At 44.1% G+C, this 72,089-nt stretch overlaps 2 protein-coding genes across 7 annotated transcripts in view; both read right to left on the bottom strand.

Annotated features, from left to right (window-relative positions):
* Positions 1-11,329, bottom strand: part of LOC136601936 (dehydrogenase/reductase SDR family member 6) — an 18,950-nt gene extending 7,621 nt beyond the window's left edge. The window contains exons 1-7 of one of the 2 annotated variants that reach the window (XM_066588854.1): positions 11,248-11,329; positions 9,358-9,434; positions 8,472-8,550; positions 6,950-7,046; positions 4,154-4,262; positions 3,184-3,244; positions 1,222-1,335 (exon numbers count right to left, since the gene is read on the bottom strand). In XM_066588854.1, the coding sequence (XP_066444951.1) occupies positions 1,222-1,335; positions 3,184-3,244; positions 4,154-4,262; positions 6,950-7,046; positions 8,472-8,550; positions 9,358-9,429 (532 nt within the window). In that variant the 5' untranslated portion in view covers positions 9,430-9,434; positions 11,248-11,329. The remainder of the gene's footprint in view (positions 1-1,221; positions 1,336-3,183; positions 3,245-4,153; positions 4,263-6,949; positions 7,047-8,471; positions 8,551-9,357; positions 9,435-11,247) is intronic. The other variant, XM_066588855.1, reaches the window with a different exon arrangement.
* Positions 11,330-24,046: 12,717 nt separating this feature from the next.
* On the bottom strand, positions 24,047-68,092 carry LOC136601937 (centromere-associated protein E-like). 5 transcript variants are annotated; one of them, XM_066588856.1, is made up of 31 exons: positions 67,899-68,092; positions 65,780-65,899; positions 65,500-65,655; positions 65,227-65,386; positions 64,966-65,122; positions 62,709-63,180; positions 61,555-61,629; positions 59,801-59,920; positions 59,587-59,721; positions 57,892-58,069; positions 54,716-54,870; positions 53,564-53,851; positions 50,525-50,707; positions 50,323-50,427; positions 49,974-50,225; positions 49,343-49,447; positions 48,960-49,232; positions 47,499-47,813; positions 45,905-46,069; positions 45,553-45,717; positions 45,227-45,442; positions 42,733-42,957; positions 42,440-42,649; positions 35,082-35,282; positions 33,379-33,582; positions 31,774-31,886; positions 30,564-30,661; positions 30,320-30,476; positions 28,763-29,268; positions 27,950-27,994; positions 24,048-24,493 (listed from the first exon to the last, which is right to left on the bottom strand). In XM_066588856.1, the coding sequence occupies exons 1-31, from the start codon at positions 68,070-68,072 to the stop codon at positions 24,390-24,392; spliced, it is 5,832 nt and encodes a 1,943-aa protein (XP_066444953.1). In that variant the 5' UTR covers positions 68,073-68,092; the 3' UTR covers positions 24,048-24,389. The 5 variants fall into 5 exon arrangements, with proteins under 5 accessions (XP_066444956.1, XP_066444953.1, XP_066444954.1 ...); XM_066588857.1 differs by lacking the exon at positions 27,950-27,994 and having other exon boundaries at positions 24,049-24,493; XM_066588858.1 differs by lacking the exon at positions 61,555-61,629 and having other exon boundaries at positions 24,049-24,493.
* Between the last annotated feature and the right edge of the window lie 3,997 nt (positions 68,093-72,089).

Below are 72,089 nucleotides of genomic sequence, written 5' to 3'. Positions count from 1 at the left end.
CCAGTAGTTCACTGTACTGATTTCCTTGTCCATACTTCCCATGCTGCATTGCACTCTGGTCCAATCAGATAATGATAATGTGTGTAACATATGCACATACACAGACACACACCACATAATACAATAGTAGGAGAGGAAGAGACTGTGGAAATTGTCATCACAGTGTCTGCAGACCTGTCAGTATGCAGTCTGTAAGTTGTAAGTGCAGGGGAGCCGGATGTGAAGATAGCCTCTCCCCCCTATTGCTATGGAAACATCATTGTTTCCTGATTACTAAAGAATCTCTGTAATAAATGACAGAGAATGGATTGTAGAGAAGCTGAAAGGGATTTAGAGTAGTAAAGCAACAATATTTTTAATGCAAGCAGATTGCAGAAATGATGTGACTAATGCAAGCTAGTGGATGAGCACAAGTTGTCTGAAAAGTTAGTGCCCCTTTATACTCCAAAGGGCTAATGCACACTGCCAAATTTATACTGCGTTCCCCACGGCGTAAATCCGCGGCAGAATAACGTAGCTATTAGGTTCTATTGAACCTAATGGCTCAGTCCTCACATGCGGAATTCTGCCACGGATTTGCGCCGCGGGAAAAAAAAAAAAATCGCGACATGTTCTAATTCACCGCGTTTTTCCGCGGCGGGAGATCTCCATTAATATAGTATTAATGGAGAGCAAGGGAAAATGCGGTAAAAACCGCATTTTTCCGCAATCGCCAGCGGGGACTTTTGTTTATTCCCGCAGGATTCCTGTGGTGTAAAACTGCGGGCGTGTCCCGCTCTGTCTGTGGGCAGGAGGCCTACTTGCCCTCACTGCTGTGTTGTCCAGTGTTTTTAATGATGATGAGAACTAATCCGTTTGTTGCTAAATTTCTGCAGGCATAACAATCAGCCCGTGTAAACAGGCAGTGGTTCACCTATGAACAACTGCCTGTTTACTGTGAAAGGATGTGGGCGGCTGGAGCGATCTCTGGCCTGCTCAGCCTCCATTCATTGAGCCATCATCACTGCTGTGTGAAGGAGCAATTATCGCTGAGATGACTGCCGGACACTAAAACGCTTGACAGACCTCCTGTGTAAAAGGACACTATGACGAGGATCTTTTGTCAGCTAATGAAAACTGAACAGGACAATAGAAAGAGCATTTTTTTGTGTGTCGTTGGATTATGTAAAGGAGAGCGTATATAAAGCTTTACATTGTGTTCTACCATTGTAGTTCACTTACCTGGACATATACAGTTACACCGAATCCCTTGCTCAATGAAATCTGCAGCAACAGACTTTGTGAGACCAATGACTGCGGCCTTTGAAGTGCTATATACACATCTATTTACCACTCCTGCAAGGAAAGAATAACACAAGTATAATTGCCAAATGCATAGTGTATGAGGCCTGTGTCACAGGCAGATACAATTACCTGTAACGAGCGGCAGTCAACGATATAGCAAGTTGTATAATGAGGTTTAACACTGATAAATATAAGGTTCTGCAGATGGGCAGAGGAAAGACATGTCACCATTACACACTAAATGGGAAACTACTGGGGAACACTGACATGGAAAAGGACTTGGGGGGTTTTAGGGAACTATAAAAGCTTAACTGAAGCAACCAGTGTCAGGCAGCTGCTGCCAAGGCAAATAGGATCATGGGGTGCATCAAAAAAGGTCTAGGAGCACATGACGAGAACATTGTTCTTCCTCTTTACTGGTTAGACCACACATGGAATATTGTGGACAGTTTTGGGGACCGGTCCTCAAGAAGGACATATCAGAGCTTGAGCGGGTTCAAAGGTGGGCGACAAGTAATAAATGGAATAGGTGAACTACAGTAACAAGAGAGGTTATCAAAATTGGGGTTATTTAGTTAAAAAAAAAAAAAAAAAGACGGTGGAGGGGCAATCTAATAACCATGTACAGATATATCAGGGGCCAATACAGAGATCTCTCCATCATCTATTTATACCCAGGACTATGGCAGTAACAAGGGGCTCTACATATAGAGGAAATAAGCTTTCTACACCAACATAACCCCCTTCTATGTTGGAGTAGAAACCTTCTTTCCTCTATATGTAGAGGAAGTTCCCTTGTTATAGTCACAGTCCTGGGTACAAATACAGCAATGGAGTGATTTCTGTCCAGTTCTTTACAGTAAGAGCAGAGAGACTATGGAACTCTCTGCCAGAGGACGTGGTGATGGTGAACGGTCTAAAAGAGTACAAGAACAGTCTGGATGCCTTTCTTCAGTGTAAAAGTATTACATGTTATAGTCACTAATAACTTCAGAAGGGTCGGTAATCCAGGTAGTTATTCCGATTGCCAGATTGAAGCCGGGAAGGAATTTTTTCCCCTAAAATGAGGAAAATTGGCTTCTATTTCATTGGGTGTTTGTTGCCTTCCTCTGGATCAACATTGGAGGTTAGGGGGGGTAGCAGGCTAAACTAGATGGACATATGTCTTTTTTCAGCCTTACATACAAGATGAGCATTTATAAATTACAATTCTCACGTTTTTTCATGCCAGCAATCGCTTTTCTTCTTCCTATTATTATGCTGTCGCATTATAAGCAGGCAGAAGCCCAATTACACAAATGGATACACTAAAGTCAATGGAAGCCACCGGACCTGCGGCCAGTCTGCAATCGACATTGCAGACAGGCTGCGGATTCCGCAGGAAAAGCAGGCTATTTAGAAAAAAAAAACCTGTACATCGCATGTCCGACGTTTAAACAGGCAGATCCTTGATGACCCAAGGAATATGAAACTATTAACCACTTCGATCTAAATCATGGATGGACTAAATTATGTTTAATGTTAGCCACGAAGACCTACCGGGCTCAAGGAAATGAAAAAAAGATCATGTCCCTGCTGCCTAAAACAGACGGATAATCCCTGAGAACATTGGCATGGCTTTAATATCTTGGCCCTAGTCCACAGATACATACATACCTAGGCCCTCCACCTGATAAATGATTTACACGTGCCACTGTATATAATGGAACATACATATATAATCCACATACATATTCATTTTTACAGAGCGGCTGGGTGGGCGGCTGTCTTGTCCCATTTATGCCAAACCAATCAAAGCAGAAAAAGCAAAGTAAATGAAAACCCACCATACACAAAAAGAAACCATAAATAATGTTTTATAGTAAGTAACAAATAGGTAAAACATTAAATGATGTGTACCTTTAATACTGGAGGCCACAGATGACATGTTGATAATGTTCCCTGATTTTTGGGCAAGCATCTAGAAAACATTAAGAATTACATTGATACTAATTTCCAATATTCTTTCGAACTTTTCTGTGTTATTGATAAAATGCCCAGCTAGGACAGGGTTAAGGGATTCTACAGGATTAGAAAAACATGGCTGTTTTCTTCTAGAAATAGCGCCACATTTTCTATCCGTCCCCCTTGCTCACATATATTTGATAATTTAAGAAGTAGTAAGAGACAGATGGAAGAGGGAGTACGACTGCAGGTCAGATTATACAGGACAAGCACAATGCAGCATAAATCCCGAATTACAATGAGGCCGGCTTCACACGGACGTATCTGTGCGCGCTGTATGCAGTGAATACAACCCAGTTATTCTACTGGGTTCTTTCACATGCACAGAATTTACGTGTGAGTTTTTGCATAATTGAACACCAAAGGTCCCCATAGAAGTCAGTGGGGGGTGCAAAATGTGTAAGTAATAAGCAAGGAGATGCGTTAAACACTGCATAATTCTGGAACTAATTAGCCATTTCAATTGGTGCTTTTGTTTGTGGCGGGCAGAAGACGTACAGTAAAATAAACCCATATGTGCACAAAAAAAGCATCGTTCATAGCACAAGAACATCACGCTAAGGTGCGTGCAATTGCGCTTGAGTGAAGCCAACCTCAGTTACAATAAGTTCGAGCATGTGCAACCACCACTGCATTCAATCTGATGGCACAGCGCATAAATGCAGTGAGCCTGCAAGCGACAGAAGGACATGGGACTCCCGTTTTCAGGTTAGGTAGGGGTCCTAGCGGTTACCCTCACCAATCAAACTTTTATCACCTATACAATGGATAGGTGATAAAAGTCTATTATGGTACAACGCTTTAGTACAAGCGTCTAACAATACATTTTGCACTCTATGGATGAATGAGAACAATGTACACTTACTTTTGGCAGGAATGTTTTGATCATGAGATACATGCTCCGCACGTTGAGATTCATAGTAAAATCCCAATCCGCCTCCTCACAATCCAATATGGTTCCATGGTGAACAAAGCTGTAACATAACACACATTACAATGTAAAATGAACAAGCTTTAGGATAAAGAGTGATCAGTACACCGCTACATAAGGAACAAAATCATGAAGAACAGTTTGACTGAATTCTTACTGTATACAATAAGGCACATTTATTAGAGGAGCACTCCAGGTATATATACTGTGTTATGCCTGCCGGAGGGCCGGTGAACGACACAGGTATTCAAAGAACCATTAAAGAGCTAATCCCAGCGTTATTACAGCCCTCTCTTAGACCCTGCATTAGGCATATAAAACTGAGTTTTTATTTTACTTGGAGTGTTCCTTTAAGACTGAAAAACTAGTGAAGCATTGCACAGTACCAAACTTTTTTCTTTTTACTGTATTCTCTAGCACTGTACATACTGGCTGGCTATATTGTGTCAGCATGTATCCATCTATCTCTCGTCACTCCTATGGCTCTTGCTCATTTTCCAGTACCAATCCCTTCACTGGCTATCCATTCCCCAGCAAATTTAGTTCCAAGTACAAGTAATGCCATACAAGGCTGTCCACAACCCGTCCCTCCATACATTCCAACCTAATGTCCAGATAACTTCCCATCATCACAAAACCACCATCTCTGCTCTTCTCTTGTCTACTCATCACCTCGTAGTTTTCTCCCATGCATCCCCCAGACTCTGAAACTCACTAAACCCATCAGATTCTACCCTACCTTTGAAACCTTCAAAAGGCAACAAGGAAATCCACCTCTTCCAAAAAGCCTATAGACTAACATAACCCTACTGCCCCTAGACTTACCATATCAGTACCTTCTACCCTAACCTACTGTCTCCTTCCCCTTCCAATGTAAGCCCTCTCTATCAGAGTCTACTCTACCTTGATACTGGTCTGTCACTCGTTTAGGGTTGGTTCACATTAGTGTTTGGGGGTTCCGATTTCCTGCTCAAATTGGGGAGCAGAAAAATGGCACCTCCTGGCCGAACAGATCCGTCTTATGATGCCACTGAATGGATCCCATTGACTATAATAGGGTCTGTTCGGTTTCTGGCTGGGCTCCCGGCTAGAATAAAATAGAGCAGCCTGCTGCATCATTTTTTGCCTCTGTTTAAATGGAATTAAGCTATGGCGGTCCCGAATGGAATTTCTGATGCTGATGTGAATGAGACCTTAGTCATGTCTATTGCTTGTGTTTTTTCTGTTATGTAATATGAGCACTTTTTCATGTCTGTCTACTGTCTCTTACAGTATGTCTTCTCTCTACCTAAAACTGAACCTCTCAGAAACTGACCTACTGGTGTTTCCGCCCTCTACTAACCGACCTCCTCCTGACATCTCCATCTCAGTGTGTGGTGCCACCATAACTCCCAGACTGCACGTCGGCTGTCTTGGGGATTATATTAGACTCCAATCTCTCCTTTACTCCCTATATCCAATCTCTGGCCCAAACATGTCACCTGCACCTTTCACCATTTTCTCACCGTGAACACGCTAAAAACGCTCACTGTTGCCCTCATCTACTCTCGGCTCGATTATTGCAACTCGCTGCTGATCGGTCTCCCCCATGCCAGACTCTCCAATTTATCCTAATTGCAGCATCCAGGCTCATCTTCTGCCCGGCAGCTACTCGGATGCCTCTGCCCTGTGCCAGTCCCTGCACTGGCTGCCTGTTAAATACAGAATTAAATTCAAACTCACTGCCTTCATCCATAAAGCTCTCCATAGCACTGCGCTGCCCTACACTGCCTCCCCCATCTCAATCCACCACCCAGCCCGCAACCTCCACTCCGCTAATGAAATCAGATTAAGGGCCCCTTTAATTTGAACCTCTCTCTCCTGCCTCCAAGACTTCTCCAGAGCAGCACCAGTCCTCTGGAATGCGCTACCCAAAAACTATCCAAGCAATCCCTTACATACAATTTCAGGCGTGCTCTAAAAACGCACCTCTTCAGGGAGGCATACCGTATCCCCTAAAGCAAACCCCTCTGTACTCTGCCTGATAACATGCTCCCTGTCCTGCTGACTGCAATCCTTGCTAGCCGTAATCAACCGCCCCCTGCAGTCATACCGATTCTGCCACTATACGGCCTGACCATTGTTTGTGTATAGCATCCCTCACTCTCCACCTCACCATACTGCGCACATCTCCAGCCCCTTTACCTTCTGTATCACCTCATTAGTAGTGTGTAAGCTTGTTGGAGCAGGACCCTCACCCCTATTGTTTCCATCAATTGATTACTACATGTAAGAGTGGTTTTGTTTCTGTTCTCCCCATGTAATAATAATTACTGCACTCTGGAATTAGTAGTGCCTTATTATATAATAATATATCTGACACTGTGTTGTTCATCAATGCTTTTACTACATTTTACAGCAAAATTTTTAAAATACAAATCAATCACAATCCCTGATTGTGTGAGGGGAATGCAAACAATAATGGCTTGTGTGGAAAACACATTGAGAATTTCAGAATTACGGCATCATTGGCACATAGGGGGATCTCCTCTGTTACTGTATTTCACAGTTAAAACTCACTACTAAGTACAACTGTTATATGTGGGATTCTGAAAGGCATTGGAATAAATGGCAACAACATACATGAAGGCATGTGATGTGACTAGCTGATGTGTTGGTCACTGCAGCTCTGTGCTATATAATGTATCAGGATGGAAGGGCTGTTAGATACGGCGGTCCCAATTTACTTACCCAGCTACATTGAAGAGAACATCGATTCTATCAATCTCCTGGCAGAGCTTTTCAATTTGTTCCTTCTTTGTGACATCTACTACTCTTGTCTGAATACCTGCAGCAATTATATACAAATCACATTTACTGGTTATACAGTACAGCTTCTTAGTTCTAATTATTCTGCTAAGAAAACAGTTGGCAAACCAAACAACCAAACAACCTCCCTCCTGCAGCCATCAGCTGGTTCTGCCCGTTCTGTGGAGCTCACACCAGAACGTTAGTGCCACCTCTGTGTTTATGTCAATGAGACTAGAATGATATCTCAGTGTGGAGGCAGGCCACAAAAATCCACGGTGCCGAGCCACCATGCACAAACATCTCTCTAGTCTTAATGAATTACAGCCCAGGCTGAAAAAATGGGGCGAATTCAGCAGCCCAGGCTAAGGTACTTTTACATGGGCCGATAGTCACCCAAATAAATCACTTAAACGAGTGATTATGGGTGACTGCCCCCCCCCCCCATGTAGGCTCGGCAACCGACAGGATACAGAGCAAAAATTACTCAGTAGACGTTAGCCACCCTGTTTCAGCTAACTGAAAGAGAACGACAAGTGAGCGACTTCTCTCTCAGTCCATCTATGAAGACTGCCTTTTCGCAGTAAATGGAGGTGGACGGCTGGTAGAGATCTCTGGTGCTCTTCCCCGCCATTCGCTCAACGACTATCGCTGCTGTGTGTAACTACTTATCCTGTCTTAAACCCCCCTAAAGTTACGTTCATGTGTAGCGTATAATCCGCGCCAAAATTCGCAGCATTTCCACATCAAAAGCCATGTCAAAATTCAGACCACTATTTTTTAGTGCTGTTCTTCGTTCACATTAGTAAAGAGTGCTGATGTTCCCTTTAAGCAAGTATGTTTTATGGTGTCTGCCATTTATTGGGCACAGTGTCTCTTCAACAATTTGGGAAATTTTATGACATTGAATCGCGGTTACAATTCCCAGTTCGGGTGCGTTCACATGTCGCTGATTTGCTGTGAATTTTCCGCAGCAGGAACAAACCCACAAAAAATCTGGACCATCTGATACAAATCTTGTATCCGCAGCACATTTCACCCCTTTAGGTAAAATGGTACAGATTATGCAGCACTAGAGATGAGCGAGCGTACTCGGATAAGCACTACTCGCTCGAGTAATTGGCTTTATCTGAGTATCGCTGTGCTCGGGTCTAAAGAGTCGGGTGCCGGCACGGAGCGGGGAGCTGCAGGGGAGAGCGGGGAGGAACGGAGGTAAGATCTTTCTCTCCTTCTCTCCCGCCCGCTCTCCCCTGCGACTCACCTGTCAGCCGCGGCGGCACCCGAATCTTTAGCCCCGAGCACAGCGATACTCAGATAAAGCAAATTACTCGAGCGAGTAGTGCTTATCCGAGTACGCTCGCTCATCTCTATGCAGCACATTTTATGCAGAAAGTCAACAGCAAATTGGCTCTGTGTGAACACATCTGTCCGGAATAACAAGCACTAGCCAGGTGGAGAGAACTACCTTTGTACGATTCCAGAGCTTTCAGCTTCTCCTCATTGATGTCTGTCGCAATCACTGTTGCTCCTTCTTTAGCAAATGCCTAAAAACAGAAAAACAATAGAACTACTACAACCATTTATCAACCGTTAGCAGAAAAACACTTCCATCTTACACAATTCATTTTCTAACCAACCTGAAATATAAGCCCTACCCCCAAAATAAGCCCTAACCAAACTACATAAAAAAAGCAATACATTACCTAGCAGGCGCCGTCCGAGTCCCTCCCGCTGGTTTCCAGAGTCCCGGCATGCTTGCTTGCAGTCCTCAGCCGCCGACAGGAGATCGCTTTGTAGTAACGGGGTTTGCAAACTCCGCCTCTAGCAAGCGATGGCTCTGATTGGTCCTCAAGTGCTGCGGCTAAACCAATCAATGCAGCGCTCGATGAACCAATGCGATGGCTGTGATTGGTTCTTCAAGCGCTATATTGATTGTTTTTTGAGCGGTGCAGTTGAGCCAATCAATGTGCAGTGCTCGATAAACCAAGGCGATGGCTGTGATGGGTTTTTTGAGCGCCGTCTCTGATTGGCTGAGCCGCGGCGCTCGTGATCCAATCACACTACTTGCTTGCTGGAGGAGGGGTATTCAAAGCCCCGTTACCAGGAAGAGAATGCTGTCAGCGCGGAGGACACAACAGCCTGCCGCTGCTCCGCAGACCAACACAAGGCACCAGAACGCCCTCGTCTAGGCAAGTATAAGACACCCTGAAAATAAGACACTGTACCTCTTTTGGGGCAAAATTAATATAAGACAGTGTCTTATTTTCGGGGAAACGCAATAAGGTGACTGCACAATTTAAATAACTGGAGAGCAGTGATATTGACTAAACAGGGTGAATCAACGGACTTACAATGGCAGCAGAATGTCCAATTCCTTGCGCTGCTGCTGACAGCAAAATTACTTTTCCATCCAAGCGACCCATTCTAGCTGAAATAAATCAACAGAAAACATCTAATTACATATGTAATAAAAGCAACATTTTGTCTCCAGCTACTGATCCACATCATACATGTCCAATAACTACCAGAATTGTTAGTAAACTTCAGCATCCCCTTCCTGTTCACTGATGACAACATCCGGCCCGCTGCACTGAACAGTGAGCAGAGCCACCAGATGATGGACGGAAGCCTGAGCCGTAGACCCCGTCCATCAGAAAACCCCTGTAAGGCCCCGCTTGCGTATATAGCCACCCCACCTTCTCTGTTTACGTGCCATATTTATTAAAGTGACAGCGTATAGCACAACTTTAACCCCTTAACGCCACAGGATGTTAAGGGGTTAAAGTACCTGAATGCATGGTACTTAATGCAACAGGACATAAACTTACAACCTGCGAATGGCGGGGGCGCAGGAGTGAGCCCATGCGATCCTCCAGTGAGAGCTGGCTGTGACTAGTAGTGCCAGCCTGCCACTGCAACAATGGGGATCGATGAGAACAGCAATCCCTGCTGTTAACCCCCTAAATGCCGCAATGTACATTGACTGGGCATTGCATTATAATAGCTTTTATGGTTCAAGTCCCCTACAGGGACATAACTAAAAAAAGTTTGATAAAAATACTGTTAAAAAAAAACAACTTTCCCCAATTTTTATTAAAAAATAACCCCCACATATTTAGTATAATTGTAGCCATAACGACCTGTACAATAAATTGAATATGCCATTCATCCTGCATTGCCAAAACCGTAAAAAAACAACTAAAAAACGGACCCAAAATGCTTATTTTGCCTCCTAAAATATGCAGTATAAGTGATGAAAAAGTTGTATCTACCTCTAAATGGCACCAATGCAATCTACAGCTCGTCCCGCAAAAAAAACAAGCCCTCACAGAGCTCCATCCATGGGAAAATAAAAGAACGCATGGGACTTTGAATGCTCCAATGTCAAAACAGGTACATTTCCCCCCCCCCCAAAAAAAAAAGAAAAGCCTTAAAAAAGAAAAAAAAAAAAAAAAAAAGTTTGTATCGTCATAATCGTACCGACCCGCAGCAAACATCATGTCCTTTATGTTGTATGATTATGCCCCTGCACACAGGTGGAAATTCTGCGGAAATTTCCCGCCCCTGGATGCCTGCATAGGAGTGCATTGCAAAACGCAATCCTATGCAGACGGTTGCGATTTGTCCGCGTGAAAACACACACGGAAAACTAATCGCGGCATGTTCTATTTCCGTGCGGGTCGTGCAGAGGCCGGCACAGAAATGTCACTCCCGGCCGCGCTCTGCGCTGACAGCCAGAACATAAAAGAGCCAGAGCCGCGGGACAGGTGAGCGCCACACTGGTAGGGGCTCAGGTCCGCTGCAAGAATTCTCACAGTGGGGTCTGACACGGCCATCTGCAGGCGGCCATACATTGTTCAAAAAAAAAGACAATGCATTTCCTCTCTCTGCCGTCCAAAAACAGAAAACTTTTACAATACAGCATGTGCACCCAAAAATGGTACCAATGACAACTGCAGTTTGCCACGCAAAAACCAAGCCGTCACCCGGCCGCGCAGACGGAAAAATTAAAAGTTATGGCTTTTTAAAAGTGAAAATTAAAAAACCTTCGGAAAAAAATAGGCCTTAAGGGGTTAAATGGCTTTGATCAATTTGCAACCCACTCCATACAGCAATGATGAAAGACTGAACCCTGCTGAGGGGGCACCGTGCCCGACAGACCCCGCACATGTGCCAGTGCTTGCATCTGCTGTATGCTGGTACCGCACTACGGACTATCGGTTAGATACCGGAGCACCGACCTGTGTTCACGGCCCCGGGCTGCACTGCGCGAGCTTTGGACTGTCAGCAGTCACGTGGCACAAAGGAACCACTTCCCGCTGATTTAGCATAAGAGCATTCGTTACAGGCGGTCACATGGAGCCGGGCGCCATCTAGTGTTGAATATATGGAAGTACAAACAGTTGTAAAGTCTGCAGCTGCCTGCTTGTGCGGTGTGTTCGCAGGTAGAGATGGTCTCAGTGTTTATATGGCACGTATAATAACTGCGTACAACGGGACAGGAGGGTACAATACTGTAATAATGTATTACTACACAAGCCAAAATAATAAAAAAAGCTAACATGGAGGCTGGTACAGAATGGTTTACTTCACAAGAAGATATCCCCATGGTTCACATTTACAGATTGAGTGTCTAAAGGAAATAAATAATATGTGCTTGTTTTCTGTAAAAATTGAGATTTTACTATAAATTTCTAGACAAACTATCAGACATAATTAGGCAGAGAGGTTATTATGAATCATCTACTTGATGTGGGCCCCTCATGGTTGGGGGGTGGGGTGGAGGGACTTGTTATTTGTATAGCACCAACTTATTCTGCAGTGCTTTCAGGTAATTTATTTATTACAGTCGACCAAAACTGCCCTCACAAAAGTATTAAATGACCTGATGACTACTCCCTATTAATCCTCCTTGACCGCTCTGCTGCATTTGACACTGTTGACCATCACCTCCTTCTCACTATGCTTCACTCTATCGGCCTGAAGGACATGGCTTTCCCCTAGTTCTCCTCCTACCTCTCTTTCAGCATCTCCTTTGCTGGCTCTATGTCCTCTCCCCTTCCTCTCGCTGTCAGGGCTCGGTCCTTGGTCCCCTTCTCTTCTCTATCTACACAGCCCCAATTGGACAAACCATCCGCAAATTCGGCCTCCAATACTATCTCTATGCTGACAACATCCAGCTAGACACCTCTTCCCCTGACATCCCAGCACCATTCCTCTAAAACCTCACCGACTGTCTGCCTGCTGTCTGTAACACCAAGTCCTCCCTCTTTCTCAAAATTAACCTATCAAAAACTGACCTCCCCCCAACATTTCCATATCCGTATCTGGCACCACTATAACCCCCAGACAGCATGTCTACTGCCTTGGGGTCACAATGGACTGTGACCTCTCCTTTACCCCCACCCCCACCCCACATCCAATCTCTGGCTTGAACATGCCACCTGCACCTCAGAAATATTGCTAAAATCTGTCTGTTCCTCACCACGGACTCGCTAAAGACACTCATTGTCGCCCGCATGCACTCGACTCGACTACTGCAACTCGCTGTTCATTGTCCTTCCTCGCACCAGGCTCTCCCCTCTCTGATCCATATTAAACGCGGCGGCTAGGCTCATTTTTGTAATTTGTCATAATCTGTGCGCAATGGTATGTTTCACTCATCCATTGCTCCACTCCATCTGAATTTGACTGCTCCGCCTTCCTTCCACTGACTCTGCTGTGATACCTTTAAATTTGTCATAATCTGTGCGCAATGGTATGTCCCATTGCTTCATATAAATTGAATAGACTCTATTTGTACTATATGTATTTCCCTCTTCACCTCCCCCAAATAGTTTTCTCCCTGTCTCATCTTAGTGTTGCTGGACACAGTTTGTTTTTGTAAGAGGGCAATAAAGCCCCCCCCCCCCCCACATCTTGTTCATTAGCCATCTAAAGTTGGGTCAGGTCAGCTGGTTGACTAGTGAAATGTAACAAGCCACTCCCAGCTGAAGTCCTGGAGCCAGAACTTTAAGTCAGTTCTACCCTCCATGCCTCACCAAAGGCTGCCACACCTGATGTGTCCAGCAACAAGTGTTTGATGCTGTTGAATGATGCAGTTATACAGCGCAGTTCGACAGAGCAGGAGACCGGTAACATGCACAACTGTCCAAAGTCTGGAGGAAAATACTCTCCTCTTTGCACTCTTCGCTATCCTCTTTTCAAGCCTTTACACTTTCTTCCAACGCCCGGCCCCAACACACTCCATCCACATCAGCCCCTCCTCCTCTCCTCACCTATGTATGGCTCCCATGCACTGTTCAACTTCTTAAGACGCCTCCAACCCCCCAATACCGCAAAGAAACACCTCAGCCACCAACACAAATCCCCTAGCCATGTGCTCACCCTTGCTACTCTGCTACTCCTAGCTGCAGGGGACATCTCCCCCAACCCAGGCCCACCCCGTTCTGTTCTCTACCAAAATGCCCCCCCTCCCCCCCCTGCCCCATTCAAATGCGCCCTATGGAACTCCCAATCTGCATGTAACAAACTCCCAACTATCCATGACCTTTTCACCAGTAAACGCTTGAACTTGCTCGCCCTCACGGAAACCTGGATACAGCAGTCCGATTCTACCTCCCCCGCTGCATTGTCCTATGATGGCCTGCAGTTCTCCCACACCCCCAGATCGGATGACAGACGCGGTGGAGGAGTAGGCATCATCCTCTCCCCAAACTGTACCTTCCAGGTCATTCCCTCAGCTCCCTCGCTTACCTTCCACTCCTTCGAAGTCCACACCCTGCGACTCTTCCGCCCACTGCCTCTGCGTGTCGCAGTTATTTACCGCCCCCCAGGTCCTGCCCGCCTGTTCCTAGACCACTTTGCTGCCTGGCTCCCCCACTTCCTATCCTGTGAAATCCCAACCCTCATCCTTGGTGATTTCAACATTCCTACTAACAACTCTAGCTCCTCATCTGCCTCCCGGCTTTTAACACTTACCTCCTCCCTTGGCCTATCACTAATCTCTGACTCCCCCACTCATAGAGATGGTAACACTCGACTTAGTTTTCCTCCGTCTCTGCTCTGCTTCTCACTTTACTATCTCCCCCCTTCCACTCTCAGATCACAACCTTCTCTCTTTCTCCATCAGGCACCCTAGCATCTCTCCTGACCCTCCTATCTATCGCACCTCTAGGAACCTCCAGGCTATCCGCACTAAACAGTTTGCCGAAACTGTTCAGTCCTCCCTATCGCCTATCTCTCGCCTCCCCTGCCCTAACCTGGCAGCCGAATATTACCACACCACCCTCAGCCGTGCCTTGGATGAAGTGGCACCGCCTGTGACGCGAGCCGTCAAACGCAGACCACGGCAACCCTGGCTCACGTCCCAAACGCGCTTCATCCGGCGGTGCTCTAGGTGCGCCGAGCGGCTGTGGAGAAAGTCAAAGCTGCCGGCAGACTTCCTCCACTTCAAATTCATGCTTAAAACGTATAACCTAGCCCTTCACCATGCCAAACAAGTTTATTTCACCTCCCTTGTCTCCTCACTATCCCACAACCCTAAACAACTCTGAGACCTTTCACTCCCTCCTCAGCCCCAAGGAACAGGCCCCTGCGACAGACCTGACTGCCGGAGAACTAGCTGCCTATTTCAAAGAAAAGATCGACCACATTCGAAAAGAAATCTCTGAAAGCGGCATGGTTAGCCCTGATCCCAGTTTCATCAGCACTGCATCCAGCACCTACTCACTATCTACGCTAGAACCAACGACAGAGGAAGAAGTCTCCAGGCTCCTTTCCGCTGCCCGCCCCACCACCTGCGCTAGCGACCCTCTCACCTCTCACCTCCTCTGCTCCCTTTCCCCAGCTCTCATTACTCACCTTACCACAATCTGCAACCTCTCCCTAACCTCTGGCACTTTTCCCTCCTCATTCAAACACTCCATTATATCCCCTCTGCTTAAAAAAGCAACCCTTGACCCGACTAATGCTGCCAACTACCGACCCGTCTCAAACCTCCCCTTTATCTCCAAATTACTGGAACGCCTGGTCTACTCCCGCCTTACTCGCTTTCTCTCTGACAACTCGCTCCTCGACCCCCTCCAGTCTGGTTTCCGCTCTCTACACTCGACCGAAACTGCCCTTACAAAAGTAACAAATGACCTGATGACTGCAAAGTCGAGAGGTGATTACTCCCTACTAATCCTCCTTGACCTGTCTGCTGCATTTGACACTATCGACCATAATCTCCTTCTCACTATGCTCCACTCTATTGGTCTAAAGGATACTGCTCTCTCCTGGTTCTCCTCCCACCTCTCTGACCGCTCTTTCAGTGTTTCCTTTGCTGGTTCTATCTCTGCTCCACTTCCTCTCGCTGTCGGGGTACCCCAGGGCTCGGTCCTTGGTCCCCTTCTTTTCTCTAGCTATACTGCCCCAATTGGACAAACCATCCACAGATTTGGCCTCCAATACCATCTCTACGCTGACGACACCCAACTATACACCTCCTCTCGTGAGATCTCTGGACCATTCCTCCAAAATATCACCGACTGTCTGTCCGCTGTCTCTAACACTATGTCCTCCCTTTTTCTCAAACTAAACCTCTCTAAAACTGACCTCCTTGTCTTTCCACCTTCTAACCGACCTCCCCTCAACATCTCCATTCCAGTGTCTGGCACCATTATAACCCCCAGACAGCATGCCCGATGCCTTGGGGTCACACTGGACTCTGACCTCTCCTTTGCCCCCCATATCCAATCTCTGGCCCAAACATGCCACATGCACCTCAGAAATATTGCTAAAATACGTCCGTTCCTAACCACGGACACGCTAAAGACGCTAGTGGTTGCGCTCATCCACTCCCGGCTTGACTACTGCAACTCGCTACTCATTGGCCTCCCCCCACACTAGACTCGCTCCACTCCAATCCATACTAAATGCAGGAGCCAGACTCATTTTTCTATCCAGTCGTTATTCAGACGCCTCTGCATTATGCCAGTCGCTGCATTGGCTGCCCATCCACTGCAGAACTAAATTTAAACTCCTCTACCTCACTCACAAAGCTCTGCATGGCGCTGCGCCACCATACATCGCCTCCCTATTGTCAGTATACCACCCAGCGCGCTTACTCCGATCAGATAACACCCTCAGACTAAACACCCCTGTAATACGAACCTCTCATGCTCGCCTACAGGACTTCACTAGAGCAGCACCCATCCTCTGGAATGCACTACCCCAAGGCATCCGGACAATTCCCGATGCACGAAATTTCAGACGTGCCTTAAAAACGCACCTCTTCAGGGAAGCATACCAAATCCCCTGACCTAGTCCCTCGCCCCTCCCTATGGTGCTCCACCCTGTTTGCCTCCTGATAAATGATCTGTACATAAAATTTCCTACTGCCTGTTTCCCCACCCCCTGCACCTCCTGTACCACCCTCAACCCATTTGTGTCTAACCCAATGTATCTCACATTGTAATTGTTGCAATTATTGTATTGTTTTGCATTTATCCATGCCTGAAAGCGCTGCGGAATAAGTTGGCGCTATACAAATAAAGATTATTATTATTATTATTCTATCTAGCCGTTTCTCAGATGCCCCCGCACTATGCCATCCCTGTATTGGCTGCCCATCCACTGCAGAACTAAATTTAAATTTACCCTCACCCACAAAGCTCTCCATGGCGCCACACCACCGTACATCACTTCCCTCCTGTTTGTACACCACCCAGCCCGCACACTCCGATCCACTAACACACTCAGACTAAACACCGCTCTAATAAGAACCTCACATGCTCGCCTACAGGACTTCACCAGAGCAGAACCAATCCTCTGAAATGCTCTACCCCAAGGCATCCAGACATTCCCTGAGGCACCAAATTTCAGATGCACCTTAAAAACGCACCTCTTCAGGGAGGCATACTAAATCTCCTGAGCTAGTCCCCCTGCCCCCCCATGGCTCCCCACACCTTCTACCCTACCTAAGATCCATAAAAGTCTACAGAACCCCTCTGGGAGGCCCATCGTCTCAGGGTGTGGCTCTTTATTTAGTAGCGGTGCCCGTTTTTTGAACAGGACATTGAGAGTATTTGCAGAAGGGTCGCAATCTTTTATACGGGAGACCAGTGACTTCTTGTGTAAAATTAGAACTTTGGAAGCAAGGGAGAGATCATTTTCATAGGATGGTAGCTATCATATAATAGGAGGCTATTTCTATCAGTTGGCTTAGTATATAAATCTGACTTAAATTTAGCCCCATCTTTGGGCACCATAACACCCAAGAATTGCACTTCATCCTTAGAAAATGTCAGGGTGGAGCTTAGGGTAAATATTAGAGATGAGCAAGCACCCAAATGCTCGAGTCTGCGTTATTTGAGTCAAGTTTTTCCTAAAATTTTCAGAGCTCTACTCGAGTAACGAACCCCATTGACTACAATGGGAGACTCGAGGATTTTTGTATGTGGGACGCCGGGTGCCGAGCTTCCCCCCCCCCCCCCTCTCTCTCCCCTGCTTGCCAGACAAAAAAATTTGCCAATGAAGCGCCCTGCATCGAGGCAGGGAGGGGCCAAAACAGGCACGTCACAGTGGGGTGGAGCCAAAAACTGGGGCGGGGTCGAACACGGCTTGATGCTTGTTCGAGTAACGAGCACCATTGAGTACGCTGATACTCGAACGAGCATCAAGCTCGGCAGAGTAAGTTCGCTCAACTCTAGATATAACATCAGGGAAAGATACACTTGTGCTTCTTCTATGTTGTGTATTTGATTATGTGCCCATGCAGCCTTGGTTATGTAGGTGAAACCACAATGGACGTTAGAACACACATGGTAAAGCACAAGACTACGATACAAACAAAAATCTAAGAATTACCATTGTCTAAGCACTTTCTTGAATATAACCACTCTATCAGTCAACTTAAATTTAGAGTATTACCGAGAGGCGAAGAGCGTATCTTACAATTAAGAAGGAAGGAACTCAAGTGGATCTTTGAGCTTGATATGCTGACCCCCAGTGGTTTAAATCTTGAGTATCACTATATGCCCCATTTCTAATATGTTATGCATCTTTAAGGCTTGGCATTTCGTTTAGGAGGTTTGTGATGTGTTCTATATTGTATTCATGTTTTCTTCTCTTATTTTTTTGTCTCCTCTCTTATTTTAGGTTGTTGTCATGTTAATTAGATTGGATCCTGCCCATGCTGCCCTTTTTACAAGCACACAGTATACATCATCTCTACTTTAGTGCTCTTTCTCATGAGCGTATATCAGCCTGCCGTTTTTCCAGTCGGCTGATATACGCTGCGATCTGATGCATTGGATTTCAATGCATCAGATCACATGGCCGTATTCCTGCGACATAAAAACGCCCGGCATTTTTACGTCAAGCCCAAAAGATAGTCCTGGAATTATCTTTAGGGCCGGAATACATCAGCCACTGCATGGGCTCCTATTAGAGCCAATGACAACGGCCGGAAAAGGGAGGTGGGAGGGAGTTTAACAGTGTGACTGCTAAACTCCCTCTTCTCTCCTCCCTTCCGGCTGATTGCAAAGGGAGGGGGTCAAGATGGGGGTGGATCTAAGTACCGCCCCGTCCCACCCCCTCCCATTGCTGGCTGCGGACAAGGCCCAGGATGGGGGCGGAGCTAAGCTCCCACCCCCTCCCCGCCCATTGCAATCAGCTGACGGGGAGGAGAGAGGAGGTGAGTCGCGAGGGGAAGGTGAAGTCTCAACGGCATGGCAGCCTCGGCGTATATGTGTCGGGGCCCATGCTGTTTGAACGGGTGCACAAACGTTAGATTTGTGCGCCCGTTCACAAGTTTTTGGTCGTCACTTCCCCCCCCACAACAGTAATTTACGGACCATGAAACTTTCACTCCGCTATCAGTGCCTAGACAAAAAAAAGTTTGTTTCGTGTTGCAGAATTCCTTTTAAGTGTGAACCAATCACATCCATATCTGTGCCTTGTCATAAGTATGTATGTTATAAGTACGGTATGTATAAATATCCATGCCTCTTCAGATCCAATCCATAAGCCTGAAGAAGAACTCTGCGTTGGTTCGAAAGCTCGCTATTATTACATCATGTATTTTTGTTAGCCACTAAAAGGTATCAGATCTACAAGATTACGTGGTTTCTCTTGCTGGGAACAATCACATTTTGCTCTACTGGCTAACAAGGTACCAGATCTTTGTTTTTTTTAGAGGATACCACATTGATACATATGGAGGTCTTTCTATGGTTGCTATACCTAGTAACATCTCATATGGTAGGCCTGGAAAAATGTGAATGGGATGTTTCATTTATTAGCATCCCCTCTGTAGGAAAGCTGTGTATACTATTTTACAATTCAATGGTCACCACAATTGGTATCGCTCTATATGGTGAGTTGTAGACATCATTTTTCGGTTGGATGGCCAATTACGGCTGCCAGCACAATTGCTATATACTTTACACAGAGATACAAGACCTCTTTTGATATCACTGGAGCCTGCAACGCTCTTTGGTCTCTAGGGTAACACCCCAGACACTGCAAATGAATTGCGAGGCTGCATTGATCTAGCGTGTAGAGATGAGCGAATGTGCTCGTTTAGAGCCATTACTCGATCAAGCATCGCTTTTTTTCGAGTAACTGCCTAATCGGGCGAAAAGATTTGGGGGGCGCCGGGGGTAGGAAAGAGAGAGAGAGCTCCCCCGTTACCTCGCACATGCCGGCGTGTGCACCATGGAGATGGCGTATGGAGGGATCCTTTCCAATATATATGTATGTATATTTCTAGTACTGTATTAAGTGGTAATTGGTAAACTGATCACATCTATTTAAAAAGAGGGTACGTTATTTTAACATGATTGGTCTATTGCTGTCTGCTTTTTACCATTTATGGTTCACATAATTCACTAATTTCTGAGCTTGACAAAGACCCTGAGGATCGAAACATGGCTGTATACCCTTGGCAGGGAGGAATAAAGTTATTTCATTTATGCTGCCACGGACCTCTTTTTATGTAATTGTTATATTGTGTGTTCTCCCATCCTTAAAAGCGCTGCAAAATAAATTGGCGCTATACAAAGATTATTATTAATACGGCACTTATGCAGCTCCAATATGATTACTTTAGGATATTTGTGGTAGTATTAGCATTGCAATTAGTTAGTTAGAGTTAATATTTCATTGGATAGAGTGCATCTTCTTACATCATAGGGACTGATGTTTTTATTGGTTATGATGTAGTCGCCTTTATTAGGATATTTTTACTGTTTGGATGTAGCATTACTATCACATTTGGCTGGCTTTGGTATTTGTGCCGTTAGTCATCTTGACATCTGTGAGTACATTTTAAATGCATTCGTTATTAATAAAGATGGTTTTATATGTGGAGTAGTGAATGACTATTTCCTCTTTGAGCTGCAGTGGTTATGGCAGTTACTAGCAGTGGTGGTTTAAATGGAAGGGGGCACCATTCATTTGATCAATTTGGTACCTAGCCACATCAGATTATGAGCTTCATGATAATGAAGGGTTCAAAAGGAGAAAACACATGGTTCAGAACTACAAAACCAGAGAGGTAAAAAGAAGTCTTCTGCTCAGGGAACGGTTGGTGAATATGCCTTCTGACAGAGCATTCATTGCTGAGAAATGCACTCAGTCTTAAAGTTCAAAGCCAAATGAAACCCATTCTGGAGAAACCGATGGTCTGTTAAAACTTCTACATGGGCAATATCATTTTGGCTACACCAAATTTTAATCTTTTTCCACACTTGGTTATAAGCCCTCATTGTGGAGGCTCTTCGATAATAGGGTGTTGACCATGCCTTCAAACCAGACCCTTGCTTGACCCCGATTAACCGGTCACCAGCCAGGCTGTCAGATGTAGCTTCTCCAGGTTTAGGAAGCATATTTCCCCTTGGATCAAAAAGTCGTTTCACTGGAAGCCTTCAATAATGGCTCGGACACAAATCCAGGACTAACAGGAACCATCTCCTTCGCGGCCAGCACAGGACGACTGCACTTTCGCTTAATCTTTCCTCATCTTCTGGAGGACTCTGTGAATAATAATTCCCCTTTTATGTGAGCCGAATCTCATTTGAATGAGCAAGTGCTGTCACCGCTAGTTCGTGCAGAATGTTTAGACAGGCAGATCGTTGAGAATTGTTCAGTGCTTCACATTCCTACATGAAACAGTGAGCGGGGAGCGTTTAACTGCAACGAGAAGTCAACGAGCCGACAATTTTTATGTAGGCTGAAACTCAGCAACGAAACAAAAAGCAAACAAAAAGGGGAGAATGACTCATGTTTGGACTTAACGATTATCACGCATTGTGTGCGTTTGCATGACCATCGTTAAGTCTAAATGAGCTTTAAGAGGAATTGCTGGTGAGAACCACAGCAAAAGCTTCTCTCAGCTAATGAAAAGTCTATCTAGACAACCTTGCCTGGAGAGCGAGCAGAACGTTTCCAGTTGAGTGTCTTGGGCAGTGCCCATGACATCCCGGTCTGAATGTCTGAACTTGAACTGACTTATGTGGAAGCACGGTGTAAAACTGTCATGTCATTTTCTGTATGTGTGTTGCACAGTTGAAGCGACTGAAGAGTTAACCGTGATAAAATCATTGCCGGTCAGCTCTGTCTGCATGTGAATGTATCTGTTCTACTGTGTCATGTGGTACAAGTGAGGACATAAATGTGAGTGTCAGAGAGCAGGAAAGGGCTGTCTTGTTTAATCTGTGTTAGAGGAGGCCTTTCATCTGGCCTGCTGCAGAGTGCTAACACAGAGCCGCATGGAAGAACCAGCAGCTTCCATGTAGGTGAAGATGGAGGAAGAACATCCTGTAGCACATGGAGAGTGGATGTGAGGAGAGAGTCGCTTCCAGAAAGCGAGCACACCAAACCTCAGTTTTACTAAAAACAAGTACCAATGCACAACACAGGTGTTTTCCTGTGTGTCAGTCTGCCATTAGGATCACCGCACAGAGATACTTAAAGGGGTTGTCTCACGAAAGCAAGTGGGGTTAAGTACTTCTGTATGGCCATATTAATGCACTTTGTAATATACATCGTGCATTAATTATGAGCCATACAGAAGTTATTCACTTACCTGCTCCGTTGCTGGCGTCCCCGTCGCCATGGATCCGTCTAATTTCGCTTTCTTCTGGCGTTTTTAGACGCGCTTGCGCTGTGCGGTCTTCTTCCTGGTGAATGGGGCCGCTCGTGCCGGAGAGCTTGTCATCGTAGCTCCGCCCCGTCACGTGTGCCGATTCCAGCCAATCAGGAGGCTGGAATCAGCAATTGACCGCACAGAGCCCACGATGCACCATGGGAAAGGACCCGCGGTGCATCGTGGGTGAAGATCCTGGCGGCCATCTTGGTGAAGGAAGAAGTAGGAAGAAGGAAGACGTCGCAGAGCAGGGATTCGGGTAAGTAATATGCATTTTTTTTTTTTTTTTAACACATTCATTGGGGTTGTCTCGCGCCGAACGGGGGGCCTATGAAAAAAAAACCAAAACCCGTTTCGGCGCGAGACAACCCCTTTAATTGTGACACCCATGCGGATGCTGTGCGGGGTGCATTTAGGCTAAGCTTTCTTCCTGAGCAATTTGTCTGCGAGTGATTGTGGAGTGACCTTCCCCCCATTCCTCCTCTGAAGTGCTCCCAATTCCAGGACCAGTGACATATAGATAACGTGGACTACAGGGCTGTATTGTTTCTGTGTATCCTCCCTAGCTCTGAGCTCCTGCCTGTCATTGCTGCAAGTGAACTATACCTGTAATAACCTGTTTTACAAAGTTTTATTCAAGTAAAAGTTTTACCGGGCCTTAAACGTTTTGGCGCGGGACAAGCCCTTTAACAGTGTGTGGGAATGGTGGCGTCACGAGTGATATCTACTACAAGCCCCTCATCCGCCTTTTTGGAACTCCTAGCCGAAGGAGTGTCAAAGCGAGGCTCGCAATCTACACTGGCCTTGGTTACGAGTCATCCCTCCGGGACCAGAGCATGGTGAGTGCCAGCGTGACACGTCAGCATTTATCCCTCCCAGCTCTTCACGTTAACCAGGTGCCCATGATCACCCCTCTGGGTTGTTGCATCTGCATTATCGAATCATCTTTGGAAGATTACCATGGTCCATGTACTCTATGCGGTTGTCCTTCCCAACCCTGCTTCTTGTGCTGCCTGAGGACGACAGGGAATGCAAGGTTTTGAGACACAGTATTTGAACAGCTTTGTGCCAGAGTTCACAAGCAAACAGTAGCCCATTCAGTAATGTACATTTGGAAAGTTCTTCCTATCTGAAACTCTTGTTGTGCCTGCTATTTAAAGTCACCCCCTTAATAAGTATTTTCTGTAAGATGCCAAGTACTATCTCTTGTAAAACTTCAAAAGTGAAAAGCTGTGCAATTACGTCACGCATTTAGCAACCTTTTAGTCCACGTGTGGGATTTTTTTTTTTTTTGCCAAAACTATATGAACCTGCTTACTGTTGGATTGGTTCGTTTTTCATCGATCGAGTGTATTTTGGTACATGTCACACACATGTGAATGTTGTGGATCCACGCGTGGATTTAGCCCTATCAATGGGCAAAATCTGCAAGCAGAATTCAGACTAGCAAGAAAGTTTTCTTCTTTCCCGAGAAGCGCCATTTTGCATACTATGCCTAGGAAGCTTTGAAGGCCCCCCCACTAAGTGCTGCATGTCCAGAAAGAGCAATAGGCCAAAACCACGCGAAGGCCCTGTTCTCACTGGTGTAATTTTTTAAAGGATCTATGACATATTTGACATTAGTTTTTTGAGCCCATCAGACAGGTTTCTTTTTCCACTCAACGTTTCTGCCCACTAAAGCCAATGGAGAAGAAAATACACAGATGCCAGGGGGAAGCACATACAGCAGCTTGAAAATAAGCACAGCAAGTGGATTACGTAGATTTTTAAAAATCCCATCCCCAGCAGCCTGAATAACATGAATAGAGGGTTTAAGCACTCAACTCATGGCTCCTGTACATACTTCCCTTTGGAATAATATGCTGATGGCAATACCTTTTAAATAAACTACCTTCTTTTATTGTATCAGCAATAAATATTGGACTTTAGTTAATCAAGACATCAAACTCAAATTCGAAAACAAACACACAAGACGATTTAGAATAAGTGGTAAATGATGTAAATAGGCGTACTATCTAGCGCCACATTTAACATGGTTACTGGTTTAGTAGATTGACTGAAGGAACGTGAAACTTAAAACTTTACCCTTTATTAAATATATTCTAAAATGTAAACTAAAAATCATTATCTTTTGGAGCTGGAAGGAACAATATCCGGCTTTGCAGAATTCAAATTTTTTCTTTTCACATTGCATTTTTTTTACTGTACAGACTAAGATGAGGGAGCCTCGTATATTGTGTATGGAGAAGCTCAGGAGGCTTTGCATTCATTGGGTTTATCCGTTGGTGCTTTATCCCACCAGTTATTGACATCACTAGTTGTTTCGGTTGTTGCTCCAGCGTGCAAAGCTTTATCTGCAAGAGAGAAAAACTTGTCAGCCCACAAATATTTACAAGGACGGAAAAAAAAAAAAAAAAAAAAAAAAAGTTATGCAGGTGTTGTTTCACCAGAGACGGCACCAATCATGTTCGTGGCATGTGTAGGGTATTTTGCCTTTCCACACACTGCTGGGAATAGGCGGTTGTACGCGCCCAGGTACCTCCATATGGCCTTTTCCTATAAAGTTTGAATAGATTCAATCTATTTTTCTGTTATTTGTGGGAAGCGTTTGGTATTGCAACTTTAACCCCTTAGTGACGGAGCTTTTTTGCTTTTTTCCATTTTTGTTTTTTCCTACTCCCTTTTAAAAAAATCGTAGCTCCTTTATTTATCCACCGACGTCGCTGTATGTGGGCTTGTTTTTTGCGGGATGAGTTGTATTTTTCAATGGCACTATTTATTGTACCATATTATTTACTGAAAAACTTTTAAAAAATTCTTAGCGGAGAGAAATGGAAAAAAAACGACATTCCACCATCTTTCGGTGCGTCCCGTTTCTACACCACACAAATTGCAACAAAAACGACCTGATATTTTTATTCTATGGGTCAGTACGATTGCTACGATACCAAACTTGTATAGTATTTTTTTTGCTGTAGTACTTTTATTTATTTATTTTTTTAAGATATTTAATTTTTTTCAATTATTTTCTGCGGTCAGTTTGTGCGCGCAATACCTTTTTTATTTTTTCGTCGACGTAGTTGAGAAAGGGCTCATTTTTTGCAGGATGTCCTGTAGTTTCCGATAGTATCAATTTGGAATACATACGACTTTTTGATCGCTTTTTATTGGGTTTTTTTCTGGGAGACAGGGTAACTAAAAAAGTGTATTTCTGGCGTTCTTTATTTTTTTTTTTCAGACGACGTTCACCGTGCAGGAAAAATAATGCACTACTTTGATAGATCGGACTTTTACGGACGCGGCGATATCAAGTACATATTTTTATTTTATGATTTTGATTTTTTAATAAGGATATGGCAAAAGGGGGGTGATTTAAACTTTTATATCTTTTTTTTTTTTTTTTAACAATTAAAAAAAACTTTGAATATTTTTTTTACATTACTTTGAAGTCCCCCTGGGGGACTTTAACATGCGATGCTTTCATCGCTCCTGCAGTATGACGTAATGCTATAGCATTACGTCATACTGCTTTTTTACAGGCAGTCTTTCAAGCCACCCTGTGTGGATGGCTTGGGAGGCAGTCTGCTAAGGCAGCCCTGGGGCAATTCATTAGGCCCCCGGCTGCCATGACACCTGCACGGCTTCCCCAATCTCACCGCGGGGGAAGGGGGCCGGGCGGGACCCCCGAACAGCGTTCGGGGGATTTAAATGCCGCTGTCAGAATTGACAGCGGCATTTAAAGGGTTAATAGCCGCGCTGGCCGAACGGCCGAGCGCAGCTATTGCCCGCGGGTGTCAGCTGTAATAAACAGCTGATGCCCGCGCTGTATGGAGGGAGATAGCGCCGCTACCTCCCTCCATACACGTGCTGCAACAGCAGGACGTAGTTTTACGATAGAGCTGTCACTAAGGGGTTAAACGAATAGTAAGTAATTACTGTAATGCGCCAGAGTATCAGGGCCGGGTTTCATGGAGTTTTTATGGTTTTCTCTTGTTTAAAGGTAACCTGCCACGTCTCCACATGTGATGCTGTGGGGAAGTGACCACTTCCCTTTTAGCTAAATCCCACATACAAGAATAGCCAATAGTTTGTAGTTACATGTGAAGTGACAATTTATCAGTTTCCATTTCTAAACTCTTGTGATTTCAACAGAATATATATCTTAGTTGAAAATTAAGTCCCCTGAACCATCTAGGAGATTCGAACACTTAAATCCACATGTAATTTTGTACTAACTGATGCTTTCAGTGCGACTAACTGCTCCATACATCTCTATGCGAGCCCAACTAGATGGGGTTTCCAGGGTTTACATTGTAAAGAGAACTATAAACGCAGGGTAATGCAAAAACAATGGTGCAAAAGCAAAGCCAGTTTATATAATCCAAAACATGGCGCACTTGTCTTACCCTCTCGGAGTTATACAGCAATATGCAGGGTGATTCACTAAGAATGGTGCAAAAGTCAGGCAGATTTAGTCATACACGAACAGACACAACAGCCAGAAAGACATGAAAAGACAACAACTCAGTCATTTGTAATACTAGACGACCTAAAACAAGGCATCTCGACTGCAGTGGATTCAATACGGGTGCTTTCACAGCGACAGAAATGTGCTGCATTACATATGGCAGATTCTGCGCCAAGAGCTGCATGCCGCCATGTGGATATTGCAGCGGAACTGAACCATTTTGTATTCCACATCAGAATCTACAGGTATACCTGTGGGTTTTGGTACGTTTTTCTGCAGCACCAGAATCATCTCTGTGTTGCGGCACATAATGGAGAGAAATGTTGCCCACGTGAAAGCAACAGTAGATACGCCAGGATACATCTGGGCAGACCAGGACCATCAACTTGACATCTGCTATGTCACCAATGGCACCTACATCAAACATCTGTAAGGTACGTCAATGTGAAGAGCCTTTCTATCTTTTCATGCCATTCTAGCAGTTATGCAAATTCAAGTATGGAATAAAATAAATTGGTTTACTTTTGCACCATTGTTTTTGCATCACCCCGTATATTGCACCAAAATAATAGTATAAAATGTAAGATGGTAAAACTGCATTTTTTTGGATTGCTCTACTTGGCTAAAGGACTTTCTATGCTTGGGCCAAATTAATCACTTCTACACGTACTCATGTTCTAGGGTAATTGATGGTGCCACCATAACTGCAACCCCTCCCACCGCCCGCATTAGGTACATGTAGACTGAACTGTGCTACTGGCAGTTATTGGAGTATGACAGACTGCGAAAACTGGAAGTGGGTTTAGCAAGCCCAATATTGACCCGTGGACCCTATGGGTGATGATCTGCTGCCCTGGCCTCTTGAACTGTGTGACTGTGGCCTTGTGTAGAGCTCTACTGAAGGAGTTCCCTTCAGCAAGCATTTATGGTAAAAAGTGTAGTCCGGCATGTACTGCAATCAGGTGAACTGCAGGGAGTGTGAAGAGGCATAGTGTGCATCAAGAGTGTAATATAACCCACTCCAACTGTATTTCACACCCCAAACGTGCAAAGTGATCACATTCTTTATGTCAAGACCAAACCTTCCAAAGCAAATACACATAACAGACTCATTCAAATAAGGTATCGCAATATGCTAGTTACATATTTACAGGGAATTCGCTTTTGGTCAAAAAAGCACATCATTGCACCAATCAGTATTGGGAAGCAAGTTGTGCTCCTGCATCTCCGTGCCCTTCACGCCGGCATTGCAGACGGGGGGGGGAGGGGGGGGGGGCAAAAGTGGTTTAATGTATAGGAGGTCTTGTCATAAAGCGTGTAAAACAAAACATCTGACGGTTACCCAATTCTCCTCTAGGATTCCCATCGGCAGGTTCTGTACTTAGATCTGTCAATGATATAGTAAATGCATGTTGAATAAAATATCCCATACCCCTTGATCAAATAGCTTTTAAGCACCTCTGTGTATTGTATAATCCTGGCCTCCCACTGAAACCCTAGTAAAATACACCACAGCAGACTCTTCCAGTTCAGTCGTGGACACACTATTGTACCTACCTGTCAACAAGCTCCAAAAGTTTTTGTGACACTCGCTTTTAGCCTAAATAGCCGTCAGGCAGTGTGTCTATAGCAACTAGACTGTCAAACAACTAGTCTTTTCCATGCGTTTCTCTAGTTTACCTAACACTAAAGGCCCATTTAGACAACGCTTTTCGCTCAAAAGCCATCTTTTGAGCGATAATAGTTGCATGTAAATGTGCCCATCTTTCACTTTTCTGCCAAAAGAGGATTTTCAGTTTGGCATAAAATCCATCATTCAGCAGAACAGCTGATAAAGACTGCACGCTGTGTTCTGCCCGGGGAGCGCGGATTACATAGTCTGTTCTGCTGCGGGGCTGACAGCTAAAAGAGAACTTAGTCAGAGAACAGCGGGTGGTCTGTTCCCTGAATACAGTTCCCAGCGGCTCACATGCAAAATGATCGCTCAAAAGCCAAAAGCTTAAAAGCCGTGTAGACCGCTCCTCGAGCTGCTCTGCCTCCATGCTGGCAACGATTTAGGATCTAACTCAACGTCTCTGGAGAGAATACATAGGACATTCCACAACGGTCTACTGCCCATACAACCCTGTGATACAGAAATACACCTTTTAATTACCTGATAAAGTGCCAAGGTTGGAGTTATCAAAAAACTTGTCCGGCCAGTAAGGTAAAGATTTCGATCTCACGTCAAAGAATTTCTCTTTAGGCGAATCGGTTTTCACTGACAACTTTTGCTTTTTGCAAGGTGATGCAGTTAAAGTGCTGAACAAAGGCCCATCTGTCTTGTGTGGAGAAGCTGGATGCTTTCTGTAATGATCAGTATTTCCCGGAGAGCTAGCAGGAACGCTGTGTCGCTCCCTATTTGGGGACATTGGTGGAGGTTTGTGAGTTACGGTCTTACTTTGAGACAAGTCCCGCTTTCTCTGTAGCCCAGTTTTGCCCAGTGAAGTTATATAGCAAGACGACATCTCGGACTTCCTTGGAGAAACCTCTGTAGCGCTGCAAAGGTCTGTATTGCTATGAGACATCATGTCATCATGCAATGAACTAAGGAGTGTAGTAGGGGTCTTAGGAGACTGTTTCTTCAGCTGTTTAAGCTCTTCTTCATAAGAGGATATGTTACTAGGAAAAGCAGAGAGGAGAGAAAAAAAGTCAAAACAGTAACAGGTTGTATTTCCTAGGAAAACCACAATGCCGCTGATCAACATTTAACCCTTTCCAATCCAGTCTGGAGCTGTACAGCCTTCAATCAGAATGTCTTCAGACGTCAATGTCAAAAAGATATCTGGCAGGGTATTCTTACTGTAGATTACTGGCTGCTCTGTTGTCAGGGGCCTCTCCAGCATGTCCCATACCGCAGTACTGGCTTTAGCCAGCAGATGGCGCCATTGGATAATGGCAGAAAGAGAAAGCCCCCTAGGAAACCCTGAATCCAAAATTGGATTGCAAAGGCTTAAAATAAATATATGGTCAGAAAATCATCCCATCATTAGAAGATGGACAAGTTAGAAGGGGGTTTCCAACCAAAAGCCATTCAGGACATCCTCAGGATAAACTCCCAGTGATCACGAGAATGGTGCATTTGAAGCCCCCCTACTGAACGGAGTGGTAGTGTGCATGTGTGACTGCTGCGCCATTCACTTCTATAGGACCAACTGAGGTAACAATGTATCACTCAGCTATCTGTACACAATGAATAGAGCGCTGGTCACATGTACTTACCATTGCCCCGTTCAGCAGGGGTCCTGCTGCAGTTGGACATTACTTGTAGTTTAACAAAGACATTTTGGTCAATGGTGTTTCTTTTCTTCAAATGTAGCATAAGGTTTGGCATTCCCCCACCACCATAGAAAAACTAAACAAAAAACATAATACACTATTGCATCCATAGACCGCTCACCGCCGTCTCCCACGGTGGTAAAATGCTGTGATCCACCCCTGTGGGAAGGAGCCTGAAGTGTGGCTCTGCTGCAGTATGCAGCATATACCATAAGAGGCCATTTGTGAGCTGTATAGAAGGAGAAGCTTTTTTGCATTTAAGACCCCCCTTTTCTCTGACGTATGGTAAGAGGTGGAGTTTGTCATCCCCAAGTGCTTTATAACACTTCCTAGAAATGCCCTACTCTTACCGCATAGTTTAGAGAAGCTAAGGCAGGAGAGATGGCAGCCATACCTTGACAACTGATGGCATTTTCTCTTGTACTGCGCAATTTCCCTTTTCAGCTCAGCATTCTTTGACTGTAGCACAAGCATAGCCGTGCTCTGCACGATGCCACTACCATCGCCGCAAGTCAGAGGGTACGCTGGGGCGCTGGAGCTTCCAGGACCAACTAAGGAAAAACATAAGAAATATTTTTAATTTTTCTGATATGATCAAGGAACACCCTCCTCTAAGGATTGAAGCCTCATTTACATGCCTGTATCATCTAGGTCTTTTTGTGATCTTCTGAGCTGCTCTCTTAATTTTCGTAAGCGTTCTTCTTTGTCCTCTACACAAGCTTTCAAGGATGAAATTCTAGGGAGCATGAAGAAATACATTTTAGTGTGGCTTATTGAGAGTATCAAGAAAAATCCCCTCCAGTGACTAGTCACAACGTTCTGTGGTCCTACAACAAAAAAAAAGCATCTCCCAAGGGCTCTAGAGCTGCTGAATTGCCTGGAGGGCTGCAAAATCTCTGCAGACATGTGAATTTTTATTTCCTTCCAGATCAAGCTTACTATATTTCCCCTTACAGTCTACATAGCAGCACAATGAGGAGGGTTAATTCTCCCTGTATACTATTAAGATGGGGTTTTAACTGGTTTCATTAAAATTCCATCCAACTACAGCCCCCTGACCCTTTAGAAAGGATGCCTCTCCCCCCCCCCCCCCCCCCTCACTTTGTTTTTTTCCCTGTTTTGTGTGGACGAGGACAGATTGTTAAACTGGTTCCCTACTGCTTTACCATGCTGGACTTCCTAGATGGTGCATTCCCCAGCACAAGCCATATACTGCGTTCTGCCATTGAGCTTGTTGGCACTAATGCACCTTTACTTTTCTTCCCTATAGGCAGTCCATTATAGCATTCTTCATCACATCATATGTGTGGGGAAGAGGTTCCCTAAGGCCCAATGTCCATGGGTGGATTTGAATTGCAGAGGATCCGAAATTCAAGCCGCCCATAAGGAAGCATGGGTGTCCGCAATGGAAGTAAAGCTTGCGGATTTGCTTTGCAGATCTTTTGGTCCGGAAAACAAATCACAGCATGCTCCATTTCAGTATGGTTCCCGCAAGGACGGCTTCCATTGAAGTCAATGGAAGCTGTCCGATTTGCGACCCACCCACAGCTGACACTGCGGACGGGCTGCGAATGCCGTGGGAAAGCAGAGGATTTTAAAAGAATACATAAAAATCTGTACTGCGGATGTCTGAGGTCTAAAAAGGGCTATAGTTAGGAGGTTAACTCTTTTGTATGTTATGACAGATAGAATATTTAAAGAATCGATTTAAACACCATCATTGTACCATTTGGTCTAAGGAAAAGCAGATCAACGAGTGTAAAGGGGCTTTTCGGGGGATTGATGAAGTGGATTTTATTCATGATGCATATTTTTTATATCACACACAGCTAAACCGGACATACTTACTGCTGCTCTGTAGATTTGGTCAGCTTCATTCTGTCCATCTCGCCCTTCACGACTTGATCTCTGAGGCGCTCTATTTCATTCTTGTAGGGTGCTGCACCTTTGGAAACCTTTTCCTTGTTTAAGAAAGAAAAAAGTTAAGCCCCAAAGTCAAAACCAAGTTTTATCAGATTTGTGAAAACAGCTGAAAGTGTTTAAGGGCCTACAACGAGCCCTACAACAAATAGTGCGCAAATATTACCATACACAAGACTACATGTACAGAGGGGAAGACTTCCCAATCATCTGAATACTTACATATAGCAGTCTTAGGAGTAAACAGCAAAGTAGCCATTAACCCATAAAAGGCAGCACTGAATCCGTTAAAGACGACTCATGGAATAACATTCATAGAGATGCATTGTCTTAATGCCCTTTTACACGGCCTGATTGTTGCACATAACGTTCTTTGCTTGGGCAGTGTAAAAAGGCACAGACAATCCGCCGACGAACTAGTGAACGCTCATTTGTCAGCTGATCGTTGCTCTTCATAAAAAGGTTTGCTGGTCAGCCACATAACTCCCCGTCTGAACTGAGACATCTATAGCCGGATCATGTAATAAGGAAAGTAAAACAGTGTTGATCTTGTCAATGCTTGAAGATCGACAATCATAACATGGGGCTGAGAATCGACCCATATTAAAAGAATATAACTAGAGATGAGCGAGTATACTCGCTAAGGCACATTACTCGAGCGAGTAGTGCCTTAGCCGAGTATCTCCCCGCTCGTCTCTAAAGATTTGGGGGCCGGCGCGGGTGACAGGTGAGTTGCGGCGGGGAGCAGGAAGGACCGGGCGGGGGGGGGGGGGGGGCGGGAGAGAGAGATCTCCCCTCCGTTCCTCCCCGCTCTCCGCCGCCAGCCTCCGAATCTTTAGAGATGAGCGGGGAGATACTCGGCTAAGGCACTACTCGCTCGAGTAATGTGCCTTAGCAAGTATACTCACTCATCTCTAAATATAACCTAACCTGTACAAAAATCAGCTGCTTCACTTTTTTCTACCACTACCATCGATTCCAAGAGTACAGAGATCTGAGAGAGAGCAGTCTAAAGGCTAATGCTACATCCCCGAGGTCCAGTAGGATATCCCCCTCTCTAGGTCCCATCGTTATCTTGGCTGGAATAGAAGGGTGAACGATGAGGATTCCGCTTCCCATTTGTTTTCTGTACTCACGAGTGCAAGAAGTGGACAGAGGACTATATAGCGCTCTGGAGCACTACTGTAGTACTCAGGAGGGCATGCTGCGATTTTTCAATCAAGCGATCTTGCACAAACAGTCTTTAATGGGTCCATGGACAGCTCACAGATGGAAAAAAGATGCCTACGTGAATGCTCCCCAACAGATTACTTCTAGAGAGGTGGAGAAAAAAAATCTGTTGCTACCTGGAAACGAACCTGGATTACTTTTTACCATGAAAAGCCCTGCCTCCTCCTCTCCTTACACAAACTTCTACCTGGCCCTCCTTACTTTACCACTACCAAGACGCAAAGTACCGGCCAAGTTTCATGCAGGAAGCGCCTACAGCTAAATGGTTAGTAGAGCAGTGTATTTTGGCATTGCCTATTTTACCTGGAGAACCTGTATTTCCTCCAGCGCTGCCTGGAAATGCTTTTCCTTTTCATTCATCTTAACCTCCATCTCAGAAAGCGCGGACTCTGCGGTGTTGGAGCGCAGCTGCTCTTCCAGCAGTAATGCCTTCTCCGCTTTTTCTTTGGCATCTGCTTTGGCAGAGCTCAGCTCATTTTCCAGACTCTGGACCAGATGCTGCTTTTCCTGCAAAACACCAGTAGACACGAGTCATCTCTAGGACATTAATGCATGTAATTGGTTGAAAGGATGCCTTCTGCTAGGCTTGCATAGACTATACACTGGCACAGAACATTGTAAAGCTCCCAAGATTACTTCAAAACTGCCAAGTGAGGGGAGGAAAGACTAGGAAGCCGTCCAACAATAACTGCAGGGCTACAAAACAATAGTCCGCTAGATTAGAGCAGCTCAGCTGTAAGATCATTTGAATACAGCTTCTACTTCTGAATGATAAAAAAAGCAAATGAGAAATCATGAACTTTGAACTTTCAACTAAGGCACATTATATAAGTGGCAGTAGAGAACTTTTTTTTTTTTTTTTTTAGGAAACAGTGTAATAGATACTGAATTTATACGATTAGTTTTGCCATGTGTAAAAGAGTAGACCCTGCATGTCAGAGCAAAACAAATAAGCCAGATAGGACAACAGCATATCAGAGTGAATCCTTGTGTTTGTGCACAAATCCACATGGAACATCCCCAGAGGATACAACAGCAGCTCCGTTTATGAGATTTGAACACACAAATTGACTATTTGGATTTCTCAACTCTGCAGCACATCAATTCATTTCAGCCCTTACAATGCAGAGGGGTGAAATATGTATGTTACACATATGGAGATTGATGATTTCCCATAACATTTGGGAGTGGACAAGAGGCTTCTGCCCACAACTAGGAAGATGCTCAGGTGTATAAAGTTACTACTCCCTTGAACCGCATACCGTACGTATTTTGCACTTTATAAGATGCACTTTTTACCCCTCCAAAGCAGGGTGGGGAGGGGGGGGGGGGGGGGAGGAGTTGCTAAGTCTTCTAAAGCAAATATGCCAAAAACTTCGTTCCGATCGCCATTTTAGCGCGATCGCGAATTTACAGCGCGAACGCGATGTAGTTCGCGCGATTGTGTGTTAAACTCGCGATCACACAAACAAATGTGCAACCAGTCTCCTCCCCACTGCTGCCCATACATACCTGTGATTGGTGGTGAGCGCCGGTGGGTACTACTGCTGCTCCCCGCCTCCACCAAACGGCTTCCTTCCTTCCTCCTGCGTCAAAGACGCACCGCTGTGATATAGACCGGTGCGTCTTATAAAGCGGAAAATACGGTACTTTTACCGAGGTAAAAAGTATATCAAGGTCAAGCCACAAAATCTATATTCCTACCCTTTATTTGAATGGTATGGCTTCATAAAAAGTTCTAAGCAAATGAAAAGTTACTTGTGTTGGCTAAAAAAAAAAAAAAAAAAAAAAAAAAAAGGCCCGACATGCAGCAACTCCCCATTACATAAACCAAGTAGCAATAATATTTCAGCTGCACTTGATTAAGCCTTAAATGGTGCAGGCAAGGACTACGTAAGAGTCCGGAGGATTGTATAATTTAGGTCAACATCGATGACCTATCTGACCCTAGCACAGTCCAGTAAAAGCATAGAAACAGATTCTTAATGCATGTTGAACTACTATACCTTTAATTCCGCCTGGACATCTTTCAGAGTTTCACGCAATCGTACATTTTCTTCTTCTAAGATGTCAGAATTGACAGATGGTGCAATTTGTTGTATCTTTTGCAGCAGTTCCTTATTTTCTTTTTTCTTCTTTTCCAAGTCGGCATCTAAACTCTTGAGATACGTCACCGTGTCTCGCTTTATTTTAGGCTGAACGATTATCTGTGAACAAACATTACAGAATTTCCATGATATCTTCCAAGTGTTAAAAAGGTATCACAAAACAGAAACTAAATGTTTTCAGTCATATGCTTTAACAAATATTTGTTGGTGCATCAACATTTAACCCCTTAACGACCAGCCCATAGTGTTTTTACGTCCTCCCGAAGTGGGCTCTATTCTCTGAGGACGTAAAAACATGCTTCCTGCAGAGAATAGTGCCCCTCGGGCTGTGGACGTGACAGCTCCATGCTGTCGGTGTCCGCAGGTAGCTGACAGCATGGAGCTGTCATCCCGGGCTGTTCGGGCACCCCCCCGGCATTGCGATCGGCGCTATGCAATGGATAGCGCCGATCGCAAAAAAAGTAAACAAAAGTACACAAAAGTTAAAGATTCAGCTGCTCTGATGGATCGGATCCATCGGAGCAGCTGAAATTACTCACCCAGGTCCAGCACGCTGCTCCCCGCTCTCCTGCCGCTCCGGGGCCCGAAGCCGGTCTTCTGCGCATGCGCGCCAGGCGGCATTACGTCAGCCGCATGCGCAGAAGGCCCGGCGGCGCGGGAGATTTAAAATCTCCTGGCTCCCGGCTCCTGTAGGTAGCCGGGAGGCAGGAGATGTCAGCGGGGACTGCGGAGAGCGGTCCCCGGTACCGCGATCGCCGTTATCCAATGGTTAGCGGCGATCGCGAAAAAGTAAAAAAAAAGTTTTAAAAAAGTCAGTTTCACCTCCCCTCAGTTTCACCTCCCCTCGGATCCATGAGGGGAGGTGAAAATACTCACCCCCAGTCCTCAGCGGTGTCCCGATGTCCCGGGACCCGAATCCCCGTCTGCGCATGCGCGCCCGATGATTGACATCGGGCGCGTGCACAGACGGGCTCGAGCCCCGGGGAATTTAAAATTCCTCTGCTCCTGGCTGCCATGTGTAGCTAGGAGCAGAGATTATACCGGGGACATGATCACTGTTATCCAATGGATGACAGTGATCATGTAGAGTGAAAAAAAAGTGTAAAAAAGTTAAAAAAAAAAAAAGTAAAAAAAAGTTTTGAAAAGTTTAAAAAGCGTACGTTTCATCTCCCCTCATGGATCATATCCGTGAGGGAGGATGAAAGTACGTACCTAAGGCCCCCAGATTTATCCGCGGACCTTACCACAGCTTTTGCACACGCGCCCGTCGCCAAAATGGCGGGCGCATGCGCAAAAGCTGTGGATTGCCAGGATAATTTAAATTTTCCCTGCTCCTGGCTACAAAACGTAGCCAAGAGCATGGAGATTTAATGGGGGTCCGCAGTGAGCGGTTCCTGGTCACGTGTTCGCCATTATCCAATAATGGCGATCACGTAAAAGTAAAAAAAAAAATTAGAAGTTTCATCTCCCCTCACTGATGCGATCGGTGAGAGGAGATGAAACTTTTTACCGGAGGCCTGCGTATTTGAATCCCGACGCGATCTTCCTCCGTGGACCTTCCCGAATTCTGCACATGCGATTGCCGGCAAAAAGCCGGACACATGCGCAGCAGTCGGGGAGCCCAGGAAATTTAAAATCTCCTTGCTCCCAGCGACCAACGGTCACAGAGAGCCTGGAGCAGTGACGGGTGGCCTCGTTGAGCGGTCCCCGATCACGTGATAAAAAGGTAGCGATCTACCTTAGGCCGGTCTCACATGACCGGATAGGAATTACGGATTCTGCATGCTTCTGATCCGCGGTAATACGCAGATCAATCGCATTGGATTACACAATTCCGCTCACATTAGCGGGTCGGAATTGCGTAATCCACTCGCAGAAAAGAGAACGCAGCATGTTCTATTTTACTGCGGATATCGGCAACATAGAGCCCATTGTGCTCCATGGTCGCGGATATACCCGCAGCCCATACGCAACTACATTGTATACGGGCTGCGGGTACCCGGGTCATCGCTAAGCGATGGTGCGGGAAATACAAACAAAGGTGTACTGTGCATGACCGCCTGTGTGAGTAGGCAGTTATGCGCAGTACATTACGCAGCCGTACGCAGGGTCACAGCCGGGCTCACAGATGGGATCCGCTGTGGGCCTCCGCAAGCGGATTCCGCCTGCACCCGCGTGAGCCCGGCGTTATTCAGACCGCTACCTGTGATACGTATTTTACAAGAAGCCCCGGGAACGTTCGCCTTCCTGCAGTTCCAGGAGCACCTTGTTGAGCGCCTTCTGTGTGAGACCGCCGCACCTCATCAAGCTTACGGAGACTCACGGAACGCCACTTTTTACACCCCATACCCGCCACTGAGGTCATGAAATACCCCCAAAAAGCATGAGAGGAGGGGGGGGGGGATACCCGGTTTTATTGCCCCATGGGCCCATTCCAACCAGCCTCCGTAATTACCCCTGTCTTCGGAAATACTACACAGTTCACATTTTTACTTTTATCTAAGATTTGCGAACGCCAAAAAGGGCGCGGAGTGTGTGGGGGAGGGGGGGAATTTTTAGGGAGTCAATCTTTATTCTGTACAAATAAGCAATGGGGCCTGGAATTTATTCAGTTGTGCCCTAAAATCCAACAGGTGTTCCGTCCTTTATAGGCCTTGCCATGCGTTCTGTAAGTAGATTAGGGCCACAATGGGTATGTTTCTGAACTCGGGACAAACGGGGGTATCCATTTTGGGGTGAACGTCTTCATTCCTATGTGCACTGTACAAAAAAACTGTTTTTAAATTGAAAAAATTGCCAAAAAAATTGAAAATCGTAACTTTTTCCTTCTGCTTTGCTTAGATTCATTCAAATACTGTGGGGTCAAAATACGCAGTACACCCCTAGATGAATTTCCTAAGGGGTCTAGTTTTCAAAATGGGGTCATTTGAGGGGGTTCTTTATAGTTTTGGCCGCTCAATGGCTCTATAAGTGGGCAATGGGGCCTGAAATTTATTCAGTGGTACCCTGAAATCCAACGGGTATTCCTTTCATTGTAGGCCTAGCCATGGGTCCTGTAAGTCTATTAGGGCCACAATGGGTATGTTTCTGAACACGGGACAAACAGGGGTATCCATTTTGGGGTGAAAGCCTTCATTTATATGTGTGCTGTACAAAAAAAACTGTTTTTAAATTGACACAATAGCCCAAAAAATGAAAATCCTATTTTTTTCCTTTTGCTTTGCTTGAATTTATTCAAAAACTGTGGGGTCAAAATATGCAGTACATCCCTAGATAAATTCGTTAAGGGGTCTAGTTTTTAAAATGGGGTCATTTGTGGGGGTTCTATATGGTTTTGGGCGCTCAAGAACTCTACAAGTGGGCAATGGGGCCTAAAAGGACTTCAAGCAAAATCTATGTTCTGAAAGCCACCGATTACTCCTTTTATTTTGGGCCCCGTTGTGCATGCAGACATAAGATTAGGGCTACAATGGGTATATTTCTGAAAACAGTACAAACAGGGGTATCCATTTTGGGGTGCAAGTCTTCCTTCATATGTGTGCTGTACAAAAAAAGCTGTTTTTAAAATGACAGAATTGCCAAAAAAACAAAAATCCAAATTTTTTCCTTTTGCTTTGCTTGAATTTATTCAAAAACTGTGGGGTCAAAATACGCAGTACACCCCTAGATAAATTCATTAAGGAGTCTAGTTTTCAAAATGGGGTCATTTGTGGGGGTTCTCTATGGTTTTGGGCGCTCAAGAACTCTACAAGTGGGCAATGGGGCCTAAAAGGACTTCAAGCAAAATTTGTGTTCCGAAAGCCACTGGTCGCTCCTTTCATTTTGGGCTCCGTTGTGTATCCAGACATAAGATTAGGGCCACAATGGGTATGTCTCTGAACACGGGACAAACAGGGGTATCCATTTTTGGGTGCAAGTCTTCCTTCATATGTGTGCTGTACAAAAAAAGCTGTTTTTAAAATTACAGAATTGCCGAAAAAACGAAAATCACAATTTTTTCCTTTTGCTTGGTTTGAATTCATTCAAAAACTGTGGGGTCAAAATATGCAGTACACCCCTAGATAAATTCCTTAAGGGGTCTAGTTTTCAAAATGGGGTCATTTGTGGGGGTTTTCTATGGTTTTGGGCGCTCAAGAACTCTACATGTGTGCTATGGGGCCTAAAAGGACTTCAAGCAAAATTTCTGTTTTGAAAGACACTGACTACTCCTTTCATTTTGGGCCCCGTTGTGGACTCAGATATAACAATAGGGCCACAATGGGTATATTTCTGAACACGGGAGAAATAGGGGTATCCATTTTGGGGTGTAAATCCTGATTTTCATGTAAACTATAGGAAAAAAATATGTCTTTAAAATGACAGATTTGCAAAAATATGAAATTTTACTTTTTCTCCTCTAAATTGAATTAATTCCTGAAAAAAAACTGTGGGGTCAAAATACTCATGACACCCCTCAGTGAATATATTAAGGGGTGTAGTTTTTAAAATGAGGTCATTTGGGGGGGTATCTATTATTCTGACACTCATGAGCCTTTCCAATCTCGGCTTGGTATAGGAAAACAAAGTGTTCCTCAAAATGCTAAAAAGTAATGTTAAATTTGTACGTCTCCTAAATAGTTAAAAAAAAAACAAAAGTTTTTCCAATGTGCGCCCAAAATAAAGTAAACGGGTGGAAATATAAATCTTAGCAAAAATTTCTATATTATGTTTGCACATATTTAAGATATTGCAGTTGGAAATGTGAAAAAATGACGATTTTTTCAAAATTTTCCCAATTTTGGCGCTTTTAATAAATAAACACAATTTCTATCGGTCTTTTTTTTCCGCCTAAATGAAGTACAACATGTGGCGAAAAAACAATGTCAGAATCGCTTGGATATGCAAAACCTTTCTGGTGTTTTTCCATGTTAAAGTGACACATGTCAGATTTGCAAAATTTGGCCTGGTCATTAAGGCGTAAACAGGCTTGGTCACTAAGGGGTTAATGAACACCCTTTAGAAGTGCTCAGCAGAAGGTGGAGCTCACTGGAACAATATGGCCAGAAAGAAATTACATCAGCTTGTTCTATCGAACTACTAACGACAACTTGTCAGTAGGTATGTATGTATGTATGTATGTATGTATGTATGAGTGCTTTTTCATGCTCCGCCCTCCATCATCGAAGGTCCTACAACATATATAAAACACAGAGTCTGACCGACAGAAGAACACCACAGTTAGGGCTCTTAAAAAAGGCGACAACAAAAACTACAAATGAGAATACAAGTCTGATGTTATCTCAGACAACTCAGCGGTCCTGACAGAAGACACTGACCTACTGCCCCCCCCTACCCCCCAGAGATCCAGGGGCCTGAATGACCTGCAGTGATGTCACTGCTGTGAGAGGAGCCAAACTGTCTTGCGTGAGAATCAAGATGGATGTAGTAGAGCTGTTTGTGTGTTGTGTGATCATAATGGATGTACCATGTAGCACAGCTGTGTAGTGCATTGCGCCACCAGGAACACTGGTACTATAATTTCCTAATTACTAGTCCTTTTCTGAAAAGTAGATGTCATGCATGAAACGGATTAAGAGTTTTTTTTTAAATATCAACTAGATCTACCATAAAAAAATTTATCTGTGGTGGTCTGACCAAACACTCACCATGAACGTGAGACATGGAAACAACCAAGCAACCACGATTGTTTCCATATGTATTTGAACTCTTTGAGGATGGCTCGACTTTTGGCATTAAGGAATATAATTTTGTCTCGGCGAACTAAAGCAAAGGGTGAAATTTCTTCCGTTCACACCAGTAGAAGAAAGACTTCCAGACACTGTGGTATATACTTGAGGAAGATTTCTTGGCTAACAGTCTGAATGACTTGTTCCAAGAAGCCACAAGTTCTTAACATGACAGCCTCAACAGCCATGCCGTTGACTAAAGTATGGACATACTGGGATGGAAGAGGGGTCCTTTTGAAATAAGATCTTCTGAGGTGTAGGCACCAGTAGTAAGATGCAGGATGGCTATATGGACAAATTAACTGTCACCCGGGCCGTTCTGACCAGATTATTGGGAGGTGTTAGGACCAAACTCCCTGCCACGTTCCTTCAAAAACTGTGTGCAAGCATACAAAGAATGGATACTGTTCTGAACGCAAAAGGATAGTCACACAAAATATTGCTTTGATTTAGAATTCTCTCTTCACCCACTGTGCTAATTGACTCTGCAACATTAGTTTTTGTTAGAGGGTTTTTAAAAATAGAACGTTTTTAGTTACTTTTTTTCCCACACCTGCCTAAAACGTTTGCACAATAAAACTCATACATTATGCATGATGTAATCAGTGTTGATGGCAGCACTCAAGCCTTTAAAAGGAAACGTTCAGCGATGTTGACGCTCTCTGCTGTTAGAGGTTGTATTACGTAGCCATGTACTTTCTCCACTCCTTATTGTGTGGGCACATTAGCAGAGCATAGGTGGTCATAATATCAACTATCTGCCGCTCAAGACTGGCATACATATCAGTCAATAACCAGTAAAAAAAAATAAAAAAATATAGCCACCCTTGTGGAGGGGGGGGGGGGGGGGGGGGGGCGAAAATTTTTCACTGAAATGCAGGCATCCTGAAGGTGATTAGATGAGAAGGAACCAAGTAAAGGAAGCCCGCCCCTGGCGACAGTAAACTGAGTGGAGGCCAGGAGAAAGAAAGAGCCCTCCCCTGTCCAAGCCCACCCACCACGTGTGCTACACCAAAGCCAGGGACTAAAGTAAGGCTTGAGGCCCGGAATATACCACTGTCAGCGGCCATCCCTGACAATACCCAGTGGCGATCTGCACCCACGGATGCCGTGAACACCACTCTGAAAGAAGAGAACACGCAGCCACAAAAAGCATGTGGCCTACCCACAGGTGAGATCCAGAAATCTTGCTTGTTTGTAGGTGACAAAATACCTATTTTCCACCATAACTTGCAAATAAATTTGTTAAAAATCAGACAATGTGATTCTCTGGATGTGTTTTATCATGTTGTCTCTCATAGTTGAGGTCTACCTATGATGTCAATTACAGGCCTCATCTTTTTAAGTGGGAGAACTTGTACAATTGGTATCTGACTAAATACTTTTTTGCCCCACTGTATAACCTACAGAAATGCATTATTTTATTTTATATACAATCATAAAAGCTTATAATTCGCTTTTCTGTGTGCAATTTACTAAGCTACTTTATCACCAAAAACAATTCGGGAACCCACAGTCCATTTTATTTACCTTCAGTCTCCTTGTTAGATGTTCGATGAGTCCAGCAATGCGCCTGTTTTCCCCAAGTACTCGGTCGCTCAGCCTTGTGGTATCACAGTGCAGGTCTTTAAACTCTTCCAGCCACACCGTGAATTCTTTTTTGCATTGCATTTCTTTTTTCAGATCAGTTTCTATACCATTTAGCTCCACTTGGGCCTCAGACAGGTCATCTACAACAAGCTACACATAAGAAAAATTACGTTAAAATCCTCCAGTGACAAACCTTACTTTATTAGTAGTGTGGGGTCACGTGGCATACATACCGTCATCATATCCGTTTTTTTAATTATCAGTTGATTCATATATTCAGCTTGACGGCTCTTAAGCTCCTTTGCTGCCTCCTTAGACCATCTCGTGCCATGCTGTTCAAGAGACCGACACTGAAGCAGCAACTCCTGGTTTTTCTTTTGCACCTCACATAATTCACTCTCATAGTCCTGGACCAACTCGTAATTTTTATCTTTCACTGCTGAAGACCTATCGATAACCTACAAAACAATTTTTAGAACCATCGTTAGGACATTAAAATATGGTCAAGATTCAGAGCTGCAATAATAGACAGATATCTATATGGATGAGCCAATGCGCCTGTGTAAGCAGTGAAGGGGTCATGGCTCCTAAACCCTTTAAAGACATGACCATTTTTGGCAATAAGGAAAAAATTTTAGGGGGGGGGGGGGGATTTTTTTTTTTTTTTTTTATCTCCAGCTCTACTTTTCAAAGCCATAACTTTATTTTTCCGTCAACATGACCATATGAGGACTTGATTTTTGTGCTTCCGAATGTAGGTTTTTATTGGTATCAATATTTTGGGTATCGACTCGTGTATTTGTATAGGCTGGGCAAAAGGGTGCCGGTAATTTGTTCTACGTCTGCTTGTCGCAATGGAACGCAGTTAGAACAAAGCTCTGGATGGCCCTTGTCTGGAGTCGGACATGGCGCTAAAGCAGCAATTATACAATTTACTGTATTATAGACAATTGCAAGATGTACTGCAGAAGAGACAGAAGCACAGGACAGCCAGCCACCAGGCAGAGCAGAGGTGTGGGATAATGATCCCAGGATTCCTTGCTGTGAGAGTTGTAGCTTCTTGTGAGAAGAGAAACTGCTGCCTGCATAGCAAGTCCTCACCACCTACCACGGCGAACACACCCTTAGAGTGCCCTGCCTAGGCCTGAACCTGGGTCCTAAATTTTTGATGTTGGCAGTGAAGAACCAGTGATGAAAGTAGTAGCCAGCGGCAAAGCGCGGCGCAAACGAATCCGCCCATTGCACAGAGCTACGTCATTGGGCACAATTTACAGCTTCACACACACGGCTTCTGACTTTCTGCACCAATAAAAGGAAAAAAAGGACCTAGCGGGTCAAGAGTTACAGGAGCCGCTGCCAGGGAAGAGAAGCTCATAACTCCCCTGAAAAGGACTTTGACGTACCCCTTTTTCTTCCAAGGTTATGACAGACAACTGCACAGTTAACTCCATGGTTTGTCCTCCTTGATTGGTCAACAGGGAAAGTCCTGCATGCCTGTATTCCCTGAACCCAAGAGCTAGTTGGAGTCCGGCAAGAACAATATCAGCCCCTTACAGACGCTAAAGGCCCATTTAGACAACGATTATCGCTCAAAATTCTCTCAAAAGCCAACATTTAGGCGATAATCATTGCGTCTATCTTGCGCCCGTCGTGCAGTTATCGTTAAAGATTCGCTTATCGTTGTCTTTCAGTCCGCTTAAAATCCATCGTTCGGCCGTTTGCTTTTCGTTTGGTCAAAATGACGTCGTTCAGTGATTTTACGGGACTTTTCAATGCAAACATTACACAACGATAATAAAAACGACTGAAACGACTTTTTAATTAGGGAAAAAATGTCCGTCTTTAAAAGCAAAACCATCGCTCACTTTTATCATTATAATGAATTTCAAGCAATAATCTGTGTGTCTAAATGGGGCTTAAGCTAAAACTAGGAGCGGTGCCCACAGAAGGGGTGTAGCTAGTGGGAGGAGAGAACACTTTCTGCTTAGTGTCTGCCTGCCAGTAGCTATATCCAAGGTCTTCAGCTGTGTCTTTCAATGATACAGGCAAGAAAAAACTGGACGTCAACAATGTAGACCCTGAACTGAATATTTGAACTGCCTGTAAAAAGGAGTTTTTTTTTTTTACCTGGAAGCATTACCTTCACCACTTTGAACCTGCTAGATCTCTGCAGGGATGATTAGTACCTTCTGACACCTGGATTACATAACCTTTAGTATAGTATAATATATATATCATATATTTGGGGGGGTTGGCACTGCAATTGACTTAATCACTTATCCAAACGATAGGTCTGATTAGTGGGAGTCTCACTGCCGAGACCCCCACTGATCCTGAGAATGGAGGTCCTGTGCTCCCCCTCTCCTTTCCGCAGGCTCACTGCACCCATCACAGTGATGTGGAGATTGAATGGGGAGACAGTAGCGCATATGCTGTACCACCCTTTCCTTTTTCATGGCACTTCTGGAGATGGCAGAGTACAAAGTGCTTGGCCATCTACGCCAGCCCCATTGAAATGAGTGGCGTGCAAGAGTGATTGTTATTCCATTGAAGATCCACATCACAGAGGGTGGGTGCAATGAGCCAACAGTGACCAGAAGAGATGCATTTCCCATCTTGGTGGAGGCCTCAGCAGTGAGACTCCCACCGATCAAACTTATCACCTACCCTACGAGTAGGTGATAATTCTGGTGCAACCCCTTTATGTCACCCAGACCAGAATTATACCTTAAACTTATGCAGCAGATTTTTGATCTGAGAATTTAGCTTGGTATGTTCAGTTTCCAGATTTCCAAAAGTCTTGGAGAGTGTTGATGAAAGACCTTCTTTTATCGCACTCATCGATTGTTTTTGAGCTTCAGTTTCTCTTTTGAGATCCCTGGAGAGGTTTTTCAGCAAACTGTGATGATTTGTATAAATGGTGGAAACATTTTCCACAAGATCCTATAAAAAGAAAAAAAAAAAAAAAAGAAGGACATTTCTTAGAGATTGTCATATTTCATTTAGCCAGCCAATAGGAAATCCTGTTCTACAACTGTAAACATCAATATTACCTTCCATTCTTGATTCTTTCTTTCTAAAGATTCAGTACATACTGCTAGTTGATCTACTTCTTCAGAAGTTTCATTCCGTGTTGAGCGCAAAAGAGTAACCAAACTTTCCAGAGAAGAGATCTTTTTCTCCAGTTTCCAGTTCTTCACCATTTCATCTGACACTTTCTGGAATAAATGCACCAACATCCATGTTCAGCACAAGAGAGGCAATCTATTCCCCTCACAGAAACAAATCCCAGTAGTTTAGGAATTTGTATTCTGAAAACCTAGGTTTATATGCAAGCACAAATGCAAGAGATACATAGAAGTTAAATATCACATGGTGGCCGATCTGCATGGCTAACAGACTTACCACCACCCATTGTTCGTTCTCCTCTTCCACAGAAGCCTTCTCCTTTAACAGTTCCGTTACTTCATTAACTTTCTCAGCTAGTTGGGCGTTTCTCTCATTACACTCCTCTTTCACAGTCTCAAGTTTTGTCTGAGAAGTGATCAGTTCGTCTTGTAGCTGAGCAACCTAGTAAAACAACCAGACAACTCAGGGCATTTACTACAACTGCTAAGTATTAAGTAGTAGTCTCATCTCAGGAACCCCAATCCAATGCGCTTCCAATGTGAAAATAAAGCACTCACCCATTAAATGCAAGTTTCAAAAAAAAAAAAAAAGCCTCCTTTTCTTGAAAAGCTGTAGTGTTCTTTCACGTTTTTTACCCCTTGTTGCTACGGGTACCAACCACCTCCACTGTGACCCAGAAATGGTTAGCACCCACACACCTTTAACTCCCCATGTGATGCTCCTTTACCTGGCTTGTAACATGTGTTTTCCTTTTATATTTGGGCACATTGGAATGGGGTTCTCAAGAGGCAGCAATTACATAACCAAATCCACTAGACCAGTGTTCCAATTCCAGTACTCAGGGACCACCAACAGGTCATGTTTCCAGGATTTCCTCAGTTTGCACAGGTGATGTAATTGCCGGTGCCTCAGGCATTGCCACAGATGTTCTTACCATAAGAGATCCTAAAAACATGACCTGTTGGTGGTCCCTGAGGACTGGAGTTGGGGACATATGAGGAGCGCTGGTTTGCTTCCACCAGGAGGCAGTGCAGGAGGAGTTTGACTCCACTTTACAGTCAGTTTCTAAGTGTGACTAGCACAATTTTCAAAATTTATGTATATCAAGACAAAATGATCCAAAAAACCCTGCACAAACCTAGAGGGATATTCCTGTTGCACAAAACTGCTCTCAAATGAATGCTAAACCATTAAAGTTTGCAATGTGCTTCTGTTCTGGATTTTGTGTCGGTAGATCTATAAACCCTCACCTTCTCCCGGCTCTCCAGAAGTGTTTATTCCCAGGTTACCTTGGATACGACCTGTAAGTATTCGAGAGCTACAGGTCGAGGTTGCTCAGCAGGAATGACCGGGCTGACTTTCTCTGCAGCTCTCAAGATTGGATTTGCTGACCACTAAAGGGCAGCGCTTAGTGGGGGTATACATACACAAAGGGAGTACAGAGCTGGGAACTGTGAAAAATGTACTTTCAAGCTGCATATCGACAGGGATGTGGCGGCCACCTTGGAAAATAGCCGAAAAACCGCAGAGGACAGGCTAAGCTGGGAAAGGCTGCACAATTTATACCCATAACCAGTTGTACATAAACATGGCGCCAACACTATTCATATCTGGAATTTTTTAAACTTCGCTTCCCAACCAGAATACCCCTTTAAGTTATGTAAGCTGAACACTGAATTGTTGAAAAAGCTGAAAATCACTCTAAGATCTTGGGAAAATATAAAAGGTAATCCAAGTATTGCAATTTTTTCTCTGTTAGAGGCACTTTTCTAAGTCCGCGTGAGTCTTGGCAATCACCAGCCTGCCAGTGGGACTGCACAATCTATTTTCTCCCACACGGCACTACTATATAGATCTATGGTATACCTACCGCTTTCTCTTGGTCTTGCAGACTGGCATATATAGTTTGTTTCTCGCTTCGCACTCTCTCGAGCAGCTGCTGCATCTGCTCCTGTTCTTGGTGAAGGGACGCCACCTTCAGCTCACATTGTTGCAGCTGCTTTTGTAGAGCAACTTTCTCGTTCCCCAGTTGTTTAATGGAAGTGTCACTGAGGCGCATCTTCTCTTGCATTTGTTGGAGCTCGGTTTCTAGTTCATCTATTTGGCTAGTCTTCCTAGTTTGTTGGTCGGCTAAGAGGTTATGCTCATGCTTTAGCTGCTGAAATTCCTCCCTTAATTTCTCCGCCTGATTTAAAAAACAGGGAAAAGAAATGGGTTAGCGGTCAGGAAAAAAATGTAACTAAATTTTTACATTAAAGAACCACCAAAGGATAACACAGAAGAGTTAAAGGAGACTGCAACTCAAGTGCCACAACCAAGTTATATTAGCCACCGACGAGATCTTAATGCCTAGGTCCCCTACAGACCACAACCTCTGATAGGTTTCTATGACCTTACAGAAGTTGAGCACAACTGATGTGACTCTCGTGATAAGGTACATAACATTTGTTTAAAATTAGAGATGAGCGAACGTACTCGGATAGGCACTACTCGTCCGAGTAATGTGCCTTATCCGAGTACCGCTCTACTCGTGCTGAAAGATTCGGGGCGCTCCGCTGCTGACAGGTGAGTTGCGGCGGGGAGCAGGGCAGAGCGGGCGGGAGAGAAGGAGAGAAAGATCTCCCCTCCGTTCCTCCCCGCTCTCCCCTGCAGCTCCCCGCTCCGCAGCGCGTCCCGAATCTTTCAGCACGAGCGGGGAGGTACTTGGATAAGGCACATTACTCGGACGAGTAGTGCCTATCCGAGTACGTTCGCTCATCTCTATTTAAAATACAACAAATTTACCCTTAAAAAAAAAACAAAAAAAAACATAAGAGACAAAAGTCATATAAAAGTTCTGAATCCTAGTAAAGTCAAGCTGATGCATCTTGGGTGTTTGCAGAATACTCAGCGATAAATATGGCAAATTTCACAGATTCAAACTATTGGAAGCCAATTGGTACAACTAAGTGCCCTACTAACAAAAACAGGAATTAGTAGAAAAAGATGCTTGTAAAACTTTTATGGCTTACAAGTGAAACAGAGGATTCATCTATTGGGAAACCCAACTGTTCAACAGCATTAAGAGGTCTATAACCAATGCAACTTTGGGGTGGTCTTTTTTTTAATTCCAGAATCACACTGATTTTATAGTAACTGCCTGAGAAGAGCACCTCAAGGTTACAAGGCTGTGGCCATAGCATTGCTAAGTGTGAGGCAGTCCTCAGACGCCCTTTGCTCCATAGTGACCCCACATAAGGGAGATTGACAGAGTGCAGTACTCAGGGTAACGGTTTAAACCGGACAGTTACGGTAAAGGAAGTAGTTTTCTTCTGTCCACAATATAATGTACCTCTTCTTCCAGCTTCTTCTTGGAATGCACCAGGTCATCCCTTTCTTGTGCAATACTTTGCATTTTGTTGGTAAGTTCAAGTATTTTCTGAGACACTGCTTCTTTTTCCTTCTCCGCTTGTTTCAAGTCAGAGTCCTTGTTCTTTAAGTCCTCCATAACCTGTTCCATTTCAGAGACGAGACCTTGTTTAGACTGGTCAAAAATGTGTCTGTCTTCAACAGCTTTGTTCAGGATGTGACTCTTTTCTTGCAACTCTCTTTCTAGCTCGGAGGACTTTTTGAAGGAAAAAAAACAAACAAGAGTGAGCACATCCCTGGACAGTTCTCTATATTCCATACGGGGAATGATAGATCATAGAGTTATCAATATAGCTAAATGTATACCTTTTCTTCAAGCAAAGAAATTTCATTTGCCAGCTTTTCAACCCCCTGCTTCTGCTGATCAAGTTCTTCTTGAGTCCTTTTAAGCTCCTCTTCAGTTTCAGCAGACTAGTGTGCGATAAAAGTGGCATTACCAATAGACTAATGGAAACTTAAACAACTTCTTAAATCAAGTCAAAACCAATCTGATCCCTAAAGAGTATGTAGAGTTTTCCAGCCAATATTGTGTGAAGGTGTAAGTTGAACGTAACATCAAAAAGAAAGATCACAGGTGGCAATTCATCTCTCCCCTTGTACAGTCTCCAGAGACTACAGGAACATGACGTCATGTTATCACCACCCATGTGATGGATCATAGAACAATCACATTTAGGGATGGTTTTTTCCTTCTACTAAAAGAGCAAGAAGATGACCAGTTACACACTCATTCAGGACATTTCTCAACCCTGACATGTTTACTGGCAACTGGATGGAGTTTTGGTTTGTTTAGTTCTGATGATATGTAGAAAAAGGTTACTTTTTTTCTTAACCAAACATGATGGACTCCTGTCAAGTACTTTTACATGAATCTGTAAAAGAATATAGATCTATGACCTGTAGCTATAAAACCTTTACCAAGTTCCTCCTGAGTTACCTGCTTCTGCAACTCTTCCCTCTCCTCTGACATAGACTTCAGCTGTACAGTCAGGGCAAGGACTTTTTGTTCAGCTTCAGTCCGCTCTTTTTCAGATTCTCCTATGGTCAGTTCTTTGTTCTTAATATCATTATGAAGATGTTCTAGTTCTAATACCAGTTTCTGCTTCATCTGCTCAAGAAGATCTCGCTCATTGTTGGATTCCTTCAAAACTGCAATAGTTTCCTGCAATTCGTGATTTAGTATAGACGACTGGTTGAAGGGAAAAGAAAAAAAAAATAAACATAAGATCTGTGGAATTTGGATGGTTCAAGATAAAATGCAACATTGATCGTCCAAAATAACATACTTTTTGTTCTAAAGATGCAATCTGACATGTTAACTCTTCTATGCTCAGTTTCTGCTGCTGAAGGTCATGTTGTGCCTCTCTAAGGTGATCTTGAGTTTCAATAGACTACAAAGAGGAAGAATTAAGAACATTCATTCAAAAACTGTTTATAATTCCATGCGGTAACTTCCAAAAGAAGAAAACCTAAGGATTTCCTAGTTACCATCTCTACGTTCTCTCTAAGGTCTTCCTTCATCTGGTCCCTTTCTGACACTAGGCTCTGAAGTGTAGTCTTCAGCTCATCGCTTTCACTTGTCATCTTGTCAATGTGTTGTTGTAGGCTGAAAAGCTTCTCCTCAAGGTTTAATTTCTCATGACACAAGGAGCAAAGCTCTGCTTCCATGTCCTGCAAGTTATCAAACACATCATTACACATGAGTTGGGTTTGCGTAGTCTCTTCATTCTCAAGTATCCTTTGACGATTCTCCTCCATGTTCTACAACAAAATAGTTATTTCAGTAACAAGCTATATACAGTGGGAATGTTGCCCGTCTTTATAACTCAGGAAGGGATTCCACCTTCAATTTAATTTGAAGATGAACTCTAGTTGGAATCCATGAGCTAGGACTCATGGTGGTTCAGAAAGCAAGAAGCGGTGATGCTAGTTTGGATTTTTTAAAAAAGCCAAAACTCAAAAAAGTGTTTTAGCAAATGACAGTGACCCATTTGTACATCTATAATAAATATGCCATACGGTCTGACAGTTTCCTTTCCCTCAAAGAAAGCGACAGCTTTAAACCTACATAGAAATGGCATGTGACATCAGATTCCTAAGTAACCATTTAAAAAACACATTACTTGGGGGTCTAGAGCACGAACTAATGAATCAATTATAGGAAGAATTTAAAATTTCTGTTTAACCCCTTAGTGACCAAGCCTGTTTGCGCCTTAATGACCAGGCCAAATTTTGGAAATCTGACATGTGTCACTTAACCTATCATAACTCTGTAAAGGTTTTGTATATCCAAGTGATTCTGACATTGTTTTTTCGCCACATATTGTACTTCATTTAGGTGGTGAAAATAGTCTGATAGAATTTGTGTATATTTATGAAAAGTGCCAATATTGGGAAAATTTTGAAAAAAAATATTTTTTTCACATTCAATTGTAATATATCAAATATGTGCAAACATGCTGTACAGATTTTTGCTAAGTTATATATTTCCATCGGTTTACTTTATTCTGAATGCACATTTGAAAAACGTGTGTTTTTTTTAACCATTTAGGAGACGTACAAATGTAACATTACTTTTCAGCATTTTGAGGAAAACTTTGTTTTCCTACACCAAGCCAAGATTGTAAAGGCTCATAGGTGTCAGAATGATAGATACCCCCACAAATGACCTGATTTTAAAAACTACACGCCCTTAATGTATTCACTGAGGAAGGGGGGGGGGGGGGGTCGGGAGTATTAACGCCACAGGTTTTTTTTCAGGAATTAATTCAATTTAGAGAGGAAAAAGTAAAATTTCATATTTTTGCAAATATGTCAATTTAAAAGACATTTTTTTTTTCTATAGGGCACATGAAAATGAGGATTTACACCCCAAAATGGATACTCTTGTTTGTCCTGTGTTCAGAAACATACCCATTATGGCCCTAATCTTATGTCGGGTGCCGAACATGAAAGGAGTAGTCTGTGTCTTTCAGAACAGAAATTTTGCTTGAAGACCTTTTAGGCTCCATAGCACACTTGCAGAGCTCTTGAGCGGCCAAAACCATAGAGAACCCCCACAAAATTACCCCATTTTGAAAACTAGACTCCTTAACGAATTTATCTTGGGGTGTACTGCGTATTTTGATCCCACAGTTTTTAAAGGAATCTAGGAAGGTTCACGGAGGAGGATCATGTCGGGGATCAAATACGGAGGTCTCCGGTAAAAAGTTTCATCTCCTCTCACCGATCGCATTGGTGAGGGGAGCTGAAATTTCAAATTTTTTTTTTTACTTTTAAGTGATTGCCGTTATCCATTGGATAACAGTGAACACGTGATCAGGAACCGCTTACCGCGGCCCCCCGTGAAATCTCCAGGCTCTTGGCTAAGCTTTCTAGCCAGGAGCAGGGAAAATTTAAATTACCCTGGCAATCCACGGATTTTGCGCATGAGTCTGCCATTTTGGTGAAGGGTGTGCGCGCAGAAGCTGGGGTAAGGTCCGCAGAAAAATCCAGGGGCCTTAGGTACGTCATTTCATCCTCCCTCGCGGATATGATCCATGAGGGGAGATGAAATGTAAGCTTTTTAAACTTTTTTTTCGCCTGGCTTTTTTTTTTTACACTTTTTTTTTTACTTTAAATGATCACTGTTATTCATTGGATAACAGTGATCATGTCCCTGGTGACATCCCTCTGCTCCTGGTTACACATGGTAGCCAGGAGCAGAGGGATTTTAAATTTCCTGGGGTGCAAGCCCCTCTGTGCACGCGCCCGATGAATGACATTGGGTGCGCATGCGCAGAAGGGGAGTTCAGGTCCTGGAAGACTGGGACATCGCGGAGGACCCGGGGTGAGTATTTTCACCTCCCCCCATGGAATTGATGAGGGAAGGTGAAACTTGCACTTTTAAAAACTTTTTTGTGATCGCCGCTATCCATTGGATAGCGGCGATCACGAGCCCGGGGACTGCTCACCGCGGTCCCCATTGACATCTCCTCGTTCCCGGCTACCTTCAGGAGTGGGGAGCCAGATTTTAAATTTGCCGAGGCTCCTGGGCTTCTGCGCATGCGCGTGACGTCATTCGTCTGGAGGACCAGATCAGCAGGGTACAGCGCGGAGGACGGGGGTGAGTAATCTCAGCTGCCCCCATGGATCTGATAAATGAGGGCAGCTGAATCTTTAATTTTTTAAAAACTCTTTTGCACTTTAATGCATTATCCATTGGATAGCGCCGATCGCATTGTCAGGAAGGACTCTCTGCAGCCCGGGATGACAGCTCCAGGCTGTCTGCTACCTGCAGGCACAGACAGCATGGAGCTGTCACATTCATAGCCCATGTGGCTTTAATCCCTGCAGGAAGCATGTTTTCACGTCGTCAGGGATTAAAGCCAACTTTGCTAGGACATAAAAACACTATGGGATGATCACTAAGGGGTTAAAAAACAAACAAAAAAAAACAAACAAAAAAAAAAAAACACACTTTCCATTTGTGATACGGCCAATCACATCCATTATACAATATTTGAACACACATACGCACACACTTACCTTAAGAGACGCCATTTCCAAGGTCAAGCTTTCCTTTGTGGCCTTGAGTTCATCTCGCTCTCCAGTAATCTCATCCATTTGCTGTTGCAGAGTAGTAAGAAGTTGCTCAGTTTCTCGTTTTTTATTTTGCAAGGACTCCAGCGTAGACTCAGCTTCCATCACAGTCTTCATCAGATTACTTATCTCCTCTTTCTGACTAATCTGTCCCTGTTCAAGTTCTTCCGTCTTCTGAAGGAGTTCCTCATGTACAGTCGCATTCTGAAGCGCCTCTTCTTGTAAGCGGAAAAGCTGTATGAATGACAGTTGTGTCGTAATTATAATGACAGCAACTCTTTATTGCGGATTGAAAAAAGAAGTCTGACTGCAAGGGGTTCCACATGAAGCCATTCTAAAGATATTCTCACATCTTTATGCTGAGGCAAAGCATTTATTGCATATTCATAAGTAGAGATGAGCGAGCGTACTCGCCAAGGCAAACTACAAGCGAGTAGTGTCTTATGCGAGTACCTGCCCGATCGTCTCTAAAGATTCGAGTGCTGGCCGGGGGGTGGTGAGCAGCTCGAGTAGTTTGCCTTAGCGAGTACGCTCGCTCATCTCTATTCATAAGACATGCTATAACAAATTCTCGGGATCAGTGAACGTCTCAGCGGCGAGACCACCACGATCAGACTTATCACCTATCCTATGGATAGGCGATGGCCATCTTGGTAAATCCCTTTAATAACTTGTAAATTCTGTTCTAGTTTCTTATCTGAACGCACCCAACATTACATTAGACAACCTCCGCCAGAGTGGAGCCATGCGTGCAACTCCCGGCAAACTAATTCTGCAGTGGGAAGCTGCTGCCAGACGGACATTTCAGCCACTGTAAAGGGAATGTGCCATTACACGGCAGCTGTTCCCGCCCAAGGAGGAGTCATTCTTACAGAGCAGCGTTCATTTCTGGCTCATGAGAAGGAGTCCTAAATTGTGTCATTTCCCCCTTGCATCATCTGTAGGTCCTTAAAAGGGGAGTATAGACAGGAGTGGTCCTCAATATAAACCCCTTTGCACGTGCACCTTTATGGTTTAAACAGCTAAAGCTAAAAAAGGTACCTTTTTAACACTGTTCATCCACAAAATAAAATATAAACCATAAGTTGTAAAAGTCACCTGATCTTTAAGGTTTTCTATTTCACCAGGTAAAGTTTTGTATTCCAACAAGCTGGCAATTTCCTGCTCCATAGCTTTCTTTTCCTCCAAAAGTTCGTTCAACTGCTTTGAATAATCTGCAACCTTCTTATCAAGCTCAACATGAGATAGGAGTTCTGCAAACAATACAAAAAGGACTAGTACATCTAGTTCTGGAACATTATGAGAAAGGATGTCTTGTAGCAAAGATTGCACTCAGCACCCCAGCATTCTTTCGGGAGATTAAAAGGCTCATTTACATGTGCAGATACGAGCATTAGCCATCATCAATAAGGGATCAATTGTGGATTATAGATTTGCATTTACAATCAAATATGTAACCCTGATGTAACCCTGTAAGGACATGGCCTAGTTTGGTGCTTAACACATACTTAACCTTTACAGAACAAGCAGACGTATCGTGATGATTGTGAAATCATTATAAAACTTGTATCCTGCAGTTATCAACTGTTTTCCTCTCTGCAAATTCCATCTTCATTTCTCAGTTTTCCTTGAGCTCGTGGGTGGAGACTAGCTGCTATGTTTCCTCTCATAGGTTGCCCACAGAAGAGAAGATCATGTTCTTCATTCAGCTCTCATATACAAAGAAGCAGCAGCAGCCATAGAAGACATTGCTGAGAAGTACTGAGCAGTGTAGCTGTGAATTCAGAAACCACCAGACATAACAGCATAGCTAATTCTCACTTGGGTCTTCCTCCCTTCTTTATAGGCTTCTACGGACTGCAGGTAATCTGACATGTCAGTGTGCTGTTATTCGGTCTAGTCTACCAAGATAGATTTTATCAGTTTCAAAGTGAACAGAGAAGCAGCAAAAAAAAAAAAAAAAAAAAAAAAGGATAAAAAATCTTTTACTAACATGCGTCTTGTGTCATTTCAGAGCAAAGAATCTCAGCTTTAGGGTAGATTCAGACGACCATATATCGGCTCGATTTTAACGCCGAGCCGATATACGGTGTCCTCATCTGCAGGAGGGGGGAATGGAAGAGCCAGGAGCAGGAACTGAGCTCCCACCCCCTCTCTGCCTCCTCTCCGGCCCTCTGCACTATTTGCAATGAAAGGAGGCATGACGGGGGCGGGGCTAAGTTCCGAGAATTAGCCCCGCCTCTCCCCATTGCAAATAGTGCAGAGGGGCGGAGAGGAAGCAGAGAGGGGGCGGGAGCTCAGAGCACTGCTCCTGGCTCTTCCAGGCTCCCCACCCCCTGCAGAGAGAGACGACGTATATCAGCTGGGCGTGAAAACCGAGCCGATATACGTTCGTCTGAATCCAGCCTTAAAATACGTCCAAAAGCATGTCAATAGCTCTGAGAACGGGACCTAAAGCCTTCTGAAGTAAAACAAGATCCGTTTGCCCCAAACCAGTAATTTTATCTTGCAGAACTGAGCTTGTCCTAAACTGTTGGGGTGGGCATTAAGGGAATCTTGGTCTTTTTCATTCTTTGACCATTTCCACCAAGAAATTACAAAGCAAGCGCCTTTAGTACAGACAAGAATTTTCTCTAACACTTTTATGAATGAATTTAAATATGTTGATGGCGTTTTATACTTTTTTTTTTTTAAATAAACAAAACCATTTCACGTGTTCTACCCATTCTTTTTTCCAAATGGGTCTCATGGGAAGGCTGAATTTATCTGCAGAGCCCCACCACTATATCCAAGTCGACACGACTAGCAAACGAATCAAGTGTTAAAACCGCATTGTCATTAATCTAAAAAGCCATATGTACCCCAAAATGGTACCAATACAAACTACAACTCTTAGTATAGTATAGTCCTAATCGTACCAACACACAGAAAAAATATCATCATGTCATGTATGCTGCCTAATTAACACTGTTAAAAAACTGTGGCATGATTGATGCATTTTCTCCCTGCTCTCAAAAAATAAAAGTTTTACAATATATTGTGTACCTAAAAACTGTACCAATAAAAAGAAAAACAAACAACCCTGTTTGACATACAAAAAACAAGCTGCCATATGACTGTCGACGGAAAAAAATTAAAAAATGTTACAGCTTTTGAAAATGAGATGAAATTCCCAAAAAGAAAAATCTGTGTCCTTACGGCCAAAATAGACCATGTCCTTAAAGGGGTTGTCCAGCGGCAGCAAGTGGGTCTATACACTTCTGTATGGCCATATTAATGCACTTTGTAATGTACATTGTGCATTAATTATGAGCCATACAGAAGTTATCAAAAGTTTTATACTTACCTGCTCCGTTGCTGGCGTCCTCGTCTCCATGGTGCCGACTAATTTTCGGCCTCCGATGGCCAAATTAGTCGCGCTTGCGCAGTCCGGGTCTTCTGCCGTCTTCAATGGGGCCGCTCGTGCAGAATGCCGGCTCCGTGTAGCTCCGCCCCGTCACGTGCCGATTCCAGCCAATCAGGAGGCTGGAATCGGCAATGGACCGCACAGAAGCCCTGCGGTCCACAGAGAGACAGGATCCCGGCGGCCATCTTCAGCAGGTGAGTATGAAGACGCCGGACCGCCGGGATTCGGGTAAGTACTACCCGGTGTGTTTTTTTAACCCCTGCATCGGGGGTTGTCTCGCGCCAAACGGGGGGGGGGGGGGGGGGGGGTGTTAAAAAAAAACAAAAAAAACCCATTTCGGCGCGGGACAACCCCTTTAAGCAGTTAATACATGAATTAGTATACTCATTCACTACATGAATGCTTTAATGTTAATAAGCTTCACATTATTAGTGGTCAAGAAAACCACTACTAATTTGAAGCTTATTACAGTATATATTATATTATAACACACACACACACACACACACACACACCAATGTCTTCAAATTAAGTGATCCCGATAATGGCATTCAGCAGAAGTGAAATTAAAGACACGTGGCTGCTCTCTTCCAAAAACAGCGCCATGCCTGCCCATGGTTCGTGTGTGGTACTGCGGCTCACTTACATTCACTTGACCAAGTTGCAACACCGCACACAAACAAGTGGCGCAGTTTCTAGGAGTAAGCAGTCACGAGTTTCTAGTTTCACAGTCCCTTAAATGTCCCATATTCTGTTCATCAGAACAGTGCCCATAAATCGGTTTTACATACATTTTCAAAATAAACCTCATCAATTAAATGGAAGGGTATGTAAATGAGATGCATATATGATATACGAGTTGACCAACCTTTGGGGACTTTCCCAGCCAGGAGGCCGTTGAGCTTATTCAGCTCATTAAAGGCATACTGCAGTTCCTTCTGTAAGTCAGCCTGCATCCTCTTAGCGTTAGACTTCTCACTCTCCAGTTGCTTTTCATAACCCGAGGCGTCTTTCTCCCGTTTTTCACAGTGGATTACGAGCTCATCCTACGCAAAACACATGTACTCAGAAATACCGTTTGTTCAAGGTGTTTGTGGGCGAGAGTCTACAGGACATATCCAGTAAAAGCATCATTTTTCATTCATTGGAGTCTATCTGCATGCATCAAGTTGAAGGCAACCAGGTTTTAATTCAATAATGGTCATTACTTTCACAACAAAAACATTAGGAAACTTCTGTTTTCTACACCATTTCTCTGATAATGCCATTAGTGTAAGCATGATGAACAATGCCGCATACTGAAAGATTGATATACTGGATGCTCTGCAGAATTCTGTAATAAATGGTCCATAAATGGAATGTCAGACTTTACATGTCAGTTTTGGATGAAACATCCTTATCCATAAGTCATTAGTTATGACTAAGGAGTAGAGATGAGCGAGCATACTCTCTAAGGGCAATTACTCGAGCGAGCATTGTCCTTAGTGAGTACCTGCCCGCTCTGGAGAAAAGATTCGGGTGCCGGCGGGGAGATCTCTGAGATACAAGTAGTATACTGGGGTATGGCATGACCTTACAAACACCACAGAAAAAGGATATATCAGTTAAAAAGAACCCGCAAGAGGACAAAAACCCTTGATGTTGGGTTGCAGGCTTCTATATTTGGATGAAAATTTTAAACTAATAACTCATTTATCAGTATATGTTATTTCTGCAGCAAGCAGCCTGGCTTTACATGCAGGAGAGCCCAGTGTGGCAATGCCAGTGTGGTTCACTTCTGAGGTGCAGGGCAAGCCGCCAGATTGAATCATATGTGGCGTCAATAGATTGAAAGCCTGCATGGTGTGCTACACGCATAAGTTGGTCTGGTACCCTTTCCATGCCTTATCTATGTGTAGGTATAATCCTAACCCGCTCCCCTGTTCAGCAGTATTTTGAACCTATGCCATGCTCCTCTGTATTGCAAAGTGGCTGTCTGCATGCTGAGGGATGTGGGGTCTAGATCCACCCTTGTATTTTTTTTTTAAGGATATACCAGTAAGTATGGCCATATGGCATGACCTTATTAAACAAGAGTATGCTGCAAGTCAAGTAGTAAGCAAACTTTTCCTTATTTGAACCATCTGATATCTTCGTTTTAAACCCTTCCCACCACAGACCTTCTCATTGAAATCAATGTGAGCTATGCCTGCAGTTACAAGCGCCGGCCACTACACAGAGGTCGGTGCAGAGACTTCCGCTCCGACCTCTGTATTTGCGGCGCTGACATGCGCCCGCTCAGCTGATCGGTCGGGGTCTTGAGCGACAGACCCCAGCCAATCAACTATTGATGAGCTATCTTGAGGATAGATCATCAGTAATATTCTCCCTGAAAAACCCCTTTAAATATGGCTGTTCCTAAAGACGTTTTTTTTCCCCTTCAAGAATCTTTTCTTTTTTTTAGCCACAGACTTAATTTTAAAACGGAAAGGTCTCATTTTATTTCTTCTAAAGCTTCATTTGTTGCGTTTAGCATGTCATTCCACCATTTGCGCAGCCATCCATATAAAAGCTCTGCCCTTACCATCTTCTCTTTCAGCTCCAGATTCTCACTCCTCAGGAAGGCGGCTTCTCTCTGAGCATCACGAGTCACTGCTTCGGCATCACTAAGAGACTGCTTCAGCTGGAGCACTTCATCACACAGCTTGTCACAGTCCTCCTGCAAACCACAACCATTATGTACATAGATGCCTACACAAGACCTCGTGTTTTATGGCGGCAAGTATAAAACTCCATACCATGGATGCCAAGAGATCCATAGATCTCACTTTCTTCTGGAGCATTTCATTTTCTCTCTTCAATTGGGCCATTATTTGTTCTTGTTCTTTCAGAACTTTAGATTTGGTGTCCAATTCATTCTGAAAACATTAAAACAAAAGTCATATTTTCACGACAGCATTTTTTGTGGTACCTTTATAATTGTTTTGTAAATTGAGTGGGCAAGATTGAGGGTGAGAAAATCAGGTATTTGTACTTGCAGTAGTATCCGTTCCACAATTAAATTAATGAGGAAAAAAAAAAAAAAAAAAAAAAAAAAAAAAAACCATGCCACCACATTACTCTATTGGCCTTAGCTACGGTTTTGCCATTTTTCATGATTGTGTTTAAGCTTTTGAGCTAACTTTTGCCTCCTTAGCCACTCGTCCTACTGCCATTCCTGAACAGTAGCTCACTCCCTGCAAGCAGCTACAGCAATATTTTGCCTAGCGTCCACTGCCTAGTGGCAGAAGCCTACACACCATTTGTTACCGTGGCCCCAGATGAACTTTATGAGGAAAGGATTTACATTAAGTGCCAAAATTCTCTCTTTAGCTTGTTTACACAGTAGCCACTGGAAGACCCAAAACAGTACCTGAGGTGGGCAAAGAAATGACAGCAGTACCAAAAGCACGGTCTACCAGATCAAACAGAAGGTCTCCACCTCCGATGACCATAACAGGCAGGGGACTGGAGCCAGAGGAGAAGGCTTGGTTATGCATCAGCATTATGGTTTTCACATTTCATACCCTGTTACGACCGCAGGAGAACAAGCCCTGCCCAAATAGTACCCTCCCTTTAATGCTTTGGCAAGCCAGGCAGCACATGCACAATAGCATCACACACCTACCTCAGGGAGAAGGTTCATCTGCACTCAGGTGTTTTCAGAGGTGGAATCTGCAACGTACTCAGGTGTGAACATACCCCAATTAGGCATTTACTGTATAAAACCTCTCTTACTAGATTTAGTGCCCTTCTCATATTGCACAACAGAACATTACTGAACTCCAAAAGTGATTTTTGGTGCAGATCTGACTGCTTTTTGCTTGAAGCATATGCCTGCTACTTTACTGTATAGTTAAAAGGTCAATCTAAATTTGCCTAAAACATGGCTTTTTGGCAGGTATGTGAATAGGAGATGTGTGCAGAAAGACATTCCGCAGTATCAGTATAGATTTCATTGACAGTAATGAGATGCGGAGTTGGTGCAGATTCTGAAGCAAGATTCAATGAGCATTCCCTTCCTGTTCTGACCACTTATGGTTTGATTACCTAGCTGTATTTTGGATCACCACTGTTTCTGCAAGACCATGGATAAGATCTGAGTAATCCCACAGAAAATCCCAGAATATTGTAATGTAATACTGTATGTCCATATCGGTGAACTGTGGGTGTTCCCGCAGCATTTTACCAGCGTTTGTAAATATGTGGTTTGCCGGCAGAGATCACGTATGCACTGTATTGCATTCGCTGCCTATACAATGGCATGTAGCTCGCGCTGCGTGGTACACCGAGAAAGAGCATGCTGCGATCCATTTCTTATGCGAATCTACACGCACATGTATCAGTGAAAGTCCATTGACCTTCAATGACTCCATCCACCGCGTATTACACGCAATACGCGGTGAACAAACACCTGTGGACATGAGCCCTTAAAAATCATTTTCCTTATGGTGCAGAAAAGCTGGGAATCAGTGGCATTCTGGCTTTAATTGCCGATTCTAGGAAACCTCACCTCCAGTTCTTGATTGATCACCACTGCATTCTGCATTAGCTTCTTTATATTGGAAATTTCATGGATTAGTTGTGCCTGGAAAGCAATTAGCAATATGGCAGGAAGCATTAGCGAGCACTTTGTTGATTAGACAGCCATCACCCCAAGAATGTTAAAAAAAAAAAAAAAAAAAAAATCACACAAGCTTCATTTAGAAGAGAGGAAGGGTAGTTCCACACGGGCGATCATGATTTTGCCACAAGAAAACGATGGCAAAGTCACGTCTTTGTGCTTGAGCATCAGCAATGCTTTTTCTTGTAATGAGCATTTTTTTTCATCACAAGGGTCAATAGGACTTTCTAATGAAAAAAAAAAAATAAAAAAAAAATATTCGCATCACACGTTTGTTGCGTTGCGATAAAAAGAAGGCTCCATAGGGTAACATGGGACAGAGGAAAATAAATAACAATCACACATTACAGAAAGAGCAGGCCGCGATTTATTTGTTCTCTCAACATCGCATCAGTGAAAACATCGGTAATGGGAAGGAAACCATTGAAAAGCATGGGTTCCTTAATCTGCTTTTCTACCGACTCTCACAACAGAAAAAAATAGCGTGATCTTCTCACCCGTGTGAAACCACCCTCAGGGAGATTAAAACGGCATCCCATGAATTCAGCCACCAGTCTAACACTATCCACTTGCTTCATGATGAGAGAAAAAAAAAAAGCCAATTTTGTTATTAGAGCTAAAACGAGATTTAGTTGTAGACACTTAAATACACAGTTCTAGGCAGTTTGGGTGTCTTACTTCTGTATTAGACAGGATTGTGTTTGACAATCTCGTTAAGTATATTTAAAAATAAAGACTGCAAGTATGGGAAAAGTGGGCATGTTTTTTTTTATTTTTTTCTATCACGTCTTTTTTCATGGCCCATTGAATTTGACATGCCTGGATTAGTGGGCTTCTGAATGCTGGGACCCACTGATGCTAAAGACAAAGACGTAGTGTCTGAAATCACCACCTCCATTGCAGCTCTTCCGAGCCCACATCAGTGGTCAGCCAGCTTTCTAAGAGTTTGGAGAGACACAGGAGGACGTGTCTCTCAAGGACTTATTTTACAGGTAAAAGCGGTTAAATAACTAGAAAAAAAAAGACAATGTGTTGACCCTCACATTTACTGGACTCTCATTTCCTTCCAAATCTGCTATTTTTTGTTCCAGCATTTGGATTTGTTCCCGGCAGAGATCATGAATGGGGCTTGCAAGTAGTCCTAGAACTGGATCCTGGTCCACACCATCTGTCCGATTGCTGAGAGGGGAATCGTTCAGTTTTTCCAGCTCTTGTTCATCAGTTTTCAGAGGGGACAGTTTTCCAGGCATCTCCAAGCTTCCTTCTGGCATAGGATTTTGTTTGTTACCATCAGGCACAGATTCACTCCGGTCACTTAAACTGGTTATTTGCAGCTCATCTTTATCTTCTGAGTGAAGTTTCTCTTCCAAATCTGCAGTCACATTTACAAGACAATCTCTTTTCCGAACTACTGCTTCATATTCCTCATTCCGTCTCTTTAACTCCTCTTCTAACTCCGCCACTTTCTGCTCCAGCTCTTTACATTTTTGAAGGGAAGAGTCTTTTGTCAGAGCACTATACAAAAAGGAGAATCATCATTTTACTGGAAACAGAAGAGCTTCAGAGAGTAAATAAATTCCGTACAAGACGCTGTTCTCGCACTTTCTTGCAAGAATTCAGTGTAGAGAGCCACGTCATTACCAACCCATTGAGTACAACGGGAAGCCGTGCTGCAGCTCATACACATTTTCCAAAAGCAGATTTGAAATCTGCAGTGCAAAAAAAAAAAAGTTATACATATATTTTTTATAAAAACACTGCTGTCAGTTACAAAAAAGTGTTGATATTTAATGTATAAAAGGGATTGTGTGGTTTCAAATTAAAAATAATTACCAGCTGCACATGGGTTAAAATAAAAAGTATATTCACCTGTCTTCATCCCCCCAGGACACCATTAACTGGCTCCAATGCTTTGTCTCCATTGGAAGTCAGATGACCACTACTGAATCCTTGGCATCAGCACTCACATCCTAGTCACCATTTCAGGAGTTTTGGAAGGTGATGTTGCAGCCTCCAATTGGTGGTCAACTGACTTCCAGCGGTGGAGCCTATTCTTGGGGAATATGAAAGAAAAATAATTTAAAAAAAAACAAAAAAAAAACACGCATGATCACAGATGAGTTTTTTTTTAAATTTTAGCCCATGCCCATATAAAAATAAGTTTTAAAATTTGAAACCACACAACCCCTTTTAACAAAGTCTTCTTAATAAGTACAGTATATTTTATAGTTTATTGTTTTATTTGTACTTACATGTAGATTTCAGGCTTTTACTTAATAGCTTTTAAAAGCCAATAGTTACAAAAACCAACTAAACAAAAACACATCTAGTCTGTAGGAATAAGATGAAATGTAAACAATTAGACGCTGCTTATTATGGCCAATTAGAACAAAAAGCACCAAATATTTCTTTGGCAGGTACTTTGCCCCTATCAGCTCTCCTTCACAGCACACTTCAGACTTATGAAATGCTCTAAATGAAAAAAAAATCATTTCCCTTAGTGTACGTTCACAGGTAGCAGAAATGCTGTAGAATTTGCACATCAAATTCTACAGTATTTCTGCATCAAAAACAGTCAACATCCACGGGACTTCCGTAGCAGATTTCTGAAGGTACCGCGTGCTTCTTTCAGCGGACACCTGGAGGCCGCTAGTGAGCGCAGTGCTAGTCACTTTGCATCACCTGAACAGTGGCACTGCACTCACTAGAGGCCTCCGAGTAGTGAAGGATGCGCCAAGAGTGCAAAGACTTCAGAGGTTAAGGGGAGCACAGTATCTTCTGAAATCAAATAATTATATACACGGAAGTCTCTAGACATCCATATATCCAGTGACATGATTTTGGGGTGACTTTTTTTTTTTTTTGGAAAAGAAGAAATTATTATATATGCGCACACACACACACACACACACTATATATATACATTATACATACACAAAAAAATTTAATTCTTGTTTTTTAGGCAAAAGTGCGTGAAATTAGAATACAGGAATGCGAGGCTGTATACAAAAAAACAAAAAACAAAAATAAAGTTATAACCCAAGTATTCACGCAACTTCACAGAGTGCCAATGAGTATCAAACACAGCTCCCCGTTGTCTGACCTTTGAGCACCATAATGTAGTTTATGGGGCACAAAAAAGGTCATGATTGGTTCACTTAAATTTTTTTAATTGTATATAATATTGCTGCCAAGTTTTTATTTTCCCAACTTACATTTGGTTTAAAAGCAATAAAACCTTCAAAATCTATCATTAGGCAGGACTTTTGAGCACTGCAAAACACACACTAAATAACAGACCTGGTACTTTCGGATGAGAAGTCGATCATGGAATGAGACAGAGCCGTCATCTTCTCCCTGCTAGTGACTCCGCTTTCAAAATTCCAGGTTGGGTCTTGAGCGGAGTTATCGAGTGCGCAGCCAGCACCTTCAAAGACTGAAGTCTCTGCACAAATAGCTGAGTGAAGAGGAAAAAAAAATCCCACACATTAAATATGCTCAATAAATCCCTTTCAAAAAGGAGCATGAAGACCTTACTGCTAGATTACAGTGTACACATACAATCGTCAATCTCCGGGATCGATAAAGGTTCAGACATCTTGGGTCGCTTTGCAAAGCTCATGGTTAATGTAGATCCCATCTGAAACGATGAATCCCCAGCAGAACACAAGCTAGCTTGGATCTTTCCAGGAGCCCATGTAACCCTCCTTTTCAATTTAACCTTTAAAATAAGAATTGCAGAAAGAGTGTCATGTTATATATAGTTCAACGAAATCTTGAAAACCGTGTTGAAATTCAATAAAAAAAAAAAAAGAGGAAAAAAGGAAATGCTACCCTTTGGTCTTCACGGGCCTGTTGTGAAGATCCAATAACTACGTTGCTTAAATTCCAGATCCGGTCTTCCTTTTCTTTTAGAAGTTGTTTAATTTCTGCTAGCAATTGGGAGTGTTCTTCTTTAGCCATGGCCTGGGCTCTTATCTCAGAGGATGCCTTTATAAGAGGGGAGGGAGGGAGAAAGAAGAAGTGCTCTACTACAGTATTTAGAGATATAAACATAAATGTACATTCTGCAACCAAGAACCAAGGGAACAACTATACAGGGAAATCCTCTTACGTTTTCAACCTGCTTCTTCAAGTCGAGGATTTGCTTCTGATATCTCTTAAGTAGAGCTTGGTCATCCAACACTTCATTAACATGCGGAGTGTTTCGGACGTGCTTCGCTGTACTTGCAAACTGGGGAGAAAAAAAAAAATAAAGATGAACAAAAGATTTAAATGGACTCTTCCACATGTGCGTAGTGTGAACCTGCTCTCATCTGAAGTGAGCGAGGCGCTAATGGTAGACCTGCCTGGCGCTGGGCTGTGAGCATTGGTTCCACTATAGGACGCTGGGCCCTCAGGGAATCTTTCTGGCAGCTTGGTCAGAAACACGCAGACCAGTAATCCACTGGAGATTATTTTGTAGAGCTCTGGCAGTGCTCTTCCTGTTCCTTCTGGCACAAAGGAGCAGATACCAGTCCTGACACACTTCTGTCTAACTCTCATTGTTTAACAGCCCGCATCCCGATATCTGCTCCACGTTCTGGAGACTGTGCTGGGAGATACAGCAAACTCAAGACGGCACGCATGGATATGCCACTATGGAGGACCAGGACTACCTGATTAGACTCATGCTACCAACAGTGACAAGGATACCAGTAAGATTAGAAAAGAATTAGTTAGGAAAGATAAGAGATTGTCTGGGCACCAACTGCAAAACCATTCCTATTTGGGTGCAGTTTTGCTGAAGGGATGCCGATCCTATTGGAAGACGAAACCTGGGATTCCCTGTTCCGGCTGCGGTAGAAGCTATATCTGTAGCGTCCAGGTACAAAATACCCGGGACTGTTTCCTCATGGATTAAGAAGCAGCCATATGCTCTTCTACAGGTTATAGTGCAGAACACATTCACCTTGGGGAGTCACACATACGCTCCATGTAAACAGGTGGGCTCCCCCACCACCCCAGATTCTGACATATTTGTTAACCAATTGAAAGCTGGAAGGCGGCTTCATCACTAAAAATCATCAGTTTCCATTAGTTTGCATCCTCTCGCAGACAGAACGTCGCCTACCTTTCTCCTTTGGTTTTAGCGTAACAATTGCAGTTGGTAGGAATAACATTGCAAACGTTTGCGCAGAATCTTCCGCACAGTCAGACAATCGGCAGGGCTTCCAATTCTCCGCTTGCTGCGACGGTGGATTTATGAGCACTTTGTACGAAACTTGCACAGATGCGCCGCTGTTTCCACGCCTACTGGTGGACGACCAGATGATTTTCACTTACAGACTTTTCTCCTTAAGATTGGGTCACCACTTACAAAATTGCACATCCGCTGGGTGGATCATCACCAAACTGTTCGAAAATGACATTGCGCACTAACAGACTGGTAGACGTGAAAAGCAAGGACAAAAAGCGGTCTTGTATTCCTCTAGCGACGATGACAGAATAGGTTTTTGAGCCTCACTTAGCATAACTGTCTAACATAAGATCATCCTTGTTACCCATAGCAGCCAATCACAGCGCAGCTTTCATTTCTCTAGCTGTTGAGGTAAAATAAAAGCTGTGCTGTAATTGGTTGCTATGGGCAAAGACAGCCTCGCTAAAGGAACATTGTGAGATTGTTTCCATTAATATCAAGTTTATATATTAGATGGTCATTAAAACAGGAGTTAGGAGGGTTTCAAATTGGGAAAATCATAGCGGGGTGGCGTATGCATCGCCTCCTATAGGCCATGTATTACACACGGACATCGTTGCATACGCTGCCCACAGAACAGAATAGGGCTCACGCTGCGTGGTATGCGGAGAAAGAGGATGTTGCGATCATCTCGCATGTATCTACACACTATGTTTACATGCTAAGGAGAATGGATCGACAAAAATCCATTTACTTCATTACATTGACTCTATTCACTGCGCATCACACGAACGTATATTACGCCATGAAAATACGGTTATGTGAATGAGCCAAGTGTTCTAGTAAGTTTTGTGCTGTGCATTACGTTTGCAGTGACCCAATCTGTAAGTTTCAGTACTAACAGACCGTCACCTACTTCTGGCCCTATAAACCACCCCTAGCAGGTACAGTATAGCAACTTGCAATCATGTTAGAAGTTTGGCAGCACATGTAGTAGTCACATTTTGTAAGACTAGGACAACGAAAAAAGGATAAAGAGGCTACTACTAATTACCTGCAGAGTACTGAGGGTCTCATCCAATGAAACGGGTGTCACAGTACAAATTACTACAGTCTTTGTATTGCCACCAAATGAATTTTGCAGAATCCGGGTGAGCTTACTATCACGATAGTTTATAAAGCCGCTGTTTAAAGAAATAAATAAGATAAAGGTTAACTGCTGAAACATAAGCTATAGCAATACTTTCATGAGGGTTTTAAACAGAACAGAAGGGTTTACATTACCCCCTTATGGACGCGGCCCTTCCCCCGCCCCTCTCCTTTAAAAAAAAACGCATCAACCTAGTCGTATGAGGGCCTGTTTTTTTGCAGGACGAGTTGTCTTTTTTATTGGTAGTATATAATATACTGAAAAGCGTAAAAAATTCTAAGTGGAGTGAAATGGAAGAAATAACAAAAACAGAATTCCGCCATCTTTGGGTGCATCTTGTTGGTATGGTGCACATACTGCAAAAATGACCTAACTTTATTCCATGGGTCAGCACAATTACTACAATCCCAAATTTATAAAAAAATTTTTTTGCTGTATTACCTTTATTTTTTCTAAAAATAACTAGATTTTGTAAGAAGTTACCATAAAATCTCTTTCTCGTCTTGTTCATTGGGGGACACAGCTCTGACTTTGGGTATAGCTTCTGCCACTAGGAGGCGACACTAAGCATAAAAGTGTTAACTCCTCCCACTAGCTATACTTCCCCTGCAAGCATCATACTGCTTGCATACAAACAGCTAGCAGGAGCAGCCAGTAGGATACGACAATAATACATAGTACAAAACCATACTCACGAACTGTAACTCATTCCAACCCGTGTGCGACTGCACCGAGAATCCTCCCACTCAGGATATGTTACAGACCCAATACCAGACTGGGTGGGTGCTGTGTCCCCCAATGAACAAGACGAGAAAGAGATTTTACGGTAAGTTCTTACAAAATCTAGTTTTCTCGTCTGTATCATTGGGGGACAGCAAAGACCTTGGGACGTTCTACAGCAGTACCCAAGGGGGCAGGAAAAAATAAGAAGTTGCATGAGTAAGGAGGCAAATCTTCTCTTTAACCTTAATGGATGACTAGTTACCCAGCATACTCCGAACGGAGTGTAAAGAGCCTAAGTGACGGCCACAACCATCTTTTGGAGAAAAAAAAACTCCTGATAAGAAGCTTTCAACCAGGTACCCGTTGTCCAAGTACTGTGAGCCGTAACCCGGCCTGAGAATATAACTGCCTGGTACTGTCACCGTGTACTGCAGTGAGGCAGAGTCCGTGCAAGAAGTCCCCTCGGATTTGCCGAAACTACCATCAGCGTGCCCGCGCGATAAAGATGCTACCTGAGAGAGGTACTCTTGTGTAGTCAGACCGCGCCCACTTGCCACCGGAGCGCTCCTTGGCAGAGGCACTACCGAGAAGGGTGCCCACTGGATACTTCACTGAAGTGGATCCCCATACCAACTGCAGCGGGAGAATATTCGACAGGTCAATAACAACCGTCTCCTGATGATGACCTTTGGTACAGCGTCCAAAACAAGACTGCGGAGCCATCTGTGTCGACACTCCGGGGAGTTGCATGCCTTCCAACATCCGACCTAGTTGTACATCAGCTTCCATAACGTCAGGTTGTCAATATCACCTTGCCAGTCCCGCTGCGAGGGCGTGATCCCTTGTAGTCCCTAACCGCTACTGGTCGAAGAAGCTTGTGACGGAAGGTTCCCGGTTACCTTTTAAGTATCTGAAGGAGTCATCTTTGCAGCTGACTGCCACCGAATGTGGGAGACCCAAGGAGCCCAGGGCTGAACTCTGGTCCCAGGCCGCATAGCTGAAGCGCAGCATTGCTCTAATGCTGCATATCCCTACGGCCCATCCATGTTGTTAGAAACCTGGTTAGCTGTAGATTGAGAAGGACTTGTGTCCAAAGATCCTTTAACCCCATATCCTGTGAATGGCCGCAGCATTCTCCTTAGCATGTGATCTTGAGCTCCCGAAAAAGTGTAGCTTTGGACAGGGACTGACGGATTGGTTAACTAGGGCTGGTCCTGTACCGACATATCCGTGCCACCGCATGAAACCAGTAGACACAGGACGTTGGAAATACAGTACTGGCACACTGGTACGGAAATCTCGCTGGTCCCTTTTGAGGTAACCTAAGTAAAGGGAGGTAACCTAAGTGTAAAGGGACGATCCCCAGGGGTTGCCAACAGTACAAGTATAGAATGTCACACGGTTTCCTGCAAAGCAATAATGCAGGCAGGGCGCGGTTGGGTCACAGCTTGCTCCTGGATCCGTCCAACTTAACTCCGTTGGACGTGTTAACCTCCTTATGCGATCTGTGGTGAATGCTCGAGCAGCTAAATTAGAGACTACTCTGACTTACAGTTCACCTTATGTCCCGCATCTGCCCAGTCACAATATAGGGGAAACGTGGGCTGTTCTGCACCCATCAGGGGGCAGCAGGGTATCATGGCTGTAGGCTATCCACGTCCGAACGTACGCGGCTGAATCACAAAGGCTCACTGGCTGCAGGGCAAAGAGGAGGCGCAATGCGTTTGACGAGTTCCTATGAATAGTACTCTTTCCATCTGGAAGGTACCGCCGGTCTCAGCAGGTTGGAGGACGCCAACAGGCCGTTGACCTTGTTCATAGGACGTATTCTGGGCGTCTCCCCACTGTAGTGAGCGCCCATAATACTTGGCTGTGCTGCAGGAAACCGCCGGCGGCAACAACCGGGTAGCTAGCCGTTAGGACCGGCCCATCCCGGACCGGCATGATGAGTGATGCCTGCAGGGTATTCCCGTGCCGGTACTTCTTCCATAAGGAAGGTACCCCAGGTCCCATCGAGGTCAGAATACAGCTGACCGTCAAATAGAGTCATTGCCTGTGAGCAAGATATTTTCCGCTGGAGGTAAAACTCGAATTGCAGGGACCGCACACATAGCCAGTGACTCTGGTCACCCCCTGTCCACGTGTCATCCTGGTCACGGATACTGCAATATGTTGCCTGCAGGGGAGTGCAGGAGGGTGCAGAGAGCTGCCGCTAGGGAGGTCTCGACCGGGTCCGGACCAGACATGAGGGGATGTGTCCGGAGGATCCCTGAGTAGGAGAGCTCCTTTCAGATGGAAGGTACCACATGTGTCAGCAAGCCTGGAGCATGCTGACTATCAGTTCGAGCCCTTCATAGGACGATATATCCTCCGGCTGAATGGGACTCTCGTAATGTAGCAAGAGCGCACATGGAACGTGGCTCTGGACGCCCCTGGACTCAGACACCGCGGCACGTCTGGCTGCAGGGAACTGCAGGGGGCACCTGGAGAGCCTGACAATAGGGATGGCTCAACCAAGCACATACACGAGGAGCGACGAGTTCGGATAATTCCCTGATCACAGTATTCCTTCCGCAGAGAGGTACCACAGGTCTCAGGAGCCCGGAATAATGCTGACAAGAGTTTGGCACTGTTGTCGCAGATGAGATATTGTACGACTGGGTGTAATCTCGTACGTAGCTCTGGCCGGTCCTGTCTGCGTGTCATCCTGGATTGCAGGAGGAGCACCGGGGAACTACAGTTAGTGAAGACTCAACCCGGTGTGGGGCGGACAGGCAGGGGCGCTGCGTCCAGCGAGTCCCTGTGTAAGTGCTCCTTCTGTATGGAAGGTACTACAGGACTCAGCACGCCCGGGATAGTGCTGACAACCAGTTTGAATACTGCTGTCAGTAGGACGAGATTTTGTCTGTTGGCTGTACTCTCGTGCTGTAGCGAGAGTGCATATAATATGTGGCCCTGACAGATCCGTCCGCATGTCATCCTGGATGCGGACACTGTTGTAGGCTGCAATAACCGGGGGGCTAGTAGGCAGCCAATGTTCAACCCAGGCGGGGCAGACAAGAGGAGCCATGAGTCCAGGGACTCCCTGTATGAGCACTCCTTGGGTATGGAAGGTGCTACAGGACTCAACATGCCTGGGAAATGCTGATAATCGGTTTGAACGCTGTTGTCAGTAAGACGAGATTATCCTTTGCTGGAAGTATGTTGTACTGCAGCGAGAGCACACTTGGCAGTGGCTCTGGTCGTCCCCGTGTCATCCTGGGCAGAGACGTTGCGGTCCGCTTGGCTGCAGGGAACTGCAGGAGAGCAATAGGGGAGCTACCAAGCAAGGCTCAAGCCGGTCTGGAGCACAGTATAGCTGAGTACCCGGTG

The sequence above is a fragment of the Eleutherodactylus coqui genome, unplaced genomic scaffold (genome assembly GCF_035609145.1).
Source record: "Eleutherodactylus coqui strain aEleCoq1 unplaced genomic scaffold, aEleCoq1.hap1 HAP1_SCAFFOLD_269, whole genome shotgun sequence".
In the NCBI taxonomy this organism is placed as follows: Eukaryota; Metazoa; Chordata; class Amphibia; order Anura; family Eleutherodactylidae; genus Eleutherodactylus; species Eleutherodactylus coqui.
The sequence above is the reverse complement of the archived record's forward strand: the minus strand, read 5'-3'. Positions and strand labels throughout refer to the sequence as shown.

Excerpts from the sequence above, each read along its gene's own strand:
- LOC136601937 (XM_066588856.1), bottom strand. The coding sequence starts at position 68,072 with ATGTTTCAGCAGTTAACCTTTATCTTATTTATTTCTTTAAACAGCGGC. Across the intron at positions 42,958-45,226 it reads ATCTGCTGCATAAGTTTAAG|GTTATCGATAGGTCTTCAGC; the intron begins GTATAATTCTGG and ends ATTGTTTTGTAG. Across the intron at positions 24,494-27,949 it reads GAATCCTAGAGGAGAATTGG|ATAAAGCTTTGCACGCTGGA; the intron begins GTAACCGTCAGA and ends TCTCTCTTGCAG.